Below are 72,089 nucleotides of genomic sequence, written 5' to 3'. Positions count from 1 at the left end.
TCACTTCATTTCTCTATGCCTCAGCTACCTCAGCTACAAAATTGGTCTTAGGACTGAGAGCTCAATGTGGGACAGCACTGAGTCCAAACCAATTTGCTTGTATCCCTCTCGGAGCTTAGTACACTTCGTGGCACACAGTAAATATTTATATATCAAAATTATCATTACCAGGAAACTGAGGCCCAGAGAGGTCTACCGATGTGTCCAAGGTCACACAGTGGGCCAGGGGCAGAGCTCGGATTAGAACCCAGTTCACTGATTCAAACTGAATTCCTTTATGTAGACTTCCCATATCACCTAGGTTTGCTGGTACAATCTCATTGCTGTAGACTGTCTTGGGCCATTTCAGCAAAAAAGAAAAAGAAAATATACAAATGCTCTGGATTGGGGGCTGTTCTGCTACAGTTAATCAATCAATGATATTTACTGAGCACTTAGTACAGTGCTCTGCACACAGTAAGTGGTTAGGAGAGTACAGGATAATGGAGTTGATCGACATGTTCCCTGCCCACAAGGAGCTCGTAGTCTAGAGGGGAGATGGACACTAATATAAATAACACATATGCACATAAATGCTGTGGATGGGGTGAAAATAAAGGGTGAAAATCCAGGTACAAGTGTGACAGGAAGAAGTAGAAGAAATGAGGGCTTAGTCTGGGAGGAGATGCACTTTTAATAAGGCTTTGAAGGTGGGGAGAGAGATCTCTCTGTGGGCAGGAAACGTGTCTACTAGTGCTGCGGTACTGTATTCTCCGAAGCACTTGGTATAATGTTTTGCACACAGTAAGCTCTCAATAAATACCACTGATTGATCATTTGATCGATGAAGGGGGAGGGATTTCTAGGCCTGAGGTAGCACATGGGTGAGTGCTTGGTATAGTGCTAAGCGCTTAGTACAGTGCTCTGCACACAGTAAGCGCTCAATAAATATGATTGAATTGAATGAATGGTTGGAGACAAGATAGACAAAATTGAGGTACAATGTGTTGGTTAGCATTAGAGGAATAAAGTCAACCTACTCATCTGCTGGAAGCAGCAATGACCTAATGGAAAGAGCCCGGGTCTGGGAGTAGAAGGACCTGAATTCTAATTCCAACTCCGCCATTTGACTGCTGTGACCTTGGGCAAGTCACTTCACTCTTCTGAGCCTCAGGATTTTGAGATTCTTGGAGCCTATTGTATGCAGAACCTAGGAGAATGCAATGAAAGTAAGAGGTATAGTCTTGAGTGTCATATTACTTTGTTTTCTCCTTTTATTCTTCTGGTCTCCTTATTGCTAGACTTTATTCTTATATGACTCCATGTTAATAGCCCCATCGCTATTTTAATATAACAAAAAAAACACCATAAAAAAAGTCAGGCAATCATATGAGTAAACCCGATATAATTCTTCCTCATTAAAGATACTCATTATGCTTGTGTCTGATGAGTCTACAATACCTGGGGAGTGTGAAAGTTTTCTTTGAAGAAACAGCCTCAAATCTTCCATTATTATCAAACATTCAATCAGAAGTTTTTATTGAGCTCCAGCTGTGTGCAAAGCCCTGAAAGAAGCACTTGGGAGAGTACAATTGAGTTAGTAGACATGATCCCTGCCCTCAAAGGAGTTCTGAAACTTGTGGGGGAGACAGACACTAAAATCAGTTCCAGACATGAAGAAGAGGAGAATAGAAAGATGGGTATTTCAATGAGTAATAGCCTTCTGTGTAAAATACTTTAGAAAGTATACTTTCATGTCTTAATTTAAAAGTATTCAGGGTTTCCACTTGTGCATTTTGATTGCAGCTCTAGACCTGATCCACATCTATGTGAGCCCACTGTTGGGTAGGGACTGTCTCTATATGTTGCCAACTTGTACTTCCCAAGCGCTTAGTACAGTGCTCTGCACACAGTAAGCGCTCAATAAATACGATTGATGATGATGAGCAGAGCAATCTTTCCTTGAAAGTCTAATTTTGGTCCCTTTTCTAAGAGGAGTAAGCCTATCCTCTCCTACCCCTTCCCATAATCAGAAGATGCGTAATCATTCCCATGTCTGAAACACCACCCTGGAAGTCAGAGGTCCTGGATTCTAAGCCCTGCTCCATCACGTGCCTGCTGTGTGAGCTTGGGCAAGACATGCCATTCCTCTGGGCCTCAGTTTCCCCAGCTGTAATATGGGGAGAAAGTCCCTGGTGTTCCGCCTCCCCCACAGATGGTGAGCCCCTTGTGGGATAGGGACTGTGTCCGATCCGATCACCTTGCATCTACCCCGGCCCTCAATACCTTGCTTGGCACATAGTAAATGCTCAACGAATACCAAAATTATAATCATTACCTCATCCCATTCTCCTCCCTGCCCTTTCCCCGTGGAAATCTGACTTCAAAAACTATATCTAATTAGCATCTCCTTCTCCCTAAACCCATCCCCTCACAAAAACCCCAAGTATCCTAATGGAGACCCCAAGTGGCAGTTAGCTTGGGCAGTTGATTCCAAGCCAAGGAGGGATCACGTAAGAGGCACATGGCACTGCCCAGACCCACCACATCAATCTGCAACCAAATACCCACTTATTCAACTTCCTGTCAAGGCCTTGGAAAGGAGGATATTGACATCGATGCTTTTGGCCCCTTTTGACTGGCAGCTACTTGGGGGCAGGGAACGTTTCTTTCAGCTCTGCCCTAGTGTAGTCTCTCAAGCACTCTGCACATGGCAAGCACTCAATAAATACCATTGATTGATTGATTTTGGCACGATTTCCAATCCCATTTTTGAATATTTCCAGCAAACTTTCCTTCACAGAAACCTGGAATTGGTCTTCCCACATGTGGGTGATTCCTGCTGGGTCTGTCCACCTCAAAGAACACCTTAGATGGTTCTTTGGTCAGAAACAGCATGACCTAGTGGAAAGAGTACGGGCCTGGATTCTAATCCCAGCTCTGTCACTTGTCTGGTGTGTGACTGTGGGCAAGTCGCCCTACTTCTCTGGGCCTTGGTTTCTTCATCTGTAAAATGAGTCTTCGATGCCTATTCTCCCTCCTACTTAGACTGAGAGCCCCATGTGGGACAGGGATTGTATCCAACCTCATTAGCTTGTAACTACCCCAGCCTTTAAACTGATGCATGGCACATAGTAAGCCCCACAGTACTTATGGCCATATCTGTAATTTATTTAGGGTAACATCTGTCTTCCCCTCTAGACTATAAGCTCTCTGTGGCCAGGGAATTTCTGTTATAGGGATCTGTTGTCCTCTCCCAAAGCACTTGGGCAGAGCGCTGTGCACACAGTAAGCATGCTTCCCCACTCTAGACTGTGAGCTCTCTGTGGGCAGAGATTGTCTGTATTGCTGCACTGTACTTTCCCAAGCACTTAGTACAGTGCTCTGCACCCAATAAGCCCTCAAATACAGTTGTACAAATGCATGAATAAGATTGATTGCAGTGGTGGGAAGTAAATGCTTAAAAAGTACCACAAAAAAGGCTTTAATCCTAATGGCACCTCCCTACCCATTTTTGGCTGCCTCCCATTTCCCCCCGACCCACTACGAAGGGGTTTATACCCATGAGTGTAAGTGTATTTTTGTATCAGTTTGGAATCATGAAAGATTCCATCAGTGGTGGGGCAATCCAAAGCAATTACATGTTAAATTCTTAGGGTTGTTTCAAAGGGATTCTATGCTCCTAGAAATAGTGGATTCAACAGAAGGGTTCATATTTACCCTATTTTACCTAACAGTGATGAGGCTGAGATGTTACTGCTAGCATTCTAAAACCTCCCACAAGCCAGAGTCCACAAAGCAACCCTGAATTTGCATATCCATTTTGCTTGACCATGAAAAAAAAAACCCCAATAAGTGTTGCCTGCCACTGCACTTTCTAAAATAGACTGAGCAGCCCAGATCTGGGGCCAGCCAAAGTGACATTTTCAAATGAATATTGAAACATATGACCCCTGACACAGAGACTCTTAATGAGACAGATCCTTGCAGGGCCGAAACCACTTTGGCATTTGGCAAGTTGAATTAAGGGCACCTGGTGCTTTGTAGCAGGGAAATCCAATCCTCAAAGCCTCCCATTTTCTCCTCAGGCAAGACTCGCACTCCAGAAGAATGCGGCTTTCTGTGTCTTAACTTTCATTCTCTCCTCCTTTTCCTTAAATCAATTTTCTGCATTTCCCTTTTTGCGACTCCATTCCCTCTTTCACTCAAACATCTCTTGCTATTTGCTGTACCTTCTGTGGCTCTCGGCATGTAGAGCCCTGGAACAGGTGTTTGGGGAATCATTAAAAAAAAAATGTCATGGGTCTTTCCCTCCAGGAACAGACATTCTAATGGGAAAGACAGGAAACATCTTGACTTTCCCATGGCTTGACCCAGTGCATTTAATGGGGGTTGAGGGAAGGGAGATATGCCACAGCTCTTTCTTTATCCTTACATCTTGTTCCCAAAACTCAGTGGGGCAGAAGAGCTAAGGGACAAACGTAAAAACCAACCCACTCCCATAAATACCTTGTACATACCCCAGTTCTTAGCACAGTGCTTGGCCCATAGCAAGTACTTAAATACGATTATCATCATGACTCACTAGGGATTATCATCATTACTGTTATTATTGTTGTTTTTGTACGTTATGCACTAATTATGTGTCAAGCACTGAGTGCTGGGGTAGATACTGTGAGCCCCACATGGGAGAGAGATTGTGTCCAACCTGATTACCTTGTATCTATCCCAGCACTTAGAACAGTACCTGGCACATAGTAAGCACTTAAATACCATTAAAAAAGGTTGGACACAGTCCCTGTCCCAAATGGGGCTCACAGTCCAGGAGGGAGAACAGGTATTTCATCCCCATTTCACAGTCAAAGAACTGAGGCCCAGAGAAGTGAAGTGACTTGCCCGAAGTCACACAATAGACAAATGGCAGAGATGGGATTACAGCCCAAGTCCTCTGATTCCTAGGCCCACGCTCTTTCCCCTAGGCAAAGCTGCTTCTCTATGGCACATATTCTTTCAATTAATGGTATTTATTGAGTGTTCATTGTGCAGAGCCCTGTATTAAGCACTTCATTCATACAATCGTATTTATTGAGTGCTTACTGTGTGCAGAGCACTGTACTAAGTGCTTGGAAAGTACAATTCAGCAATAAAGAGAGACTATCCCTGCCCACAACGTGCTTAAAGTCTAGAAGGGGGGAGACAGACATCAAAACAAGTAAACAGGAATCAATATGAATAAATAGAATTATAGATATGTACATATCAAAACAATTAAAGCAGCATAGCTCAGTGGAAAGAGCACGGGCTTTGGAGTCAGAGGTCACGGGTTCAAATTCCAGCTCCGCCACTTGTCAGATGTGTGACTTTGGGCAAGTCATTTCACTTCTCTGTGACTCAGTTAACTCATCTGTAAAATGGGGATTAAGACTTTGAGCCTCCCGTGGGACAACCTCCCCAGCACTTAGAACAGTGCTTTGCACACAGTAAGTGCTTAATAAATGTCATTATTAGTATTAAACAGGCATTAATATAAATAAATAGAATTATAGATATGTGCTGTGGGGCGGGGAGGAAGGCTGGAGGAGTGAAGTATGCAAGCTGGGTTGCAGTAGGAGAGAGTAGGTGAGGCCTCATGGTCTCAGCCTTTGGAGAGTACAATGCAATACACTTGGGAAAGTACAATACAATAGAGTTGATAGACATGATCCCTGCCCTCAAGGAACTTGCAGACTCACTATAAAGGAACAGTAAAGTGATTGAGGTTACCAAAGTTTGTAAACTAAATCCAGGAATGCTTCATGTAAGGGGTGGGTTATTAGTTGCATTCATTCATTGAAAGCAGCGTGGCTCAGTGGGAAAGAGCCCGGGCTTTGGAGTCAGAGGTCATGGGTTCAAATCCCGGCTCCACCACTTGTCAGCTGTGTGACTTTGGGCAAGTCACTTAACTTCTCTGTGCCTCAGTTAACCTCATCTGTAAAATGGGGATTAAGACTGTGAGCCCCACGTGGGACAACCTCATCACCTTGTATCCTCCCAGCGCTTAGAACAGTGCTTTGCACATAGTAAGTGCTTAATAAATGCCATTATTATTATTATTATTATTATTCAACAGTATTTACTTGGCACGTACTGTGTGCAGAGCACTGTATTAAGTGCTTGGGAGAGTATAATACTAAACAGAAACATTCCTTGCCCACAATGAGTAAACTGTCCCTTTGGATTGTTAGCTCCTGAGTTTTGCTTCCACTCTACTTTCCCCAGCACTTAGTACAGTGCCTGGACTCTGCCAATAATTATATCATGAGCTAGGTATTAAGATCATCAGGACCCTATTGACCTCAATGAGCATCTTTAATCTGTTAGCTCCTTCCTGTAGACTGTAATAATAATAATAATGTTGGTATTTGTTTAACGCTTACTTTGTGCCAAGCATTGTTCTAAGTACTGGGGTAGATACGAGGTAATCAGGTTGTTCCACATGGGGCTCACAGTCTTCATCCCATTTTACAGATGAGGTAACTGATGCACAGAGAAGTTAAGTGACTTGCCCAAGGTCTGAAAGCTGACAAGTGGTGGAGCTGGATTAGAACCCATGACCTCTGACTCCCAAGCCTGTGCTCTTTCCATTAAACCATGCTGCTTCTCAGGATAGAAACTCCTTGTGAGCAGGGATCATGCCTACCAACTCTGTTATGGGACTTCCACAAGCGCTGAGTCCAGTGGCTCTGCACACAGTAAGTGCTCAATAAATACCACTGATTGATTTTCTAATAATAATAATAATAATAATAATGGTATTCTAGACTGTGAGCCCGTTGTTGGGTAGGGACCGTCTCTATATTTTGCCGACATACTTCCCAAGTGCTTAGTACAGTGCTCTGCTCCGCACATGGTAAGCGCTTAATAAATATGATTGAATGAATGAATGGTATTTGTTAAGCACTTACTATGTGCCAAGCACTGTTCTCCGTGCTGGCGTAGGTACAAGGTATCACATCTAAACTAAAAACCATCCTTCAATTCAACTTAGCCAACATTTAGAACGGTGCTCAATAAATGCCAGTGATTGATTGATGACTGATGCTCAAATGTCACATGATCTTTCACCACCCACAGATGCAAATATAGAGTAAAGCTGAAATAGGACAGGAAACTTCACCTTCCCTAGGAAAAATATTAAAGTTTCAACTCCATCAAAAATTTCCCATTTTAGATTGAGCCATGGAGGAATGCTCTGTGTTTGAGATTTCTTTTTGAACTGGAGATTTTCATGGAATACCTTCCCAGATCTGAAATCCCTTACCAAAGTCGACCTTTATCAGTGATAATTGATGTGATAAAATTCAAGAGTGAAATTGATGTGACTCTTGCCGTGAAACCATTCAGCGAGAGCTCGAAATGTGCCATGATTTAATTTGTGAGAGAAACATGGTTTCAAAAGTAAAGAATTACTTAGTGTCCTTCCTCTTTGTAAAAAATCCCAAAGAAATATCAATTGAACATCATGGATTTAATTCTGGGTTTATGAAAACTAAAATGTTTTGTTCTGTTTGGCAATATTATAAATATTCATAACCACATGTCTGTAATAGAAGCACCACAGCAAGTGTTTAAACCTTAAAGGAAGAAAAAAAGTCTTGAAGTGATCCTTGAGGACAACAGCTCCTCAAAACCATTCCATCATTTAAAATTTCTGACCTTCAATAAATAAATAACTTCTACCTAATGAAGAATATTCAAGGATGCATAAAAACATTCTTGAAAATGTGTTCATTTGCCTCTAAGGTAACACTTCTGACTCTTGAGTCATTTTGATCGGACTTTGGTAGGATTCAGAATTTTATTTTTAAAAGAAATTTTAAAGACAAGGTTTTTTTTCCCCCTTTGGCAATACGTAATTATAAAATTTTCCATGACCAGAAGAAAAATCTGAGAGCTTCAGAGAATTAATCCAACCTTAATCCTATTCCCTGCTCACCCACACATAGAGACCGCAAACTGGTGTGTGCGTTGAATCAAGGCCCCAGTTTGGTTCACAGGAGTAATGAAGTTCTTTGGCAGACTAGAGGTGGTCCTGGAGGGGGGACCTCAAAGTCTGGGCCCTTTCTGAAATTGGCCCAATGCTCCTCTTCCTTCTTCAAGGCCATTGCAGGGAATAGAGAGGTATGGACTTCACTGAATTCCGGTTCAAGGCAGGAGGTAAATGGGAGTTAAAGCACAGTCTCAAGACGAGACTTAGGATAGAAAAAACAGCTAGGGGAAACAGAAGAAGTGTGGCCTAGTGGAAACAGCCCGAGCCTGGGAGTTAGCAGACCTGGGTTCTAATACTACTTCTGCCGCATGCCTGCTGTGTGACCTTGGGCACATTGCGCCACTTGCCTGGGCATCAGTTTCCTCAACTGTAAAATAGGAATTAAATTCTCATCCCTCTGATTTAGGCTGTGAGCCCTATGTGGGACAGGGACTGTGTCCAACCTGATTACCTTGTATCTACCCCATTGCTTCGAGCAGTGTGTGACATATAGTCAGTCATTCAGTCAATCGTAATTATTAAGCACTTATTTGTGCAGAGCACTGTACTAAGCACTTGGGAGAGTGCAACATAACAGACACATTCCCTGCCCACAATAAGCTTAGCATTTGAATACCATTAAAAATGGCTTCCTGGAGGACATACAACTTTAGTAGTGCTTTGAAGATAGGGAGAGTAGTGGTCTTCCAGATGTGAATGGGGCTGGGGTTAGAGGAAGGAGAAAGGATGTGAGCAAGGGGTCGACAGTGAGAGAAAAATGTGAGGCACAGTAAGTAGGTTGGCATTAGAGGAGACAATCAATTGGACTGCGTTGTAGTGGGAGGGGAGAGAAGTGAAGTAGAAGGGAGAGAGCTGACAGAGTGTCTTAAAGCCAATGGTCAGGAGTTTCTGCTCGATGCGGAGATGGATGGATAACCACTGGACAAATGAGTCCAGGGGTGTAGTCAGTGCAGCTGAAGGGTGAATGGTATTTGTTAAGCATTTACTATGTGCCAGGCATTTTGCTAAGCGCTGGGGTGGATATAAGCAAATCGGGTTGAACACAGTCCCTGTCCCACATGGGGCTCACAGTCTCAACCCCCATTTTACAGATGAGGAAACTGAAGTACAGAGAAGTGAAGCAACTCGCCCAAGGCCAGATAGCAGACAAGTGGCGGAGCCGGCATTAGAACCCATGCCCTTCTGACTCACAGGCCTATGCTCTATCCGGTCTCCAGGAGTAAAATATGTCTGGAAATTAGGGTAGAAAAATATGCTAGCACTATAACCGAGGGTTTTGTTTCCTCAAGATGCCACACAACCTCAAAAGACAGGACAAGATCACCCACAAAGGCCTTGGAACATATTTGTACCTATTTGTTCAAAAGGCCTTTGTACATATTTCTCTATTTATTTAACTTACATAAATAAGATAAATAAATATTACTTGTACATATCTATTCTATTTATTTTATTTTGTCAGTATGTTTGGTTTTGTTCTCTGTCTCCCCCTTCTAGACCGTGAGCCCGCTGTTGGGTAGGGACTGTCTCTATGTGTTGCCGACTTGTACTTCCCAAGCGCTTAGTACAGTGCTCTGCACACAGTAAGCACTCAATAAATACGATTGATTGATTGGAACACTGACAGCCCGTTCCACTGGGCAGGACCAGGGAGGAGTACTGAAGGCAGCAAAACACCAGTGAAGCTCCAGAACAGTAATTTGAAAGCAGATGCCCACAAGCCCCTGGGGCAGATGAAATGATAGAAAAAACACAGGGGATGGCTGAGACAGGGTCTGCTTATCAATTAGAATTTAGACTATATCAATCACTCATTTCTTGAGCACTTACTGTGTGGAGAGCACTGTACTAAGTACTTGGGGGAGTACAATAGAACAGAGTTAGTAGACATTCTCTGCCCACAAGTAGCTTACAGTCTTGAGGGGGAGACAGACCTTCATATAACTACAGATATGTAAGTAATAATAATAATAATGGCATTTATTAAACACTTACTATGTGCAAAGCACTGTTCTAAGCTCTGGGGAGGTTACAAGGTGATCAGGTTGTCCTACGGGGGGCTCACAGTCTTAATCCCCATTTTACAAATGAGGTAAGAGGCACAGAGAAGTTAAGTGACTTGCCCAAAGTCACACAGCTAACAACTGGCAGATCTGGGATTTGAACCCATGACCTCTGATTCCAAAGCCCATGCTCTTTCCATTGAGCCACGCTGCTTCTCTAATAAGTGATGAGGGGCTGAGGGAAGCGTGAATAAAGGGTGCAAATCCAAGTGCAAGGGTGATTTAGAAAGGAATGGGAGAAGAGCAAATAAGGACTTAGTCGAGGAAGGCCTGTTGGAAGAAATTTGTGTTTAAGAATCTTTGAAACTGGGGAGGAGTGACCTCTTCTTGGATATGAAGGGGGTGGAAGTTCCAGGCCAAAGACAAGATGGGGGCAAGGGGTCAGTGGCAAGATAGATGAGATCAAGGTACATTGAGAAATTTGGCATTAGAGGAGCAAAATCTGCAGGTTGGCTTGTAGAAGGAGAGCAGTGAGGAGAGGTTGAAGGGGGCAAGGTGAGTGAGTGATTTAAAGCCGACGGTACGGAGTTTCTGTTTGATGTGGATGGGCAACCCCTGGAGGTTCTTGAGGAGTGCGGAAACAAGGACTGAACATTTTTATAGAAGAGTGATTAAGGCAAGAGAGTGATGCACAGACTGAAGTGGAGATAGGAATCAGGGAGGTCACCAAGGAAGGTTGTTGCCATAATCAAGGCAGGATAGGATAAGCACTTCAATTAACGTAGTAGCAGTTTGGATAGGGAGGAAAGGATAGATTTTAGGGATGCTGTGAAGGTGGAACTGCCAAGATTTGATTAGAGATTGAATATATGGGTTGAAAGAGAGGTGAGTTGAGAGTAATGTCATGTTTATGAGCTTGTATAAATGGAGGATGGGATGCTTTTTACATCAATGAGAAGGTCTTGGGGAGGATAGGGTTTGGGTGGGAAAATAAGGAGTTCTTTTTTGGATATATGTATATACATTTTATTACAAGCCCCCAATTCAAACCATCCAGGACCTTTCTGGACCGGGGGAGCCTCACTGACACATAGCAGAGTTCAAAACACACTTCTGATCACCAAGGCTACCGTGAAAAGTTTCTCACTTAGTTTTACCAACGTGCAAGAAAAGGATACATACATATACTCACTCACTCACTCCACCACCCAAGAATCCAATACAAGGAGCCCACTCTGCCAATGCTTCTTCTTTCTACTGTCAACACTGCTCAAATGCTTGCTAATTTCTGCATCTCAGGTGTACCCACCAAGTGCCTCAAAACAACTGCCTTTTATGTGGCTTAAGTGTGGCAGCTGTGGATTTACATGGCAGTCATTGATTAGTCCAGGTCCCTTACCCAGTAGAGCAGGGAGAGAAGGCCATGCCTCCCTCCATGCTCCACCCCCACACAGGCCTGCAATCACCTGTCTCAGATAAAGCCCATTAGTGGCTCTGCAAAATCTCTCCCTTGCTGTTGTTCATGAGAACACAGTCACTAACAAGGCAGTTTGTTGTGGGTTTACCACATATTTTATAATTTGTTTTATAAAATCATAACATTCATCATCCTGTAACTGTAGGTTCACTGATTTCCAACAGTGTTGGACATATGATAGTTCACTTTATTGATCACTGAGATTGATGATGATAAAGATCATTGATGGAGAGGATGATCATGACGATGCTATATTCTTGGTGACATTACCCCTCAAAAATGAGATTCTGGGGGTTTACTGAGTGGGGGAGGGCATTATTACATCTCCTCCCTCTATGTAAGTCCTCATGCAAGTTTAAGAAGGCTCTTTTTCTCCCCTGGAAAGAGGAAGAATCATTTCTGGTTAAGAGCTTATGATTGCAAGATCAAAAAGACTCTATTAATGCCACACATCAAGCTTGGCAATTTATACTTCTACTTCTCTCTTGTAATGTAAAAATAGTTCGACTTTGGGGTCTGACTCCTTTTTAACAAAAAGAGGCATAATTGAATTGTTCTGTTTTCTTCAATAAAGATTTATGAGATTAGTGACAAATAATACGCTGCTAAAGTTAAAATGGGTCAGGCGTAGTAAAAGAAAAACATGCCCTTTGGGGACTAGGGGTGGATAATGGGAGAATATCAACCCACACCCCAAAATAATAGTGTGGTGCTGTCCTGTGCTTTGAAAATGATGTGCCTGATGGTTAGACTGTTGCCTAGAGAGACTCTCTTGCCCACTTGCACAACTGTATTTAATAGGCACTGTGGGCACCTTTTTTAGCTATTTGCCATTCAGGGGAGCACTGTTCAGACAGCAGTGGTGCAAGGGAAAGGTGTGTCCTACCATTAGCAGATCATGCACTTGAGTTTCTTTTGCAGTAGGGGTGAGGGTCTGCAATCAATCAATTAATCAATCAATTGTATTCATTGAGCGCTTACTGTGCGCAGGGCACTGTACTAAGCACCTGGGAGGGTTCAGTCTAACAGAGTGTGTAGGCACGTTCCCCGCCCACAACAAACTTACGGTCTAGAGGGTAGACTGAGCCACCGTGACAATCGCCCAGTCTCTCTGTGACCAGCACCCATAGAAAGCAAATGTAAGCCGTATCATTTCTAAAGGTTTAAAGCAATCTAGTTCTATTTTCTCTTCTTCGGGTTGGAGCCCCTCGGTGCTCCTGGGGAAACTGGAAACTCACATGAAGTGTTACTCTGGCCATAGGCACCGTTTGTAAAACTTTTACAATGCCAGGAGTTACTTATAATGGAGTCCTTGAGGGAAATAGCCCAATTTCTAAAGCACTTTAAGGTCAACAGTTGCATGCGCCATGCTTTACCGTCTGTATTTTCCAGAAAAGCATTACCTTGAGACTTTCATTAGGAAGCCTTCCAAACCTGCAACTTCCAGCAATGGAAAACCATCATTCCTATTATCCTCAGTAAAAAAAGAAAAAATAAACTAAAAAACTTCCCCATCCCCTGAACCACCTTGTCCTTCTACTTTAGTGCAATTTGCAGAGTATGAAACCCAAAACCTTTTGGGCAGCTTCTTTATGAATGACAAGTTCTTACTCATTCCTTCCTTCCCACCGCAATCCCATCCCCATTTCCCCCCCCGCCCCAGGCACCAGGAGAAATGTGAAGTCATTCTTCACAATGACATTTAATGACCGCTTGATGGCTCTAAATAACAAAGCCATATCAATATGTTCCAAGGCCTTAATATATGTCAGGGAATATTATTTAACGGAATGAGCTGTGCTCTCATTATTTTTATCGAGAGAATCATACATCAAGATTGCTGTGCTTTCTAACATCAGCAAAATGCAACCCAACAATATGACTCGATCCATTCTACCTATAAGGTATTTCCACTGGACCAATTTCTCATAACTCTCTGCTCCTCTTTATTGAACCAGGGTAAAGTTTTTGTGCCTGAAAGATTGAATAGTTACAGATGGCCTATTATGTTGCAAACTATCCGAGAGTTCAAGGTAACAGAAGTATGGCTATAACGAATAAATGAAAACATATATACAATACATGGTACATCAAATACTAAAGATACATTAATTCTCGTTAATGTATCTTTGGTATTTGATGAAGCGTGCACTGTATATATTCAAACATCTTCTTGGAAGCTCCCACAGGGATCTTACCTCTTTATCATCATTCATTTTAGCCTCTAGATAATGATAATCCATCAAATTGAAAGCATAGATCTAAAAAGGCTCCTAAATGGATGCTGGCTGAGGTTTTTTTGGGTTTTTTTCAGATACTGAAGTGGCTTGGAGCTTAGTCTCATAGTCTATAGTAGTCAGAGAAAATTCCTGACTGAAGAAAATAAATCTATTGTCAGGACAATGCATGTGCTGGATAACCACAACCACAACTCCACACAGTTCGATAGAGAGTTTCCATTGTATCCTGGGAGGTTTGCCCGCAAAATGTGTGCAGTAGCGGTGGGGGAGGGAGGAGGACACTTCCTGGAACTACTATCTACATCAGTCATATGGCTTCCCTGTATTTTTCTATTTTGATCCTATTTTCAGCAATGAACACAATGAAGAGGATCCTTCACAAGCCTGCTGTGGCAGGCACTGACTGCCTGGCCAAACTGATTGTAGAAATTCAGCTATTTATTAATTATTGATGGGGTTTAGGAAGTGTGGGCTACGTGCCAAAACTGGTGCTAAGCACTGGGTGATACAAGAGAATTAGGACACAGTCCCTAACAATAATAATAATGATAGCAACTGTGGTACTTGTTAACCACTTACTACATGCCAGGCACCGTTCTAAGCGCTGGGGTGGATACAGGCGAATCGTGTTGGACACATTTCCTGTCCCACAATCTTGATCCCCATTTTACAGATGAGGTAGCTGCAGAACAGAGAAGTGAATTGACTTGCCAAAGGTCAAATAGCAGACAAGTGGCAGAGCCGGAATTAGAATCTAGGTCCTTCTGAGTTCCAGGCCCATTTTCTATCGCTAGTCCATGTTCCATACAAGGCTGCTAGTCTAAGAGAGAGAAAGAGTGGGTCTTTCATCCCCATTTCACATGAGGGAATCAAAGGCACAGAAGGATTAATTTGCTTAATAATAATAATAATGGCATTTATTAAGTGCTCACTATGTGCAAAGCACTGTTCCAAGCGCTGGGGAGGATACAAGGTGATCAGGTTGTCCCACGCGGGGTTCACAATCTCAATCCCCATTTTACAGATGAGGCAACTGAGGCACAGAAAAGAGAAGTGACTTGCCCAACGTCACCCAGCCGACAAGTGGCAGAGCAGGGATTTGAACCCATGACCTCTGACTCCCAAGCCCGTGTTCTTTCCACAGAGCCATGCTGCTTCTCGTGGGGTGGGTCCCTCCCGGGCCCGGAGGATAAACAAAGCCCTGGCGCTTCCATCCTCTGCCTGCCGGGATCCTGTAAGGATCAATCAATCAATCAATCAATCAATCATATTTATTGAGCGCTTACTGTGTGCAGAGCACTGTACTATGAGCTTGGGAAGTACAAGTTGGCAACATATAGAGATGGTCCCTACCCAACAGTGGGCTCACAGTCTAGAAGATGGGAGAGGGTGGGAGAGGGCAGCAGGGGAGGGAGGTAGCGTCCTCCTGCCCTCTCCTGTCGTGAGCTCAAGTGGGAGGGGAGAGGGAGGGACATTCCTGCACTTGGCAGTGAGCCAAGGTCCAGCCATGACAGTATGGGCAGAGAAAAGTTCATTTTACCTGCTCCCCTGTCCCCTCACAGGTTCCCTGTCTTGGACCAATCAATCAATCAATCAATCGTAATTATTGAGCGCTTACTGTGTGCAGAGCACTGTCCTAAACGCTTGGGAAGTACAAGTTGGCAACACATAGAGACAATCCCTACCCAACAGCGGGCTCACAGTCTAGAAGGGGGAGACAGAGAACAAAACCAAACATACTAACAAAATAAAATAAATAGGATAGATATGGACAAGTAAGATAAATAAATAAATAGAGTAATAAATATGTACAAACATATATACATATATACAGGTGCTGTGGGGAAGGGAAGGAGGTAAGGTGAGGGGGATGGAGAGGAGGACGAGGGGGAGAGGAAGGAAGGGGCTCAGTCTGGGAAGGCCTCCTGGAGGGGGTGAGCTCTCAGTAGGGCCTTGAAGGGAGGAAGAGAGCTAGCTTGGCAGATGGGCAGAGGGAGGGCATTCCAGGCCCGGGGGATGACGTGGGCCGGGGATCGATGGCGGGACAGGGGAGAACGAGGCACGGTGAGGAGATTAGTGGCAGAGAAGCGGAGGGTGCGGGGTGGGCTGTAGAAGGAGAGAAGGGAGGTGAGGTAGGAGGGAGCGAGGTGATGGACAGCCTTGAAGCCGAGGGTGAGGAGTTTCTGCCTGATGCACAGATTGATTGGTCACCACTGGAGATTTTTGAGAAGGGGAGTAACATGCCCAAAGCGTTTCTGGACAAAGACAACCCGGGCAGCAGCATGAAGTATGGATTGAAGTGGGGAGAGACACGAGGATGGGAGATCAGAGAGAAGGCTGATGCAGTAGTCCAGCCGGGATAGGATGAGAGCTTGAACGAGCAGGGTAGCAGTTTGGATGGAGAGGAAAGGGCGGATCTTAGCAATGTTGTGGAGCTGAGACCGGCAGGTTTTGGTGACGGCTTGGATGTGAGGGGTGAATGAGAGAGCGGAGTCGAGGATGACACCAAGTTTGCGGGCTTGTGAGACGGGAAGGATGGTAGTGCCAGCAACAGAGATGGGAAAGTCAGGGAGAGCCTTCCGTGGGCGAGGAGGGCTCCGCGCCAGCAGGAAACCCAAGATGCTGGGCAGAGGGCAGAGGGTTGGCTGAAGCTTTGTTTCGGGGAGTAGGGTCATCAGGCTGCACGGGGTGGGGAGACTGAGGCCCAGCTTGGGAGGTGGCCCGGAAAGAGTCCGAGGTGGCAGGCAGCCCAGCAGCGAGCCCCCAGCCCTCCCGGCAGAGCCGGTGCAGGGGCGTTCAAATTTGGCAAATCTCCGGCTTGGCCGAAATGGAATCCAGGTGCCGCTGGGGAACCCGTGAGCCCACCCCCTTCCCCCACGCCCCCGGCTTCAGTGAAATGCATGAATGGTTATTGGTGGACACAGATTGCTGCAGAGATATTGCTGCACAAGCAGGTGAATGCGGGCCCTCCGCGCCTGGCCAGGGTTTATGTGAAACTTGCATTTTTCTTTTCCTTGTCCTTCTTGGTGAGTGGGGCCCCGGCCTGCTGGCCCTGGGACTGGAGGAGCTGAGCTGCCGCTTTCTTCTTCTGAAAGCTGTTCACCTCATCCTCTAGCTCCTTCTTCTTGTCCTCCACTTTCCGCTTCTCCACCTGATGGGTCCGCTTCAGCAGGTCAAACTTTTCGTGCAGGTCTTTTTCAGCCTCCTTCAGCTCAGCCTCTTTCTCCTTCACCACCCTCCTTTACCCTAAGGTCACACAGGGACAGTGTTGGGGTTAGAATCAATCAATCAATTATGTTTATTAGTGCTTACTGTGTGCAGAGCACTGTACAAAGCGCTTGAGGGACTTTTCATTCAGTCGTATTTATTGAGCGCTTACTGTGTGCAGAGTACTATATTAAACACTAGGGAGGGTACAATATAACAATAAACAGACACATTCCCTGCTCACAATGAGCTTACAGTCTTGAGGGGGAGAATGACAATAATATAAATAAATACATTAGAGTGGGTAAACACAATCCCTGGCCACAACAAGCTCACAGTTGAGCGGAAGCTTACAGTGTAGAGGGATCCTTGTGGTCTGGAGGAGACAACAATACTCTCCCCTTTTAACCCTGCCTACCTACGTTTTCCCTCTAGGCCACACTGCCTTCCCATCAAGAAGGTTATACTTGGGTCAAGTGAAAGTGGTTTACAGTGGACTTTTTATTACAATTATCAGAGTTTCACAGCTTGCTCCGCTTGTTGGCCTTCACTACAAGGTTAGTGAATTTCCCGAATTACCTGATCAATCAATCATATTTACTGAGCCCTTACTGTGTGCAGAGAACTGTACTGCTTGGGAGAGTGTGATACAACAGTATAATAGTTACATTCCCTGCCCAAAACATATTTACAGTCTAGAGGGATCCCTATCAATGATCCATTCTAAAACTTATCATTCTTTGTTTGTTCTTTGTTCTCCTCGGGGGCTTTACAGAAAGTTCTTTAAAGCAGGGGAAAGGGAAAGAAGATTTCTTCATGTGACCTTTATTTCCATTAGCACAGTGGGAGAATTTGACCATGTGAGATCCTGGGCAGGCCCCATGCCTTAGTTGATCAATCAATGACATTTATTACTAATTGTAATAATTGTGGTATTTGTTTTTTTTTTGTTTTTTTTTTAATGGCATTTATTAAGCGCTTACCATGTGCAAAGCACTGTTCTAAGCGCTGGGGAAGTTACAAGGCGATCAGGTTGTCCCTCAGGGGGCTCACAGTCTTAATCCCCATTTTACAGATGAGGTAATTGAGGCCCAGAGAAGTTAGGTGACTTGCCCAAAGTCACACAGCTGACAATTGGCAGAGCCGGGATTTGAACCCATGACCTCTGACTCCAAAGCCCGGGCTCTTTCCACTGAGCCACGCTGCTTCTCTAAGTTTGTTAAGTGCTTACTATGTGTCAAACAGTATTCTAAATGCTGGGGTAGATACAAGCTAATCGGGTTGGACAAAGTCCATGTCCCATATGGGGCTCAAAGTCTTAATCCCCATTTTACAGATGAGGGAACTGAGGCACAGAGAAGTGAAGTGACTTGCCCGAAGTAACACAGCAGACATGTGGCGGAGCTGGAATTAGAGCCCACATCCTCTGACTCCTAGGCCGGTGCTCTTAGCACTTTGGGCAGAGCACTGTACTGAGTGCTTGGGGGAGTACAACAAAGTTAGTATACATGTTACCTCCCCACAAGGAGTGTACAGTCTAGAGGATGTTAATGTTTCAATCATTTCAGCTGATAGGAAACTCCCATTGACAGCATTTTTGAGACTGGAATGTTTTCTGTGTGTTGCTTCACACACATAATATCATTTTATTATTATTATTATTATTATTATTATGGCTATTATGTCTTCTGCACCTTTAGAATGTAAGCTGCTTGAAGGCAGGGAGTTTTGCCAATTCATTTTTACTGTTTTTTCCTCCAGCACCAAGGCTGATTTCCTAAATCATTGGAGAGGTGATGTCAATGAATGTAATGAAGATGACAATGATTCTAAGTTCCCTTGTGGACAGGGATCATGTCTTCTTCTAGCATATTTCCCTTAGCACTCAGTACAGTGCTCGGTATATAATAAGCAGCAAAGCAGCATGGCATAATGAATGGAGCATGGGCTTGGGAGTCAGAAAGTCATGGGTTCTAATCCACTTGTCTGCTGTGTGACCTTGGGCAAGTCACTTTGCTTCTCTGTGCTTGTTATCTCATCTGTAAAATGGGGATTGAGACTGTGGGCCCCACGTGGGACAGAGACTGTGTCCAATTCGATTTCCTTGTATCCAGCCTAGTGCTTAGTACAGTGCCTGGCACACAGTAAGCGCATAAAAAATAGTAATAAACCCTCAATACATACTACTGATGGATTGATTGGTTGATTGATTTGACGATGGTCATTCTCAGTGCTGTGGTAACATTCAAATATAATTGTTTTCTCTTCCCTTCCTTCCAGTTTAGTCCTTAATGGATTATTTAATATCTTCCCCCAATTGAGAAAGGTAGGAAGGAAGCACATGTTTTCTGTTTCTCCAAAAGAAATCATTAGATTTCACTCAAAACACTCTTTATGCTACTTCCTATTTTGAGTAAGACTGACACTCCATTCTTTTCAGGCAATCAAACTGAATTTTCCAAAGCTTTATTTCAGCCTTATCACAGCAAATGGGCAAAGGCAGCATTCACTGCCTAATTGTTTTCCTAGGTACTCACTCTTTCCTGGTAGACTGGGACTGTACTTCTGGAACTAGCTAGTCAAATTTGTCTTACATCCATTCTTTACCCTTGTCCTGTTGTTAGAAAAAAAAAGTTTGATCAAGAGAGAGAGCATTCCCTAGTGGAAGGGGAAGAGCACTTAGGAGTCAGGAATCCAGGGTTTCTAATGCCAGCTCGGTCAGTGACCTGCTCTGTGACCTAGAGCAGGTCACTTGGAATCACTCTGGGCCTCGGTTTCCTCCTCTTTTGATTGGTGATAGGTTACCTAATCTCTCTCCATCTTAGACTGTGAGTCCTGTGTAGGGCAGGGATTTTACTCTAATTATCATCTATCGACCCCAGAGCTTATCAAAGTGCCCAGAGTAAGCCCTTAATGAACACCATAACTAATTCATGCCAGCTACTCTATTTTTTCACTTTGGGTACTAATTCTCCTGTTCTCTGATAATAGGGCCTTTCCTTCCTAATGAAGACAAGCACTTCAGAGATATTCTCCAGCTAAACTCAACAGGCCCCCAAATTTCCCTGACTGCACAGTTGGGTAAATTCCTAAGGCATTTGGTAAAATTCAGTTCCATTCATGAAATGGTAACTTTTATACCTTTCAATGAGCCAATGAAGTGCATAGAATCAGGTCGACATTTACCCAAGTTCTTTTTTCTGACAAACAAATCAGCATTCCTGAGACTTGAAGTGGTTTATCTTTCATAAAATGCATCTATTCCGGAGAGACAGTTTTCACTCAGGTGGGACTGGAATGCAGGTGTGCCCGGAAATCTATGGGACCATTGAGCCAAACAAGAAGGGGTGTTAGGGAATGGGCCTTGTTCTGGGTCTCCCTCGCCATCTCCCCCTTCTCACACCATCCCTCCTGCCTGAAATTCCCTCTTCCTTCATATCTGGTAGACGTCCATTCTCCCCATCTTCAATCAGTCAATCCATCAAGAGTATTTATTGAGTGCTTGCTCTATGTCGAGCACTGCACTGCTTAGGAGAGTAATAATAATAATAATAATAACAACATTTGTCAAGCACTTACTATGTGCCAGGCACTGTACTAAGCGCTGGAGTGGACACAAGCAAATCTGGTTGGATATGTCCCACGTGGGTTCACAGTCTTAATCCCCATTTTACAGATGAGGCAACTGAAGCACAGAGAAGTTAAGAGCATGGGTCTGGGAAATCAAAGAACCTGGGTTCTATTCCCTGCCCTGCTGATTGCTGGCTGTGTGACCATAGACAAGTCACTTAACTCCTCTGGGCCTCAATTTTCTCATCTGGGGATTAAATGCCTGCTCTCCCTCTTAGACTATGAGCCTCAAGTGGGATAGGGACTATGTCCAACTTGACAAACTTGTATCTAACCCAGCACTTAGAACAGTGCTTGACACAGAGTAAGTGCTTAACAAATACCATAGTTTTATTACTAAAATCACAGAAGAAGCAGCATGGCTCAGTGGAAAGAGCACAGGCTTTGGAGTCAGAGGTCATGGGTTCAAATCCTGACTCCAACACTTGTCAGCTGTGTGACTTTGGGCATGTCACTTAACTTCTCTGTGCCTCAGTGACCTCATCTGTAAATTGGGGATTAAGACTGTGAGCCCCCCGTGGGACAACCTGATCACCTTGAAACCTCCCCAGCACTTAGAACAGAGCTTGGAACATAGTAAGTGCTTAATAAATGTCATTATTATTACTATTATTATTATTATTATCTCCTTCAGGAAGCCTTCCCTGACTGATCTCATCTCCCCCATCCTTCTCTCTCTCCTTTCCGATTCACCTATGTAGTTGAGTTCTCATCCTCAAGCACTTTGAAACTCACCCCACTCCCACCCCTACACCACTTATGTTCATATCCTCAGACTCAGTTGCTTCCCTTACCCATAATTCAGTTCACTGTCTATCTCTCTCTGCTGGACTGTAAGCTCCTTGAGGGTAGGGATCATGTCTACTGATTCTATTTTACTCTCAAGCACTTAGTACAGTGTTCTGCATATAGAGTAAGTGGTCAGTAAACGTTGTTGATGGATTGACTGGAGGAAGTAGCGAGGAAACCGGTGGCAGAATAAAATTCCGTTCCTTTGGGAATCTCTTTCAACACACCTGTCACTCTCTCAGGCATCCCAGTAGGCTGAAGATTGTGTTTGGGCAGCACACATGCAGAAGACATGCACAGGTCATGAACTGCTTCTCAGCACCTCTGATTTCCTCTCCTGAAGATACAGGGTTTTTCATGGGCTTCAGTGTGAAGAATTCACTTTGATTAACTTGTATCTACCTCAGGACTTATAACAGTGGCCTATTGGAAAGAACACGACCCTGGGAGTCAGAGGACATGGTTCTAATTCTGGCTATACCACATCAGCTGTGTGACCCTGGTCAAGTCACTTGGTTTCTCTGTGCCTCCGTTACCTCATTTGTAAAGCAGGGATTCAGTCTGTGGGACAGGAACCGTCTCCAACCTGATTACCTTGTATTTACCCCAGAGCTTAGAACAGTGCTTGGCACATAGGAAGTGCTTAACAAATACCACAATTATTATTATTGTTATTATTATTATTATTATTATTATTATTATTATTATTATTATTATTATTATTATTATTATCAACAGTGCTTGGCTCATAGTAAGCACTAAACAAGTACCATAATGATTTGGTCCCTGTTCAAAAGGGCCACTCCAGCAACTCAGTAAATTTAGACAACACTTTGAAATTCCAACACCGGTCAGGATCCAAAACCAGAGACGAGACCTCTCCCAGATTTTTCTCAGTCCTTCCTTCATCTGCTCCCTAAAAGATAGGAGAATTAGCCCGATTTATTTCCCGCGCAGGTCTGACAACTACCTCTCCCCTCTGAAGGGTCCAAACTCTACAATGAACTTGAAAATAAAAAATAATGCTGAGATAGTGTGAAAAATAGCAGAGATTTCATGCATGAAGACATTTTCTCACTAGTCCATGGGAGAGAGCGATAAAAATTAATTCACATTCAAGACAAGCTCAGAGACTGAATAGTTAGAAATCACAGGATAGATGAAAGAAACAAATGGATTTGGCTTATTTATTTTTAGCATTAAAAATATGATGAAAAGCAGATAGGGTGACCAGTCAGAAGAACAATTGTGCAGTCTCTTGGCTTTCCTCACTATCCATCTTGTTGTCTTGTCTTATGCTGTTGAATCATCTCCGACCCATAGCAACACCATCGACACATCTATTCCAGAATGCTCCACCTCCACCTGCAATTTGTTCTGGTAGTGTATCCAGAGTTTTCTTGGTAAAAATTCAGAAGTGGTTTACCACTTCCTCCTTCCTCTCAGTAAAGATGAGTCTCCACCCTTGAATCTCTCCCATGCTGCTGCTGCTCAGCACAGGTGAGTTCTGACTTGTAGCAGATTGCCTTCCACTCGCTAGCCACTGCCCAAGCTGGAATGGGAATGGGTAGGCCTCTGCTCGACTCTCCCTCCCAAAGTCAAGACTGAGTACTGGAAATTCTCCAGGTGTGACCCTGAGATGGGGCACTATCAATATGGGGCGATAAAGTAAAAGTGGAAAACACAAAGGAAAAGTGGAAGGTAGCTGAAGAGTTCACATTTCATCTCAAGTCAAAGGGGAAGCCAAAGTTTGAAAGGATTTGTTACATCATCATCATCATCATCCTTTCTGCATTTAATGAGAGTCTGCTGTGCACAGAGCACTGTACTAACTACTTGGGAACATGAGATATAAATAAAAGACATGGTCCCTACCCTCAAAGATCTTACAGTCTAATGAAGGCAGCAGGGAGACATAAAAGGCTTCAAACTCATCTGTGTTTGAGTGAGAAAGTAGAAAGAAAGAAGCAAAATACAAGTAAGGAAATGAACCAATATTAGATATATAAATAGACACCCTAACAGGGAAGCACCATGGCCTAGTGTAAAGAGCATAAGCCTGTGAGTCAGAAGACCTTGGTTCTACTCCTAGCTCCACCATTCCCCTACTGTGAGACCTTGGGCAAGTCACTTCACTTTTCTGTGCCTCAGTTTCCCCAACAGTAAAATACGAATTCAAAAGCTGTTCTCCTTCCCACTTATAATAATAATATTATTATTAATAATAATAATAATGATATTTGTTAAGCACTTACTATGTGTCAAGCACTGTTCTAAGCACTTGGCTAGATACAAGGTAATCAGTTTGTCCCACGTGGGGCTCACAGTCATAGTCCCCATTTTACAGATGAGGTAACTGAGGCACAGAGAAGTTAAGTGACTTGCCCAAAGTCTCACAGCTAATAAGTGGCAGAGCTGGGATTAGAACCCTCGACCTCTGATTGCAAGCCCAGGCTCTTTCCACTAAGCCACGCTGCTTCTCATATGGGACGGAGACTGTATCCAACCTAACTTGCATCTACCCCATCACTTTCATTCATTCATTTGTATTTATTGAGCACTTATTGTGTGTCAAGCACTGTACTAAGTGCTTGGGAAGTACAAATCGGCAACAAATAGAGACAGTCCCTACCCAACAACGGGCTCAGAACAGTACATGACACATAATAAGCACTTAACAAATATCATAAAAAAACACATTCACATGGGCCTCTGAGAATACCAGGGGATCCCTAGTGTCCTGGCTGACACCTTGAGAGTGAAGCCCTATACCAAATCAACCAATTATTGTACAAGGCAGTTGTGAGAACATAACAGAAAATTGGGAAATATGATTCCTGCCCTCAAGGTGCTAACAATCTTCTGTGAGCAGGACACTGTACTAAGTGCTAGGGAGAGTACGATGAATCCATGCCATCGAGGAGTTTAGAATCTACTGGGTTAGACTAGATAGAAAAAGAAATTACAGATAGAGAATAAAGATATGGGCATGAATGTCTTGGGTTTGTGAGTAGTTAAGATCTTAGGAAGTTCAGAAGTGCTGAAATGGGACTTGGGGGTGTAAGGTGAGGAGATAAGAAATCCATCAGGGAAGGCCTCCTGAAGATGATAATAATAATAATAATAATAATAATAATAATAATAATAATAATAATAATAATAACCTTGGTACTTGCTAAGAGCTTACTACGTGCCAGGCACTGTACTGAGCACTGAGGCAGATACAAAATAATCAGGTTGGACACAGTGCCTGTTCCACATAGGTTCCACTCTTGATCCCATTTTACAAATGAGGTAACCGAGGCACAGAGAAGTTAAGTGACTTGCCCAAGGTCACAGAGCAGATAAGTGATGGAGCCGGAACTAGAACCCAGGACCTTCTGACTCCCAGGCCCATGCTCTATCTACTAGCACTTAACCAAAATGATTTTAAAAAAAAAATCAATCATTGATAATTATAGAGTACTTACTGTGTGCAGAGCACTGTGCTAAGCATGGGAGAATACAGTACAACCGAGTTCTCCCTCCTACTTAGACTCTGAGCCCTATGTGGGAAACGGATTGTGTCCAATCAGATTAATTTGTATCTCCTGCAGCATTTACAACAGTGCTTAACATATAGTAAGCACTTAACCAATAGCATTAAAAAAAAACAGAGTTAGTAGACACTTTCCCTGCTGACAAGGAGCTCATGGTTAAGTGGTTCCTATGTGCCAGGGACTGTACTGAGTGCTGAGGTAGATACAAGATAGGTTGGAGACGGTCCATTTCCCATTTTCGGCTCCCAATCTTAATCCTAATTTGACAGTTGAGGTAACTGAGGTACAAAAAAGTGAAGTGACTTGCCCATGGTCACACTGTAGACTGGTGGTAGAGCCACGATTAGAACCCAGGTCTTTAACTCCCAGGCCTGTGTTATTTCCACTAGGCGATGCCATTTCTCACTTTCTATTCTTCAAGACAGCCTCCTTTCCTAATTGTGCAGCTGGTTTGTCTGAGGCCAGTGATGACCAGTCTTAGGTGTGATGCAGGCTGAAAACAATTTATCTGCCCTCCATCATTTTGGTTTCCCAATATCAGCTCACTGTACACTACTGTAGGGGTCTACTACTGTCATACATGGTCCTCAGATTTTTGTAGCTGTGTTGAGTAGAGCATCATTTGAATGTGAGGAATGTGATTTTCTTGTTTGCGATCCTATCCTGCTATTTGACAATTCCTAGCAGTGATTTAAAGGAAATACTTGAAAAAGTTCAAGGTTTCTGATGTGGAACTGCACAGATCTGATTATATCAAAATTGTTGGGAGCCTTTCCTGTTACTGTAACAATCTTGGGGGATCATTTTTAGAGTGTCATCATTTTAGAACAGTGCATCCAACACCATTTTCACACACTCTGTCATTGTACGTGGCAGAATATTTCATTCCAAAAGGCTTTAGGAGAGAAAGATGCATAAAGCAATTTCGCAGAGTGATAAATCTGAACCAAATTCGGTAGACTATCTTCTATAGCCCTCAAGACTGTAAGCTCACTATGGACAGTCAACATGTCTACAACTCAGTTGTATTGAACTCTCCCAAGTGCTTCTTACAGTGCTTTGCACACAATAAGCGCTCAATAAGTACTATGTTCTCTCTCCCACTTAGACGGTGAGTCCCATCTGGGACAGAGACTGTGTCCAACCTGATGTTCTTGTGTCTACCCCAGGGCTTAGTACAGTACTTGGCACAGAGTATGCACTTGATGAATACTAAAATTATTATTATTCGAGACACTTATCTTGGGTTGGTTGCTGGATGTGTCATCTGCAGTGTGGGGGCAAACCTTACCACTGCCCAGGGAGAGGTGGGAGATGGAGTTACTATTTTGCCAACTGGCTGTTTAGGACCCCCTCCTAAGATGAGCCAGGGGAAGGCAAAGGGGGTAAGGAGAAGAGGTGAGATGAACCAACTAAAATCCTCCCTTTCCTCTCCATACAAATTACTACCACGTTAATCCTGTCCCACCTTGATTACCGCATCAGCCTCCTAGATGACCTCCTTGCCTCCTGTCTGTCCCCAATCCAGTCCATACCTCTCTCTGCTGCCCAGATCAATTTTCTACAAAATCATTCAGTCCACGTTTCCCCACTCCTCAAGAACCTCCAGTGGTTGAACATCCACCTCTGCATCAAATAGAAACTCCTTACCATAGGCTTTTAAGCATTCAATCGCCCTGTCCTCTCCTATCTTACCTCGCTGCTTTCCTACTACAGCCCAACCCATACACTTTGCTCCTCTAGTGCCAGCCTGTTCACTGGGCCTTGATCTCATCTATCTCATCGCTGACCTCTCGCCCACTTCCTACCTCTGGCCTGGAATACCCTCCCTCTTCATATCCAACAGATGATCACTCTCCCTACCTTCAAAGCCTTACCGAAAGCATATCTCCCCCAGTGGCCTTTCCTAAGCCCTCATTTCTTCTTCTCCCACTCTCTTCTATGTAACCTTTGCACTTGGATTGGTTCCCTTTATTCACCCCTCCCTCAACCCCACAGCACTTATGTACATATTCATAATTTCTTCATAGTAATGTCCGTCTCCCCCTCTAGACCCTAAACTCATTGTGGGTAGGGAACATTTCTACTACCTCTATTGTGTTTTACTCTCCAAATGACTTAGTATAGTGCTCTTTTTTAATGGTATTTTTAAGCACTTATTATGTCCCATTCATTCATTCATTCAATCGTATGTATTGAGTGCTTACTATGCGCAGAGCACTGGACTAAGTGCTTGGCACTGTAATAAGCACTGGGGTGGATGCAAGCTAATTAGTTAAGACCAAGGCCTGTCACCATCCTATTGTCTGTAACTCCTGAGCAGGTTGGGAGCCCATTACAGCCCTGGAAGAGGTCAAGATGGTCTCTTTCACCTAGGGAGAAGGGAACCAGGCCTGTGCTTCCATAATTGAGGAAGCAATCCCCTTCTAGACTGTGAGCCCATTGTTGGGTAGGGACCCTCTCTATATGTTGCCAATTTGTACTTCCTAAGCACTTAGTACAGTGCTCTGCACACAGTAGATGCTCAATAAATACGATTGAAGGAATGAATGAATGAATGAATAAATTGAGGTAGATACAATGCTGAACTGCCATTATGGGGGTGCGAGTCGATGAAAAGGCATTTCAGTTTGATGAGGAGGGAAGCGGCATGGCCTACTGGAAGGAACACAGCTCTGGGAGTCAGGGGACTTGGGTTATAATCCCAGCCCTGCCACTTGTCTGCGATGTGACCTAGAGCAAGTCACTTCACTTCTCTGTGACTCAGTTTCACCATTTGTAAAATGATGATGATAATGGTGGTATTTGTTAAGCACTTACTCTGTGCCAAGAACTGCTCTAAGCGCTGGGGTAGATACAAGGTGAGCAGGTTGTCCCATGTGGGGTTCACAGTCTTCATCTCCATTTTACAGAGGAGGGAACTGAGGCACAGAGAAGTGAAGCGACTTGCCCAAAGTCACACAGCTGACAGTTCTCCCTCTTAGACTGTGACTCAAGGCAGCAAAACCTTGAACAATGTAGCAGAGCAGGGGACAGCTGGGAGACAATGGCAGAATGCAGATCAACTGCCCTACAGCAGTCAGGAAATGGGTAACGTTTTTCAAGACTTTGAGAAGCCCATGACAAAAGGAGGGAGAAAGACTTGGTCTACTGGAAAGGGAATGAACCTGCTCTGTGATACTGGGCAAATCACTCAACTTCTCTGGGCCTCAGTTTCCTCATCTGAAAAATGGGTGTTCAATACCCGTTCTCCTTCCCCCTTTGACTGTGAGACCTGTGTGGGGCGGGGACCGTGTCTGATCTGATTATCCCATATCTACCCCAGGGCTTAGTACAATGTTGGCATGTAGTAAGTGCTTATAAACAGTAAGTGCTCAATAAATACCAATGGCTGATAAACAAATACCACTATTACTATTGTTATTATTATTATTATTATTATTATTATTATTGTTATTATTATTATTATTATTATTACCACCAGGCATTGTAATCAGTGCAACAATGGATCATGAGACAATTGTTACACATACACTCACAGATCTTATCAGTTACTCCTGCTCCTGCTGAAAAAAATCTCACCCTGGGTTTGTGCCATCTTTGACTGTGAAGGCCACCCCTTAGAGAAGCAGCGTGGCTCAGTGGAAAGAGCCCGGGCTTTGGAGTCAGAGGTCACGGGTTCCAATCCTGGCTCCGCCAATTGTCAGCTGTGTGACTTTGGGCAAGTCACTTAACTTCTCTGGGGCTCAGTTACCTCATCTGCAAAATGGGGATGAAGACTGTGGGCCCCCTGTGGGGCAACCTGATTGCCTTGTAACCTCCCCAGTGCTTAGAACAGTGCTTTGCACATAGTAAGCACTTAATAAATGTCATCATCATTATTTTGTCTCTCTCCATCACTGTCTTTCTGTCTTCTTCTCTCTCTCTCTGCCTCTCGACAAACCCCACTACCCTTCTCTGGTATGCATTTGATCTCAATATTGTGTTTTCCCTAGGTGTGTTTCAACATGAATCACCTTAGAGTTCAGGCCCATTTTAGCTTAAGAAGTTATATCCTTACAGACATTACTGCTGGGAGAAAGCATTTCTCTTTTCAAGCAGCCCACATCATTGGAAATGAACCGTGTGATTCACACTTCCATTAATCCCTATGTCGTTGTTGTTTTTGCCAGGAGAATGAAAGTGTGTGAGACAAAGAGGCTATTTTCATAATGATTATTGTTTTTATAATTCTGTTCTTATAATGTTAAAACCAAATGAAAGACCTGAAAAGCCAAACTCCCTAAACAACAGACTAAATGACTTTTATTCTCCATCAAGCTACAGATGTGACAGGTATGTCCAATAATTTACAAATCAAAGAAGTCTTCAAGGACTACCCATGTGCTATCTTGGATTACATTATTTGAAGCATCTTCTGGTACTCTGACAGGAACTAGGTTTTTCAAACTGGATTTTGGGGACCTCTGATGTGAGTCCATGTTGTTTGGGGGTCCCCGAAATCTCGTGTAGCTTCTGGCAGCGGTTGCAGCGTGGCTCAGTGGAAAGAGCGCGGGCTTTGGAGTCAGAGGTCATGGGTTCAAATCTCGGCTCTGCCATTTGTCAGCTGTGTGACTTTGGGCAAGTCACTTAACTTCTCTGTGCTTCAGTTCCCTCATCTGTAAAATGGGGATAAAAACAGTGAGCCCCCCGTGGGACAACCTGATCACCTTGTAACCTCCCCAGCACTTAGAACAGTGCTTTGCACATAGTAAGCACTTAATAAATGCCATCCAAAAAAACTCCTTCCCTCCATTCATTCATTCAATTCATGCAATGCTATCTATTGAACACTTGCTCTATATAGAACACTGTAAATAGTGCACTGTTAAATGCTAGTGAGAGAACAGCAAAAGTAGAAAACATGATCCCCGTCCAAAAGGAGTTTATAAAGGGGAGTCAGAGGACCTAGGTTTTAATCCAGGTTTTACCAGTTTTTTGCTGTGTGAACTTGGGAAAATAACTTAATTTCTCTGTGCCTCAGTTATTTTATTTGTAAAATGGGGATTAAATCCTCCTCCCCCCAACTTAGATCGTGAGCCCCTTGTGGGACAGGGACTGTGTCTAACACGATAAACTTGTATCTACTCCAGCACTTAGAAAAGTGTTTGACACATAGTAAGTGCTTAATCGATACCATTAAAATAAAAACCAAAAACAACAGAAACAGTAGAAATAACAGTATCTTGTTCCCATTTTAAAGATGAGGAAAATGAGTCCCTGAGAAGTTAAGAAATTTACCAAAGATTAAATAGCAGGCCCATGGCAGAAATGGGATTAGAAGCCTGGTAACAATAATAATAATAATAATATTAATAATAATAACGGCATATGTTAAGTGCATACTACGTGCCAGGCATTGCTTTAAGGCACTGGGGTAGACACAGGATAATGTTGGACATAGTTCCTGTCCCACATAAAGCTCAAAGTTTTAATCCCTATTTTACAGATGGAGAAACTGTGGCACAGAGAAGTTAAATGACTTGCCCAAGGTCACAAAGCAGACAAGTGATGGAGCCAAGATTAGAACCCAGGTCCTTCTGACTCCCAGGCCTATTTCTATTCACTAGGTTTCTGACTCTTACTCTCATGCTTTCTTCATGTGGGGCTCACAGTCTTAATCCCCATTTACAGATGAGGGAATTTAGGAACAGAGAAGTTAAGTGGTTTGCCCAAGGTCACACAGCAGACAAGTGGTGGAGTCGGGATTAGAACCCACGTTCTCTGACTCTCAAGCCCGTGCTCTTTCTACTAAGCCATGCTGCTGTTGGTAACAGCAAGAGTATGGAAATATGAAAAAAATATGAAAAAAAGAATGCATCAATACAATACTTGATACATAAATGCTAAGGGTGGCTTCGGGATGAGCCAACTGGGGTGGTAGAAATAAATCAGGAAAGTCTCCTGGATAGGATTTTAGGAAGGCACTGAAGGTGGGGAGAGCTGTGGTCTGTTGGATTTGAAGGGGGAGGAAATTCCTGGCAAGGAGGAAAGGTCAGTAAAGAGTGGGTGATGGGCTTGTCTGAGGGGCAGAAGGTTGTCTTGGTAACAGGTGAAGAAAAGAGATATGTGAAATGGGGAGAGATTGGGAACCAGTGTCCAGAAACTTCTGCTTGATGTGCAGGGATAATAATAGTTTAATAATAATTTTGGTATTTGTTAAGCGCTTACTATGTGCAAGGCACTGTTCTAAGCACTGGGGAGGATACAAGGTGATCAGGTTGTCCCATGTGAGGCTCACAATCTTAATCCCCATTTTACAGATGAAGTACCTGAGGCACAGAGAAGTTAAGTGACTTACCCAAAGTCACACAGCTGACAAGCGGCGGAGCCAGAATTTGAACCCATGACCTCTGACTCCCAAGCCCGGGCTCTTTCCACTGAGCCACACTGCTTCTCAATCACGTCTACCAACTCTGTTGTAATGTACCAAAGCAAATGCTGGCCACCCACTTTGAGCACTTGATGAATACCATTGATTGATTGATCGATGGATTAGCTGTTTGCACCTTCTCCCAAGCTTCCTTCTTCCCTATTATTATTCCATCTCTTTTGAGGGCCCCTAGGCCCTGGACAGAGCAAGAGAAAAAAACTTGAGGCAGACCTGCTGTGTGAAATTGTTCGAGTCACAGTCTCTCTGGGCCTCCATTTTCTCATCTGTAAAATGGGGACTAGGTACCTGCTGTCCTGCCCTCTTTGCTTGTGGGACAGGGTGTTGATCCAAATCAATAAACTTGTACCTACGCCACTGCTTAATGATTAGCACATGGTATGCACATTCCTGTTTTTAATAGTAGCTGCCTTTTGTGTGGACCTGCTCTTCTCCCAGGCATATTTCCCTCATCTTCACCTTCTTTATTCAGTCCATGTCCCAGTTTTATTTCTAATAACTGGCAAAAGGTCTTTTGCCTTTGCTCCTGCTATTGGAAATATTTTCTTGGCTGCATCTGCCTTATCCAAGCAAGCTCCATCAATTTTCAAATGAAAACATATTTGGATTCCCTTGCCAGTACTTCTCAATTTCTCCCTCCTCAGTTCTTTATTGCTGCCGTTTTTATTATCTGACACCACAGAACATTTTGAATTATAATGCTTTGAACATCATACAAAACAAATCTCCTCTATTATACCCCATCATGCAATCACACTTATGTCATGTCTAAGAGTACGTTGACGATTCTATGAGATAGTAAAGAAACCCAGGACGCTAACCAGGGGCTAGAAAATGAACCTCATTTCTAAGGAACATAGCCTTTTTTATGGTACTTTTTAAGTGCTTAATTATGTGCCAGGCACTGTCCTAGGCGCTGGGGTGGATACGAGCAGATCAGGTTGGACGCAGTCCCTGTCCCACGTGGGGCTCACAGTCCCAATCCCCATTTTACAGATGAGGTAACTGAGGCCCAGAGAAGTGAAGTGACTTGCCCAAGATCACACACCAGACAAGTGGCAAAGCCAGGATTAGAATCCATGACCTTCTTTCTGATTCCAAGGCCTCTGCTCTATCCACTATGCCATGCTGCTTCTCATTGAAATCCACTGACTCCACTTGAAACTGAGATTTCTAGAAGGGCCATAGAGAGGGGGAGAATGTGGTGGGGGAGAAATGATGGAGTTGAATGTATTAATCACTGTGTCTACCTACTTGATTTTGCTCTCCCAAGTGCTTAGGACAGTGTTCTGCATCAGCCAAGTGCTCAATAAAGCCAATTGATTGACTCAACTATTTTGACTGGGCGCCATTCCCCATGGGACACTTTTATTAACACATTTAGGAGTTTTCCTCTCTGAGCTCATACTATACACAAAAGAATAGGCGACTCATTCCCTTCAGCCTTGGAACAGCACTTCAAGGTGGGGGCTGTGATTTGCATAAGAGGCGTCTGTTTGGTTTTGACTGTGTTTGGGTGTCCTAACAAACCTACCAATCGTTAGTAGAAAGGTATGAAAAATGAATTGCCTCCACCTGATGGCAATACTTCTCCATCCTTATTGTCTCCCAAACCCATTGTCTAACCCAGCTGTTTCAGACATTTAACTCCCTCCTCGGCCCCTCAGCCCACCCCCCACCCCATCTCTATCCCCTACCCCATCTCTATCCCCTAATTACCTGGACACCTACTTTGTTGAGAACATTAGAGAAGCAGCATAGCCTAGTGGAAAGGCCACAGGCCTGGAAATCAAAGGACCTGGGATCTAATCCCAGCTCTGCCACTTGTCAATCCATCACCAAAACCTACGGGTCTCACCTTCACAACATCGACAAGACCCACACTTTCCTCTCCATACAAAACACTACCTTGTTGGTACAATCTCTCATCCTATCCCGCCTGGATTACTGCATCAGCCTCCTTTCTGATCTCCCATCCTCCTGTCTCTCCCCGCTTCAGTCTATACTTCACTCTGTTGCCCTGATTATCTTTGTGCAGAAACGGTCTGGGCATGTCACCCCCCTTCTCAAAATTCTCCAGTGGTTGCCTATAAACCTTCGCATGAAGCAAAAACTCCTCACTATTGGCTTAAAAGCTCTCTTCCTCCTCCCCCTCCCACTTCTCCTCCTCTTTCTTCTCCTCTTAATACAGCACATTCCTCTGCTGCTAACCTCCTCACTGTTGCCTCATTCTCATCTGTCCTGCCGTCGACCCCTGGCCTATGTCCTACCTCTGTCTACTATTATTAAGTATAATTATTATACTATATTATACTATAATAATTATTATACTATGAATTAAGAGAGCGAGTCAGGGTGACTCAGAAGGGAGAGGGAGAAGAAAGGAGGGCACTTACTATGTGCAGAGCATTCATTCATTCATTCTATCGTATTTATTGAGTGCTTCTGTGTGCTTCTTCTTCTCCCTCTCCCTTCTGAGTAACCCTGACTCGCTCTCTTAATTCATCCCCCCTGAGCCCCCAGCACTTATGTATATATCTGTAATTTATTTATTTATATTAATGTGTGTCTCACCCTCCAGATTGTAAGCCCATTGAGGGCAGGGGATGTGTCTGTTATATTTTCCTCTCCCAAGCGCTTAGTACAGTGCTGTGCACAAAGTAAGCACTCTACATATGATTGACTGACTGAATAAATACCCTGGATTGATTGATTGATAGATACACCCCACTATGCTGGGTGCTTAAGACATATACTCGTATCTGATTATTGACTTGCTATTCATTAACTGCATACTTCCATTGCATACTTTTGATTTGGTTAATAACATCTATGTTCTTTCTCTTTTACCTAGTGCATATTTGCAGTGTATGTCCTCCGGCCTCCCCATTAGTAGAACGCTCTTCAAAGCAGGGAACACGTCATTGTACTTTGCAAGTGCTTAGTACAGTGCTTTGCACACAGTAAGCACTCAATATATACGATCGAATGAATGAACGAAATTTACTTCTATAGTGAAATCCTAGCAGTCTTGCAGTTGATCTGGTAGAAAGAGCACTGCTCTTGGAATCAGGCAACCAGGATTCTGGTCTCAGTTTTGCCTGAGGTGAAGGTTTCTGAACAAAGAGCCTTGTGAGGTGTCACAGCAGGTGAACCATCCCAGTCTACAGGTGCGGGGGGCGAGTGGGAAGACAGATATTTCATCCCTATTTTATAGATGAGGAGATAGAGAAGTAAAATGACTTGCCCAAGGTCAAACAGCAGGTAAGTGTTGGAGAAGAAGCGTGGCTTAGTGGAAAGAGCCCGGGCTTTGGAGTCAGAGGTCATGGGTTCAAATCCCGGCTCTGCCAATTGTGAGCTGTGTGACTATGGGCAAGTCACTTAACTTCTCTGTGCCTCAGTTACCTCATCTGTAAAATGGGGATTAAGACTGTGAGCCCCCCGTGGGACAACCTGATCACCTTGTAACCTCCCCAGCACTTAGAACAGTGCTTTGCACATGGTAAGTGCTTAATAAATGCCATTATTATTATTATTACATTATGTTGTACTCATTTCAGCTGTAACTGGATCCTATATGGCAAAACCCTTCCCAGAGTAGCTGACTTCATTCAGAGGCTCCAGAGAGGTGGTCATCTTTGAGAAAGGCCATGGCTTTGAGAGGAGCTGCAAGTCTTGCCTTGCTTACTGGATGAAACCAGTCATCTTTCTTCTCTCTGTTTTTGAATCTTGGAGATTTTTCGAGAAGCAGCGTGGTCTAGTGGATAGAGCACGGGCCTCAGAGTCAGGCAACCTACTTTCTCATCCCCACTTCGCCATTTATCTGCCGGGTGAACTTTGGCACGTCACTTCACTGTTCAGTTTCCTCTTCTAAAAAGTGGATATGAAATATGTGTTCTCCCTTCCCCTTAGGCTGTGAACCCGGTGTAGGACAGGCACTATATCCAATTTGATTATCTTGCATTTGCCCAGAACTTAATACAATGCTTGGCACAGAGTAAGTACTTAACCAAATAACACACTACTTATTATTACTAGGAAACCTTTATATAGCCATCTCTCCTGGATGGTTTCATTTTTCACTAATGAGCACACACTGTACTACGTGCATGGGAGAGTACATTACAACAGAGTTCGTAGAATCTACAACACTAGGCCACACTGCTTCTAACAAATGTTAGATTTGTTTTCCCGTTTTTCCCCCTCAAATTCCAAATACGGCCTGTGGGAAACATAACTTTCTTTCATAATCTTCCGAACATTTAGAGATGGCCTCTTGGATAGGTAGGAGAAAAATAAGTTTCATTGTAAAAATAGACTGAGTAGATAGCAAAACTTGTTTTTGTGCAAGCAGCTGATAGCAGAATTTGATTTAAGATTAATATTGAATCTTATCTTGATAGAAAGCAGTTTTCCTGTCTTTCAAATGTTCCTTTTATCAATGCCCACCAATTGGTTGGATAATCCATCAAAAGCTGTTTCAAACACGGAATCCCTGATGGTTGTAGTTGATGCCGGAAGTTCAGAAGGGAAAGGTAACTGTCTGCCACGTGCAGAAACTCTAGATACTAGAAAGGTGGGAATGAATTTATGCCCCAACTCAGATTTTCCAAAACTTTCTCCTCACAGCTTAAGCCAAGTGATTCTCCTTCATAGCCTGGTACATTTCACTAGGCCCTGATGAGGGTTCAGGGAAGAGAGCCCAGATCTGGGAATCAGGAGACCTGGGTTGTAATTCCGGCTCTGTTTGCTGGGTCCATGGAGAAGGTTTCTACCGCAGAACCGTCCATGAGGTGGACGGGCCCAGCATGATCCTGAAAAATGGCTGGTAAATTGGTTGGAGCAGGATAGGGTGGCGAAGACCAAACTGGGTTGTTTTTTTATGGTATTTGTTAAGAGCTTACTATATGCCAGGCACTGTACTGAAGCCTGTCACGTATGCAGTGTTATCAGATTGGACACAGAGCATGTTCCACATGGAGCTAACAGTCTTAATGCCTATTTTACAGATGAGGGAACTGAGGCACAGAGGAGTGAAGTGACTTGCCCAAGATCACACGGCAGACAAGTGGCAGAACAGGGATTAGAACCCAGACCCTTCTGACTCTCAGGCACATGATCTATCCACTAGGCCATGCTGCTTTTTTTTTTTGGTATTTGTTAAGCGCTTACTACGTGCAAAGCACTGTTCTAAGCACTCACCCCTTCCTTCCAGCTCATGGCACTCAGGCAAAGCAGCAGCCCCGTGTTGGAGTCACTTTGGTCAAAAAACATTCCTGCGCATCGCATCAACCCTTCACTGGGAAGAAGACATGAGGTTAGGATGGAAGACAACAAACATTTAACAGACACAATGAAGCAGAACCTCGGTTGCTGTGGCACAGCAGGGGGCAAGTGGAAGGTAGCAGCAACAGCAAAGACAAATCAGCCTGGTGGTGCAGCAACCAGAAATAGTGGCTGTCTTCGAGCAGAGGGTTTTCGAAGATTCCCGACATCCAGATGGAAATATAAAAAGTGGCACCAGGTCTTATGTAACAGTAACAGGGAATGATATCTTGAAAGAAAGGATTACCAGTTCCATAGCAGACTTTTTATCCACAGCTGATAAAAATCTCATTGGTGGTAGTATCAACTCCAACCCAAAAGATCTCTCTCTCTCTCTCTGCTCTTTCCCTCTTCAAGTCTTTTGGGTTTTAAGATAAGATCTTAGTTTTGAACAGTGCTATTATTTTCCAAACACTCTCACACTAACTTATCTCACTTTTGACCTCACAACAACTCTGGGCAGTATGTAAAAAGGCAAGTATTATTATCCCCTTTTTGCAGATGAGGAAACGGAGGTGCCAAGAGGTAAAGTGACTTGCCCACAATCCCATAGCAAGATGGTGGCAGAACTTGAACACAAACTCAAACACAGGTCCTCCAATTTCCAGACGAGCATGCTTACGCTCCACCATGCTGCTTCCTGTAAATACTAAGAGAGAGACAGAGACACAGAGAGAGATAACTAGATGGGTGGGTGGATGGATAGATGGATAGATAGACAGACAGTCAGATGAAAGTTGGATCAATACTTCGGTCCAATCTCCTGCCACATTCAGTTAAATACTGGCACATTAAGCCAACAATGTTTCAAAGAGTTGGTGGAAAGTATTCAGCTTAAATGTAGACATCTCTGTTACCCTAGTCTCTTTGTCTTGATCTCTAATCTTTCTGCTACAATTACAGGCTTAAATGTTAAAAGTCACTGGACAAAAAGTCAAGCACGTGAAGTTGTTTCCAAGAATGACTAATGTTTTGATTCTCTAATCCCCAACCCTAAACTCTTTCAGAATGCTACCTTTTGAGCATAATGCTTCCAATCATAATGCATAGAAATTAAATTCTGATTCCGTTATTAGTAATTTACGGTATTCAGAAGTTACAAAGAGCAGTAATTGCCATATTTGTCTTGACTCTTATTATCACCTCCCCAGATCCTCCCCCCTGTCGATGGATTTCCTGACTCATGCAGAATTGAATTATAAATTTTAATTTATTTTCAAAACTGTAACCAAGATGTGGCCAAATAAACCTCGTCAAAATAAGGCCCAAACACCATTACAAATAATGAGGAATAAGTGGTGACTTACACCTTCAAATTAAAGCGATAAAAGAGATCTTGGTGTGGCTCCCAACACTTTTCCTGTACCTTTTGTGCTCTGCCAAGATTCGGTAGGATGCCACATTCTGATTCAGGTAGCGCACGGTTGGCTATGTTCTTCTGTAGCCGGATTCAGATAATATCCTGGCTAGTATTATGCCTGCAATGAAAATTGAGGTGTGATGATGATGATGATGGTGGTGGTGGTGATGGTAATGATGATACTGTTACTCAATCAATGGCATTTAATGAGTGCTTTCTATGCGTAGAGCACTCTATTAAGTGTCTGGTAGTATCAACACCAAACCAAAAGATCTCTCTCTCTCTCTCCTCTTTCTCTCTTCAAGTCTTTTGGGTTTTAAGATAAGATCTTAGTTTTGAACAGTGCTATTATTTTCCAAACACTCTCACACGAACTTATCTCACTTCTGACCTCACAACAACTCTGGGCAGAAGGTAAAAAGGCAAGTACTATTATCCTCTTTTTGTAGATTGTCCCCCTTCTAGACTGTGAGCCCGTTGTTGGGTAGAGACCGTCTCTATATGCTGTCGACTTGTACTTCCCAAGCTCTTAGTACAGTGCTCTGCACACAGTAAGTGCTCAAAAAATATGATTGAATGAATGAATGAATGGGAAGGCACAATATAATAGAGTTGGTAGATGTGATCTCTGGCTCACAAGGAGATTTCAATCTACAGGGAGAGACAGAGCACTTCACTTTTTCAAAGCCTTTCACATTTTTTATTTCATCTTATCCTGACAACACCCCTGGGAGACAGAAAAAAGTACATATTATTTTCCCTATTTGGGGGCCTTGAGGCCCAGAGAGGTAGAGTGAATTGCCTGAGGTAACACAGCAGGCCAGTGGTAGAGCTGGGATGAAACCCCACGTCACCTTAGTCTCGGATCCATGCTCTTCTCACTAGGCTCATTGTTCATTCATTCATGCAATTGTATTTATTGAGCGCTTACTGTGTGCAGAGCACTGTACTAAGTGCTTGGAAAGTATAATTCAGCAATAAAGAGAGACAATCCCTGCCCACACTGGGTTTACAATCTAGAAGCGGGGAGACAGATAGCGAAACAAGTAAATAGGCATCAATATAAGTAAATAGAATTATAGATATATACACATCGAAACAAGTAAAAAGGCATGAATATGAATGAATAGAATCACAGATATATACATATATACATAAGTGCTGTGGGGTGGGGGAGAGCAAAGGGAGCAAGTTGAGGTGACGTGGAAGAGAGGGGGAGCTGAGAAAAAGGGGGGCTTAGTCTGGGAAGGCCTCTTGGAGGAGGTGAGCTTTCAGTAGGGCTTTGAAAGGGGGAAAAGAGTGATTGTTTGGCAGTTTTGAGAGGGCATTCCAGACCAGTGGTAGGACGTGGGCCAGGGATTGATGGTGGGACAGGCGAGATCGAGGCACAGTGAGAAGGTTAGCATTGGAGGAGTGGAGTGGATGGGATGGGATGTAGAAGGAGAGAAAGGATGTGAGGTAAGAAGGAGCAAGGGGATGGAGAGCTTTGAAGCTAACAGTGAGGAGTTTTTGTTTGTTATCAAGGTCGATAGGCAACCACTGGAGATTTCTGAGGAGGGGGGTGACATGCCCCGAATGTTACTGTAAAAAAATAATCTGGGCAGCAGAGTTAAGTATAGACTGAAGTGTGGAGAGACAGGAGGTTGGGAGGCAGGGAACATGTCTTAAGAACTCTGTTGTATCATACTCATATCTGAGAAGCAGTGTGGCTCACTGGAAGAGCATGAGCTTTGGAGTCAGAGGTCACAGGTTCAAATTCCAGCTCCACCAACTGTCAGCTGTGTGACTTTGGGCAAGTCACTTAACTTCTCTGTGCCTCAGTTCCCTCATCTGTAAAATGGGGATGAAGACTCTGAGCCCCCCGTGGGACAACCTGATCACCTTGTAACCTCCCCAGCGCTTAGAACAGTGCTTTGCACATAGTAAGCGCTTAACAAATACCATCATTATCATTATTATTATTATACTCTCCCAAGCGCTTAGCACAGTGCCCTGCACACAGAACTTGCATAATAAATACAACTGATTGACAGGAAACATCTTGATAGTTTTCAGAGTCGGCTTTCTCCAATGTTTTCTTCAAGATGACGACTCTGGTGGCGTCTACAAATTCCTCAGAGTTCCAGATGTGGAGGAAGAACTCGTGTACTGGTCGACAGACATGCTGTCGAGAGAGCTGGAACCATGCCGATTCCATGGTTCCATATATGATTCCATATATGTTGCCAATTTGTACTTCCCAAGCGCTTAGTACAGTGCTCTGCACATAGTAAGCGCTCAATAAATACGATTGATGATGATGATGATGATGATGCCGAGATGTCCGGTCCATAGCTGGCCAGTTCTCATTGTTCTTCTTTGTGAGCAATGACCATTCCCACCATCACCCAGCATTTTGATGTTCCATGGAGTGGGTTCTAATCCCCGCTCTGCCACTTGTCAGCTGTTTGACCTTGGGCAAGTCACTTCACTTCTCTGTGCCTCTGTTACCTCATCTGGAAAATGGGGATGAAGACTCTGAGCCCCAAGTGAGACAACCTGATTACCTTGTATCTACCTCAGTGTTTAGAACAGTGCTTGGCACACAGTAAACACTTAACACCAACATCATTATTATTATTATTATTATTAGGTTCCTAAGGGTACCATGGAGGAATGGTGCCACAGCGACCCCCTAAGAGTGAGCTTTGAGCCCAAACTGTGCCCCTCTCCACACCCCTCCCCATCCCGTGCCCCTCTCTACATTTCCTGCCTGGACAGTTGGATGGCACAGTGTTTATTATGCGCAATTTAAAACAAAAACCTGACCTTCTTTTCTTCAGAGATTCTAGGCCATTTTTCATGATGAAACATGAAATTCCCTCTCAGCATAGGCCACCTCTGTGGCCATTTTCTTCCCCCCAATCAGATCCACTGCAGGCAAACTGACAGAAAATAATAATAATAATAATAATGGTATTTGTTAAGTGCTTACTATGTGCAAAGCACTGTTCTAAGCGCTGGGGAGGTTACAAGGTGATTGGGTTGTCCCACAGGGGGCTCACAGTTTTAATCCCCATTTTACAGATGAGGTAACTGAGGCCCAGAGAAGTGAAGTGACTTGCCCAAAGTCACAGCTGACAACTGGCGGAGCCGGGATTTGAACCCATGACCTATGACTCCAAAGCCCGGGCTCCTTCCACTGAGCCATGCTGCGAGTTCAGAAGGGCAAAGCCGGTTCCAACGAATACTAAAAAGGGACACCCACCGACCCCCATGGCGGGTCAGTTCAGGAAGACTGAACACCCACCGACCCCCACAGCGGGTCGGCTCAGAAAGATTGGGCCCAGGAGAATGGATCTGTCCACCGGTAAAATCCTGTCTGGGAGAAACCAATCCAAGGAAGTTGAATTTTTAAAGGAGCTAACTCCTCAGCTGTTAGCCTCCTCACATTAAAGCTATTAGTAATCAATCAATCAATCATATTTACTGAACACTTACTGTGTGCAAACACTATACCGAGCTCTTGGGAAAGTACAGTATGACAGAGTAATTCAATACAGTTCCACTGGATAGTACATTTAAGGAGGATGATAGCAGTAAGAACCGAAATAAGGAGATCTGAAATTGGAAAACCCAAAGTAAGGAGGTCAGAGGGAATGTTTTGAGGCAGTGTGTCCTAGGGAGGAGGAAGAAAGTGAGGGATGGAGTCCCGAAACCCAGACTGATGATGGAGACCATTAATGGGTTCTAGTTCCAGATTTGCCACAGCTGATCTGCTGTGTGATCTCTTTAGACCTCTAGGCCTCAGCCTCCTCACCTGTAAAATAAGGCTACGATACCTGCTCTCAGGTCCTGTGTCTGACCTTATTATCTTGTATCTACTCCAGGGTTAGAGCAGCTAGTAAGCCCTAGATGAATATCATCATCATTATTATACAGAAAAGCAAATCGTTGGAAAATGAAGCATCTCGGTTAACAACAGACAGAGCAAGGAAGTATCCCGGAACCAAGAAAGGAGAAGCTCTTTATACGTGAAACAGAAAAAGGGGGGATAAGGATGCAATATTCTCCCAGGCATGGTAGGCTGCCTGAAATTCTCCGGCAATTCAGGATGATATTGCAAACAGGTCATGTCACTGACTCAGACTCTGTTTCCCACGTAAAGCAGATTGCCCTTGAGGCCAAGCTGATATAACTCTCATCAGTCTGATGGAAGTATGTCTTCTGAACAGTGTCATTTACAACGCTCATTCACATTTAGTTGCCTTCAGATTTCACTCAATTCATTTTGTTTTCCAAAATGATGGAGAGAAAATGTAGAAGAGTGTGGAGTTGTTACGACATGACATTAGAGATGATAAAATGGACTTGTCTAGCCTCCACAAATAAATGACCAGGCCTTAGAAATGACAACAGGATTGCATTACTGCATCCATAGCAATAGAATTCCAAAATGCAGTCTTCATGTTTGCTGAATAGAACATGGTGGAAGAATAGGGAAACACAGTTACCACAATGCAGCTGTATCTCCTTGGGCAAGTCAAGTAACTTCTCAGGGCCTCAGTTTTCTTATCTTTAAAATGCCTATATAATACCTACTGTCGCTACTCTTCCCTGTGGTGGGCAGGGACCGTATCTGATCTACAATCCTTAGTAGATAGTAAGCACTTAATAAATAGTAGTAGTGGCAGCAGCAGCAGTAGAAGTGGTAGCCTGCTGTCCCTCCTACTAGGATTGTGAGTCCCATGTGGGACAGAGACTGTGTCCAATCTAATTAACTTGTATCTTCCCCAGTGGTTAGAATGGGGTAAGTACTTATCACATACTGTTATAATAATAATCATAATCATACTAGTAATAATAATGATGATGATGGTATTTGTTAAGTGCTTCCTATGTGTCAAGCACTGTTCTAAGCACTGGGATAGGTACACGATACTTGGGTTGTACACAGTCCCTGTCCCACATAGGGCTTATAGTCTTACTCCCCATTTTACAGATGAGGTAACAAGCACAGAGAAGTAAGACGACTTGCCCGAGGTCACACCGCAGACAAATGGCAGAGCTGGGATCGGAACTCAGGTCCTTCTGACTCCAGGTCCGTGCTCTATCCACTAGGCCATGCTGCTTCCCAATAGTAGCAGCAAGTAGTAGTAGTAGCAGAAGCAGCGTGGCTTAGTGGAAAGAGCAAAGGCTTGGTAGTCAGATTCATGGGTTCTAATCCCGTTTCTGCCACTTGACAGCTATGCGACTTTGGGCAAGTCACTTAACTTCTGCATTCAGTTACCTCATTTGTAACATGGGGACTAAGACTGTGAGCCCAAGGTGGGACAACCTGATAACCTTGCAATTACACCAGCGCTTAGAAAAGTGCTTGGCACATAGTAAGTGCTTAACAAATACCATCATTATTATGGAGCAGCATGGCTTAGTGGAAAGAGCTTGGGCTTGGGAGTCAGAGGTTGTGGGTTCTAATCCTGACTCCGCCACTTGTCAGCTGTGTGACTTTGGGCAAGTCACTTAACTTCTCTTTGCCTGTTACCTCATCTGTAAAATGGGGATTAAGACTGTGAGCCCCACGTGGGACAATCTGATAACCTTGTATCTCCCCTAGCACTTAGAACAGTGCTTGACACATAGTAAGCACTTAACAAATACCATTATTATTATTATTAATGATATTAGTAGTAGTAGTAGTAGTAATAGCATTTACTGAGCACCCACTGAGTGCAATGCACTTTCTTAAGCACTTGGGAAGTACAAAACAAAGATGGGATACATTCCCTGTCCTCAAGGAGCCTGCACACTACTGAGGTAGACATACAAATATTCACACATGGAGTAAACAGAATAAATCGTTGAATGTCCAATAGAAAAGCCACATTACCCATAACTGCTCCAGGTGGGTAAATAAGAGACAGAGATGGACAATGGCTATATTTGTTTCAGAGTGTGGGGAACAATTAGGGGAATTCCTTGTAAATTGGCTATAATAAACTTGAAACTTAATAAACTTGAAACAAACATGACACCAGATTTATAAGGCATTTTCATCTTCCACAATTTTTTTTCCAATTTCATTCAGTATGACAGCAGGTCAATCAATCAGTCAATCAAAAAATGCTATTTATTGAGTGCTTGCTGTGTGCAGAGCACTATAAAGAAGCTCTTAAGAGAGTACCATAAAACAGAGTTGGTCGATATGTTTCCTGACCACAAAGAGCTGTGATTCTAGAGGATGCTTTTATGATTTCAGTTGTTTCAATCCTGTATATTATTTCAATTCTTTTCAGACCATCATCCCATTAGTCCTTCACATCCCATTGAAACAACGGTGGGAAAAGTACAATTTTAAGATAACATGGGGATGTGCAGGGATACAACATCCATGTAGGAGGAGGACTGCCTGAATTTTTGCTGTGAGAATTATCAAGAGGGGATGGAATGAATTGAACCACCAGGAAAACAGCATAGTTTTACCCCTTGATCTGTTCACCAGCTTCACAAGAGCATGACTCAAGTGTTCATGAGACTGTGGCATAACAATTGTGATCAGAAGCCAACTCATCTCCAGCCACGGTAGCCCACACCTCCAGGGTACGTTGTTGATGATGATGGAGTCTTCGGGGTGACAGATGAGCCTCGGTTTTGAGACATCAGGCCTGAGACCTGAAGCCTGGAATGCCAAGAACAGTCTTGTCTTATGCCGTCGAGTCGTTTCTGACCCATAGTGACACCACGGATACATCTCTCCACCTGCAATCATTCTGGTAGTGTAACCAGAGAGTTTTCTTGGTAAAAATACAGAAGCAGTTTACCATTGCTTCCTTCCTCTCAGTAAACCCGAGTCTCCTCCCTCGACTCTCTCCCGTGCCACTGCTACCCAGCACGGGTGAGTTTTGACTTGTAGCAGATTGCCTTCCACTCACTAGCCACTGCCCAAGCTAGGAACGGAATGGGTAGGCCTCTGCTTGACTCTCAATTTTAATTGATTGATTGACTGCTGTCATACTGAATGAAATTGGGAAAAAATGGTGGAAGATGAAAATGCAGTCATACATGTCAAAAATGCCACATCCTGTCAATCAAATATAGCTAACACTTCATGCATTACACGTGAAAATGTAACTGTAGCCCGTTGTTGGGTAGGGACCGTCTCCATATGTTGCCAACTTGTATTTCCCAAGTGCTTAGTACAGTGCTCTGCACACAGTAAGCGCTCAATTAATATGTTTGAATGAATGAATGAATGAATGAATGAACGAATGAGCGATAATACGCTCCTCCTCAAACACGAGTTCTAGGATACAGTTTTTAGCAGATGACATCAGAAAAAAGAACAGTCGATTTACTCCTACTCTAAGCCAATTGTGTTAACGGAAGAGCATTTTGGAATTAGTGTCAAAGAGAAAAGAAATTCATCTTGAGAAAATAATCGTACCATATTCACATCTCTTCCACTTTATTTCCATTAATTTCAAGATGAGGACAATAAAATGTGTAAAAAAATGTTACCTCTGGTTGATCTCAATTATGGAAATTAATAACTCCAAAAATGACTAAAGAGGTAACAGTTGAAAGATGTTTTAAAACTTAGTGATAATTAATGATGGAGACAGAAGACTTAATTTGATGTGTTTTTCCTTCAGCATCTGAGCCATCTGATTACCTTTTCAAATTTCTTTATTTTATGTTAATTTAGCATCGTTGTGCAAATTCAGATGTTCTCCTTGAAAACAAGAATGACACTTCTCATAATCTCATGAGCAAGGCTTTAGGTCTTAATGGGGTTTTGGCAGGGAGAGCTGGGAGAGCCAGAGGATATTTCTGAGCACATCCCACTTGGTAGTTGGATACAAAATCTGCAAAATCCATATCCCATATTTGGTTCATTATGCAGCAAAAATTAAAGGGGAAGGGTAAGATAGGAAGCTAAGGGTAGGGGTTATGCTGGACCTTTCCGAATGATGTTGAACCCTAGGGATTGAACTGATTTTCTGTAAATCTCACCACCGACAGCAACTTTTCCAAGCCAAAGGACAGTTTTCAAAAATTTAGAAGCAGCGTGGCCAAGAGGATAGAGCATGGGACTGGGAGTCAGAAGGACCTGGATTCTAATTCTGGCTCCTCCACTTATCTGCTGTGTGACCTTGGCCAAGAGACTTAACTTCTCTGTGCCTCAGTTACCTCATCTGTAAAATAGGATTGAGACTGTGAATCCCATCTGGGACATGGAGTTTGTATCTACCCCAGTGCTTAGTACAGTTCCTGGCATCTACTAAGCGCTTAACAAATACTGCAATTAAAATATCACATTAAGAAAAGAAAAGAATCTGAAAGAAAGAATGGTGCCATGAAATCTCAGGAACTCGCAAGTGGCACAAAGCCCGTCCGGATGGTGAAATGCCATGTAGATGGGGATAAACAACAGGGATCATCCATGGAACTGGATGGAAGCTGTCAGAAGGAATGAATATAAACAAACACTCCAAAGGGAAGCAATGCGGCACAGGCATGGGAGTCAGAGGACCTGGGTTTCAATCCCAGCTCCGCTGCTGGTCTGCTATGTGACATTGGGTCATTTCACTTCTCTGGGCCTCAGTTACCTCATCTGGAAAATGGGGATTGAATTATCCTCCCTCCTACTCAGACTGCGAGTCCCATGTGGCACAAATATTCTCTTGCATCTACCCCAGTAGTTAGTGCAGTGCTTGGCACATAGTAAGTGCTTAATGAGTACTGTTAAAAAAAATAGGCCGGGGAGTGGGAGAGAATCATTCAATACAGTACTACTATTACTAACAATAATGATGGCATTTATTAAGCACTTACTATGGGCAAAGCACTGCTCTAAGCACTGGGGAGGTTACAAGGTGATCAGGTTGTCCCCGGGGGGGCTCACAGTATTCATCCCCATTTTACAGATGAGGGAACTGAGGCACAGAGAAGTTAAGTGACTTGCCCAAAGTCACACAGCTGACAAATGGCGGAGCCAGGATTAGACCCCATCAATCAATCAATCAATCAATCGTATTTATTGAGCACTTACTGTGTGCAGAGCACTGTACTAAGCGCTTGGGAAGTACAAGTTGGCAACATATAGAGACGGTCCCTACCCAACAGTGGGCTCACAGTCTAGAAGGGGGGGGACAGAGAACAAAACCAAACATATTAACAAAATAAAATAAATAGAATAGATATGTACAAGTAAAATAGAGTAATAAATATGTACAAACATATATACATATATACAGGTGCTGTGGGGAAGGGAAGGAGGTAAGGCGGGGGGGGATGGAGAGGGGGGAGGGAGGGGGGAGAGGAAGGAGGGGGCTCAGTCTGGGAAGGCCTCCTGGAGGAGGTGAGCTCTCAGTAGGGCCTTGAAGGGAGGAAGAGAGCTAGCTTGGCGGATGAGGGGAGGGAGGGCATTCCAGGACAGGGGGATGACGTGGGCCGGGGGTCGACGGCAGGACAGGCACGAATGAGGCATGGTGAGGAGATGAGCAGCAGAGGAGCGGAGGGTGTGGGCTGGGCTGTAGAAGGAGAGAAGGGAGGTGAGGTAGGAGGGGGCGAGGTGATGAACAGCCTTGAAGCCCAGGGTGAGAAGTTTCTGCCTGATGCATAGGTTGATTGGTAGCCACTGGAGATTTTTGAGGAGGGGAGTAACATGCCCAGAGCATTTCTGGACAAAGACGATCCGGGCAGCAGCGTGAAGTATGGATTGAAGTGGGGAGAGACAAGAGGATGGGAGATCAGAGAGAAGGCTGATACAGTAGTCCAGACGGGATAGGATGAGAGCTTGAACGAGCAGGGTAGCGGTTTGGATGGAGAGGAAAGGGAGGATCTTGGCAATGTTGCGGAGCTGAGACCGGCAGGATTTGGTGACGGCTTGGGTGTGAGGGGTGAAGGAGACAGCGGAGTCGAGGATGACACCAAGGTTGCGGGCTTGTGAGACGGGAAGGATGGTAGTGCCGTCAACAGAGATGAGAAAGTCAGGGAAAGGGCAGGGTTTGGGAGGGAAGACAAGGAGTTCAGTCTTGGACATGTTGAGTTTTAGGTGGCGGGCAGACATCCAGATGGAGATGTCCTGAAGGCAGGAGGAGATGCGAGCCTGGAGGGAGGAGGAGAGAGCAAGGGCAGAGATGTAGATTTGGGTGTCATCAGCGTAGAGATGATAGTTGAAGCTGTGGGAGCGAATGAGGTCACCAAGGGAGTGAGTGTAGAAAGTGAGTGTAGACCCCATGACCTCTGACTCCAAAGCCCGGGCTCTTTCCACTGAGCCATGCTGCTTCTACTATTCATTCATTTATTCAATTGTATTTATTGAGTGCTTACTGCTATTGAGAAGCAGCATGGCTCAGTGGAAAGAGCAGGGGCTTTGGAGTCAGAGGTCATGGGTTCAAATCCCAGCTCCACCAAATGTCAGCTGTGTGACTTTGGGCAAGTCACTTAACTTCTCTGGGCCTCAGTTCCTTCATCTGTAAAATGGGGATTAAGACTGTGAGCCCCCGCCGTGGGACAACCTGATCAGCTTGTAACCTCCCCAGCACTTAGAACAGTGCTTTGCACATAGTAAGTGCTTAACAAATGCCATCATTCATTTATTTTATTTATTTTTTCACTGTGTGCAGAGCACTGTACTAAGCACTTGGGAAGTACAAGTTAACAACATATAGAGACGGTCCCTACCCAACAGCGGGCTCACAGTCTAGAAGGCAGAGACAGACAACAAAACAAAACATATTAACAAAATAAAATAAATAGAATCAAAATGTTCAAGTAAAATAAATAAGTAAATAGAGTAAAAAATATGTACAACCATATATACATATATACAGGTGCTGTGAGGAGGGGAAGGAGGTAAGGCGGGGGATGGGAAGGGGGAGGAGGGGAAGAGGAAGGTGGGGGCTCAGTCTGGGAAGGCCTCCTGGAGGACGTGAGCTCTCAGTAGGGCTACTACCTACCCCAGGATTATGATCCTACTTGGATCAAAGCTAACATTCCCAACTTGGGAAAGAGATCTTAGAGTCATTACATACCAGCACTTTCCTTGTTGGCCTCCTTCTACCCCCCAATGGACACATTCTACTCCTCTAACAACAACCTGTACCTCAGCGTACTCACTGTACTCACTGTAACTCGATCTCATCTATCTCACCGTCCACCCTTTGCCAGAGTCCTCCCTCTGACCTGGCACTCTCCCTCTCCCCCTCTACCTGACACACCCACCTCTCTCCCCCCCTTCGAAGTTCCACTAAAATCTAATTTCCTCCAAGAGGTCTTCCCTGACTAGGCCCTCATTTTTCCTATTTGCCCTCCTTTCTCTGCACTTGGATCTTTACACCTTAGGCAACTGTTATTCACCCCACCCCAGACCTACAGCGGTTGTTTACATATCCCTATACTCTGCCCTTCCTATATCAGTGATTTATTTTGATGTCTGTCTCCCCCTCTACACTGTAAACTCCTTGGTGGCAGGTAATATGTCTATCAACTCTACTGTATTGTACTCTCCCAAGTGCCTAGAAGTGGTCTCTGCACACAGTCAGTGCTCAATAAATACTATTGATTGATTGATCGTCGAGGGCAGGGAATGATGATCAATCAATAAATAGTATTTATTAATCACTGACTGTGTGCAGAGACCTCTTCTAGGCACTTGGGAGAGTACATTATTTTATTGTTATAGTGTACTCTCCCAAGAGCTTAGTACAGTGCTCTACACACAGTAAGTGCTCAGTAAATACAATTGATTGATTGATGAGAGGATCATAATGGGTTGCTAGAGGGAATATTAGAGATTTGCAGGGGAAAAGTTAGGGAAAGTATGAGGGAACATCCTCAAGCATTCTTGTCTTATGCTGTCACGTCGTCTCCGACCCATAGCGACTCCATGGACACATCTCTTCCAGAAAGTCCCACCTCCATCTGCAATTGTTCTGGTAGTGGATTCAGAGAGTTTTCTTGGTAAAAGTGCAAAAGTGGTTTACCATTGCCTTCTTCTGCCCAGTAAATACAAGACTCCACTCTCGACTCTCTTCCAGGCCACTGCTGCCCAGCACAGGTGAGTTTTGATTTGTAGCAGATTGCCTTCCATTCATTCAATCATATTTATTGAACACTTACTGTGTGCAGAGTACTGTACTAAGCGCTTGGGAAGTACAAGTCGGCAACATATAGAGACGGTCCCTACCCAACAACGGGCTCACATTCTAGAAGGGGGAGACAGACAACAAAACAAAACATGTAGACAGGTGTTAAAATCGTCAGAACAAATAGAATTATAGCAATATGCACATCATTAACAAAATAAATAGAATAGTAAATATGTACAAGTAAAATTAATAGAGTAATAAATCAGTACAAATATAAACAAGTGCTGTGTGGAGGGGAAGGAGGTAGGGTGGGGGGGGTGGGGAGGAGGAGAGGAAAAAGGGGGCTCAGTCTAGGAAGGCCTCCTGCAGGAGGTGAGCTCTCAGTAGGGCTTTGAAGGGAGGAAGAGAGCTAGCTTGGCGGATGTGTGGAGGGAGGGCATTCCAGGCCAGGGGAAGGATGTGGGCTGGGGGTCGATGGCGGGACAGGCGAGAACGAGGGCTACTGGCTAGCCACTGCCCCAAGCTAGGAATGGAATGTGTATGTCTCTGCTTGACTCTCCCCTCCTGTAGTTGAGACTGGTAGAGTAATGGAAACTCTCCAGGTGCGATCCTGAGAGGGGCCTCAAGCATTAGGATGGAAGCAACTATGTCACAGTCTGTCCAGGGATGGTCTCGACATCGTTGGAGACAGAATATCAATGTCTGTTTTCCCCTCTAGACTGTACACTTGTTGTGGGCAGAGAATGTGTCTGTTTATTGTTATTTTGCATGCTGCCAAGTGCTTAGTACAGCACTCTGCATACAGTAAGCACTCAATAAATACTGATTCACCCCAGGAACGGCATCACTTCTGTCCTCATCGATGAAGTAGTGTTTTTTTTTCTCCTCTGGCCTTGCGTTATCCACATCTCCTATATGTTTCCAACTTGTACTTCCCAAGCGCTTAGTACAGTGCTCTGCACACAGTAAGTGCTCAATAAGTACGATTGATTGATTGATTGATCTCCTGCATGAATTAGGGATTCACATCATTCAATCATATTTATTGAGCACTTAGTGGGAGCAGAACAGGGTACTAAATGCTTGGGAAAGTAGAATAGAGTTAGTAGACAAGTTCCCTGCCTTCAAGGAGCTTACAGCGGTGCAAGGGGAGACGGATGTGAAAATAAATTACAAGAAAGGGAAAGCAATAGAGTATAAAGATATGTACATTAGTGCTCCTGCGGGGGGCTGGGGAGCCCTGAGCAGGAAGGATTTAGGTGACAGGGAAGTGCTGAAGTGGCAGGAGGGGTTGAAATTGTCAATCCACATGATTGACAGCTGCTGCCCAGAGGCCCTGGCTTTGTGCTGTTCTGTCACTCTGCCATCCATCTGCTTATAATCTGGGTACTAACTTTAGGCCATCCAGACTGCTGGAACAGGATTAAGTGGGTAAATAACCTGCCAATTGAGCAGACATGCTGACGTCCATTTTTCTTGAATGGGTTCAGAATCAGGATTAGTAACCTACAGAATTGATTAAGCACTCACTATGAGTCAAGCACTGGGGTAAAACCAGGATAATCAGACCAGAAACAGTACCTGCCTCACAGGGCACTCGCAGTCTAAGATGTAGGGAGGCCAGAGATTTTTATACCCATTTTACAGATGAGGAAACTGAAGCCCAGATTAAGTGACTTGCATGAAGTCATGCAGAAGGCTGGGGAAGGAGCCAGGATTAGATCCTGGGCCTCCTGCCCAACAGTTCCGTGAGCTGGATTTTGTCAAGATTCTGAAACCAAATGTGCTCGTTGTGTTCAGTTTCCACTGAGCACATAGGAGGAAAACATGGAATTATGCCCCGCAAAATTTCCTTCTCCCACAGAGACAGGTATTGCCAGTTAGTCCAATGTGCAACCCTCCCATAGAATTTGGTGGAAGCCAAGCCGACCAAGGGGGGACACTCTCTTCAGCAAACTCTCCTTGCTTGGGTTAATTTCTCACTAGATATAAACCAAACACTTTAAAAGGTGTGTTTCCTCTTTTAGCCTACCTGGCACCACATGGAAAATGACAGCTTAAGTGTACCAAATGGCACTTCAATTTCCTCAAGCTAATGCAGGCCAGGGACTGAATTATTTGGGGGATCGGATTCAGAACACATATGGGAGATGCTATAAAGGGGACCCTGATGGAAAGACGGCATTCAAATATAAAATCATAATATAAATCTAGCCCTGTCATCTGATCAGTTATGCTCAAGCTTAAAGACACACGAGGCATGCAGAGAAGCTCTTAGTTGGTGGCCTTAGGAGCCAACACCAGAATTTTAAGGCTCAGAGCCAGCAGGATTTTCTCAGCCAAATCTAAACACGGTAAGTTTGGTTCAATGAAAACAACTCAGAGACTAAAAAACTTGCAGAAGCAAACAAGACGCCACCCACAACTTGAAACACCTCAGGAGCACAGCAGAAAGGAGACAGGGATTGTGGGAATGGTGTCTACCAACCCGATCGGACTCTCGCATGTGCTTACTTCATCGGACCGCACACAAAACACAGTAAATATCACTGATTGACTGATGGAAATCCACAGACACCTCCATGCGGGAGACACCCTACTTTCCTTTCAACCTTGATTTTGCCCCTCAACTCTACCAGGGAGGGAAGGGGGAGTGTATGGAGGTGAGGAGGGGACACAACCATCAGCACTGGAGGAGAGCAGGTCTGAGGACAAAGCCCAGTGTATTGTTAAATCCAATTCTGTTCCTTTGACAACACAATTTATAGAGCTGAGAGCATCCTCCAAAGCTACTGAATCACTCAAACAGGGATTCCTATGTGCTGATGACTGTCCTCTGAAAGCCCACATTAGATAAGCCAGGCTGATGATTTGCGGCTACTTCTAGAAGCAGTGTGTCCTAGCAGAAAGATCACGGACCTGGATTCAGCTGTCCTGGGTTCTAATATACACCACCACTTGGTATTTGTTAAGTGCTTACTATGTGCCAGGCACTATACTAAGCGCTGGGGTAGGTACGAGTTAATCGTGTTGGACACAATCCACGATCCACATTAGGCTGACAGACCTCATCCCCATTCTACAGATGAGGTGACTGAGGCACAGAGAAGTGAAGTGACTTGCCCAAGGCCACACAGCAGACAAGTGGGAGAGAAGGGGTTAAAGCCCCCATCCTTTTCCCTCCCTCTTTAATTGTGATTTAACTGCGATCCCTCTTGAATGTCAAAAAATTATGTTACTCTGATAAGACCCTTATTTTCACTAGAGTTGCTGCTACCCACTTCTATTAGACGAGTGAAAAGTCTGTGATCACCATTATAAAATTCCGTTCCAGGTCATTATTCACTTAATTATTCCTTTCACTTCATTACGTCGAAAAAACAAGAAGAAAGAGAATTAGAATGCTGGCCTCAGTATGTCAGGGCTATTAATAATAGGAGCGAAAAAGGTCATTAAACATAGAGAGTCTCCCCACTGAAGGGTTTTAGGGAGTATCACCTCATATCATCTGCTCCACCCGATTTAATATGTCTGCTGCTGATGCATGACAGATTATTCAGAAGCCTTTGTCACTACTGCAGTGAACTAATTGAATTCAGTGTTATCTAGGTAAAAACACATGTATCAATAGAAAAGGTGCATTATTAATCAGTATTAAGTGCCTGCATTATTACACGGTACAGACTATCTCCAATAGTCTGCAATCTTGATGCTAATGAAGCAAGCCGGACAAATCATCATTATCCTCTTCATCACCACCACCGTTGCCTTCGAACTGTTCCTCCGCTGGTGACACACCACTGGTTTCGCTTCTACGAATTCAACTGGACGACCAAGATGACAAATTTCTGTTTGATGGGGAGAGATGAAAAAGAAGCATCTCACCGGGGTGAGTACTGTGGGACAATGCAATGGTCTTTATCGTAATGACCATTCACATAATGAGCAGAGGGGTATGGACCGACGGAATCGAGAGATCGTTGTAGTGGTCCGTGGGCAGGTAGTGTGTCTGTTTATTGTTATATTGTACTCTCCCAAGCACTTAGTACAGTGCTCTTCACACAGTAAGTGCTCGATAAATACGATTGAATGAATGCTAGTATTTATTGCAGGCTTACTGAGTGCCGAGCATTGTTCATGAGAAGCAGCATGGCTTAGTGGAAAGAGCACGGGCTTCGGAGTCAGAGGTCGTGGGTTCTAATATTGCCTCCGCCACTTGTCAGCTGTGTGACTTTGGGCAAGTCACTTCACTTCTCTGGGCCTCAGTTCCCTCATCTGTAAAATGGGGATTAGGACTGTGAGCCCCATGTGGGACAACCTGATCTTGTATCTACCCCGGCGCTTAGAACAGTGCTTGGCATATAGTAAGCGCTTAACAAATACCATTATTATTATTATTGTAGTTCTAAGCTCTAGCAGAGAATGCACAGTTGAGAATTCCTCCCCCTCTAGAGGGTAAGCTCATCGTGAGCAGGGAACATGTCTATCACCTCTTAAATTGGTATAGCGTACTCTCCCAAGCCCCTCTCAGGGCCGCACCCAGGGAGTTTCCAGTACTCTGCCAGTCTTGCCTACAGAAGGGAGACTCAAGAAGAGGCCTATCCATTCCACTCTTAGCTAGGGCAATAGCTAGAGAGGAGAAGGCAATCTGCTACAACTCAGAAGTCACCTGTGCTGGGCAGCAGCAGCATGGGAGAGAGTCAAGAGTGGAGACTCAGGTTTACTGCGGGGAAGGAGGCAACAGTAAACCACTTCTGGATTTTTACCAAGAAAACTCTACTGATCCACTACCAGAACAATTGCAGATGGAGGTAGGGCGTTCTGGAAGAGATGTGTCCATGGTGTCACTATGGGTAGGCTACAACTGGACAGCATAATAATAATAATAATAACGATGGCATTTGTTAAGCGCTTACTCCGTGCAAAGCACTGTTCTATGCGCTGGGGAGATACAAGGTGATCAGGTTGTCCCACACGGGGCTCACAGTCTTAATCCCCATTTTACAGATGAGGTAACTGAGGCTCAGAGAAGCTAAGTGACTTGCCCAAGGTCACACAGCAGACATGTGGTGGAGCCAGAATTAGAACCCATGACCTCTGACTCCCAAGCCCGTGCTCTTTCCATTGAGCAACACTGCTTCGACATAAGACAAGACTCTCCCAAGCACTTAGTACAGTGTTTGGCACACACTAAGCACTCAGTAAGTATGACTGATCGATTGGCTGATTGATTGAATTAGATCCTTCCCCTTCAGACTTGGGATGCTGATTTATTGTGACCGAAGACTATTTCTTAGCTATTTCCCTTTCTCTCTGGGGACCAGCAGGGGCCATGTTGGCCATATGTTTCTCCAGCTGTCATTGATTCCCAGGGGGATTATCCATATTTACTTTTCATTTCTCCTCCACCTCTAAGTAGCTGTGTTTTAGCCATCACACAGTGAGCGGGGGCAGCGTGAGCAAGGGCTGCACACAGCAGGTACCCAGTACTGTGCTCTGCCCACAGAAGGCACCCAATACAGTCTTCTCTACAGAGCAAGCGCTTAGTACAGTGCTTTGCACACAGTAAATGCTCAATAAATATGACTGAATGAACGAATAATAATAATAACAATTATGGTATCTGTTAAGCACTTACTGTGCACCAGGCACTGTACTAAGCGCTGAGGTAGATACAAGCAAATCGGGTTGGACACAGTCCCTGCCCCACGTGGGGCGCACAGTCTCAAACCCCATTTTACAGATGAGGTAACTGAAGCACAGAGGAGTGAAGAAACTAGGCCAAAGTCACACAGCAGACGAGTGGTGGAGCCGACATTAGAACCCACGTCCTGATTCTCAGGCCCATGCTATATCCACTACATAACACAGTACAGTGCTCTCTAATAATAACAATAATAATTATGTTGTTTGTTAGGTGCTTACTATGTGCCAGGCACTATTCTAAGCGCTGGGGTAGATACAAGATAATCAGGTTTGCCAGAGTCCCTGACCCACATAGGGTTCACAGTCTTAATCCCCATTTTACAGATGAGGGAACTGAGGCCCAGAGAAGTTAAGCGACTTGCCCAAGGTCACCCAGCAGACAAGGGGCAGAGGCAGGATTAGAACCCATGACCTTCTGACTCCCAGGCCCACGGTCTATCCACTATGCAAAGCTGCTTCTCTGACAATAGGTGCCCAGTAAAGTGTTCTCTAGAAGGTAGGTTTCCCAGCACCCTGCTGTCTAGACAATAAGCATCGGGTATAATACTCTCTACATAGTAGACACTCTATGAATGCTACTATTGAATGAATCATGGGGAAAATGGCAAATGGCTATGTGGGAAAGAGCCCATACCGTAAGCTCCCTCTAAAATGTAATCTTGTTGCAGGCAGGGAATATGTCTGTTATACCGTACTCTCCCAAACGCTTAGTACTGTGCCCTCCACACATAGTAAGCCCTCGATGAATACAAGTGGTTGACTGATTGAGTTTGAAATGAACGGTTAGATGGCATGATTGTTACCGAAATACAAATACAGCATGGAGGCAGTGTTGACTTATAGAAAGACCACAGACCCGGAATTCAAAGAACCTGGGTCCCAACCTTGTATCAGCCTGCTGGATCACCTTGGGAAAGAGCCCGGGCTTTGGAGTCAGAGGTCGTGGGTTCAAATTCCGGCTCCGCCAATTGTCAGCTGTGTGACTTTGGGCAAGTCACTTCACTTCTCTGGGCCTCAGTTCCCTCATCTGTAAAATGGGGATTAAGACTGTGAGCCCCTCGTGGGACAACCTGATCACCTTGTAACCTCTCCAGAGCTTAGAACAGTGCTTTGCACATAGTAAGCTCTTAATAAATGCCATCATTATTATTATTATTATTATTAAAACCACTTAACTTCTCTATGCCTTAATTTCAACTGCAAAATGGGGATTCAATAGCTGTTCTTCCTCCTGTTTAGACTGTGATCTTCATGTGGGACAGGGACTGCGTCCAACCTTTCAGACTGTGAGCCCACTATTGGGTAGGGACTGTCTCTATATGTTGCCAACTTGTACTTCCCAAGCGCTTAGTACAGTGCTCTGCACACAGTAAGTGCTCAATAAATACGATTGATGATGACTGATGATTAAAAAATCCCAGCATTGGAACAGTGCTTGACCCTTATTGAGTGCTGAACACTCAAACAAACACTCAAACGCCTTCAAAAAATGAAAGGAAGGCTTGGAAATTGCCAGTTGCTTCCAAAACTTTGTGTGTAAAGCAGTAGCAGCATGGCCTAGTGGTTAGAGCCTGGGCCTGAGAGTCGGAGGACTTGGGTTCTAATCCCAGCTCTGCCACTTGCTTGCTGGGTGACTGTGGGCAAGTGACTTGACCCTCACCGCATTTCAGTTTCTTCATCTGCCAATGGGGATTCAGTTCCTGTTCTCCCTCCCCTTTAATCAATTAATTGATCAATCAATCATATTTATTGAACTCTTACTGTGTACAGAGCACTGTACTAAGTACTTGGGAGAGTACAAAGTTGCAAGATATGATCCCTGCCCACAAGGAGCAGCGTGAAGGAGAAGCAGCGTGGCTCAGTGGAAAGAGCATGGGCCTGGGAGTCACAAGTCATGGGTTCTAATCCTAGCTCTGCCACTTCTAAGTTGTGTGACTTTGGGCAAGTCACTTAATTTCTCTGTGCCTCAGTTACCTCCTCCGGAAAATGGGGATTAAGACTGTGAGCCCCATGTGGGACAACCTGATTACCTTGTATCTACCCCAGCACTTAGAACAGTGCATGGCATGTAGTAAGCGCTTAACAAATACCAAAATTATTATTATTATTAAGGAGCTTACAGTCTAGAGGAGGAGACAGGCGTAAATATAAATGAATGAATTACAGATATATACATAAGTATTGTGGTGTTGAGGATGGAATGAATTAAGGGGTACAAATCCAAGTGCAAGTGTGACATAGAAGAGAGTGGGAGAAGAGGAAATGAGTGCTTAGTTGGGTGAGATGTGCTTTTAATAAGACTTTGACAAAGGGGAGAGTTATCATCTATAGGATTATGAAGGGGAAGGGAGTTCCAAGCCAGAGGCAGGACATGGATAAGGAGTTGGGGGTGAGATAAAGGAGATCGAGGTAAAGAGAGTAGTTTGGAATTAGAGGAGGAAAGTGTGTGGGCTGGGTTGTAGTAGCAAATCAGACAGGTAAAGTGGGAGGGGGCAAGATGATTGAGTGCTTTAAAGCCAGTGATAAGGGTTTCTGTTTGATGCATAGTTGGATGGACAAGCACTGGCAGTCCTTGATGAGTGGGAAAGCATGGACTGAACATTTTTTTAGAAAAATGATTCAGGCAGCAGAGTATGGACTACAGAGGTGAGAGACAGGAGGCAGGGAGGTCTGCAAGGAGGCTGATGCAGTAATCAAGATAGGATAGGATATGTGTCGGATTAACATGGGAGCATTTTGATACAAAGAAAAGGGTGGATTTTAGTGATGTTGTGAAGAGAGAATTGACAGGAATAAGTGTGAGATTGAACATGTGGGTTGAATGAGAGAGATGAGTTGAGGACAGCACCAAATTTATGGGCTTCTGAGACAAGGAGGAAGGTGGTACTCTCTACAGAGATGGGAAAGTCAGAGGGACGGGGTTTTGGTGGGGAGATGAGGAGTTCAATTTTGGATGTGTTAAATTTGAGGTGTGGGCAGGATATACAAGTAGAGATGTCCTCTAGGCAAGAGGAGAGATGAGACTGCAGAGCCCCACATGGGTCAAAGACTGTGTCAAATATGATGAGCTTCTACCTACCTAGGAGCTTAGTGCTTAAGAGAAGCAGCGTGGCTCAGTGAAAAGAGCATGGGGCTTTGGAGTCAGAGGTCATGGGTTCAAATCCCGCTCCACCAATTGCCAGCTGTGTGACTTTGGGCAAGTCACTTCACTTCTCTTGTGCCTCGGTTACCTCATCTGTAAAATGGGGGTGAAGACTGTGAGCCCCCCGGGGGACAACCTGATCACCTTGTAACCTCCCCAGTGCTTAGAACAGTGCTTTGCACATACTAAGCGCTTAATAAATGCTATCATTATTATTATCATTATAGTGCAGCTCTTAGCATACAGTATGCATCTGACTGAGACCCCCATATGTTCAGCTGAGAGTGTTATTGATGTTGAGTCTACCTGATGACACAGAACAGAAAGGCTACATTGTGTTGGCAGTGGTATAGGATGTACTCTAGGGTACATAAGGGGGAAAAATCAGCATGGCCTAGTGGATAGAGCATGGGCCAGGAAGTTAAAAGGATCTGGGTTCTAATCCTGCCTCTGCCACTTGTCTGCTGAGTGACCTTGGGCAAGTCATTTCATTTCTCTGTGCCTCGGTTACCTCCTCTGTAAAATAGGGATTAAGCCTGTGAGCCCCGTGTGAGGTATGGGCCTTGTCCTACCTGATTAGCTTGTAATAATAATAATAATAATAATAATAATGGTATTTGTTAAGCACTTACTATGTGCCAGGCACCGTACTTAATGCTGGGGTAGATACAAGCAAATTGAGTTGGACGCAGTCCCTGTCCCACGTGGGGCTCACAGTTTCAATCCCCATTTTACAGATGAGATAACTGAGGCCCAGAGAATTAAAGTGAGTTGCCCAAGGTCACACAGCAGACAAGTGGCGGAGCTGGGTTTAGAACCCATGACCTTCTGTCGCCCAGGTCCATGCTCTATCCACTACTCCAAGCTGCTTCTGTACCCCAGCGCTTAGTACAGTGGCTGGCACAAAGTAAGCACTTAAAAAATACCATTAAAAAGAAAAAAGAGAAGAGGAAGTTTCTTTTTGAAGGTTGGACTGAAAATAACTCTTCACGTGAGTCGCGAGCTCTGCATTTTCAGTGAGGCCTCACTGCAATTCACATCCGTAATCTCCATTGAAAACCTACTCGGAAGGGCTAGTAGATGTAAATAAATGGACTAGGGTTATTTATTCATCTTCTGCCTTCTGGGTCGCCTCATGCTGTCCCACAAGAAAATAAATACTCTTTCAGAGCCAAATCTTCCTTATTGCTTCAAAGTCAGGATCCTGCGGCTGAAAAGACCGTGGTCAGGAACATCTGTTGGCTTTGGAGATGTTGGAAAGACACAAGATTAGTTTTCTTAATTTCTGCAGAACTTTCTTTATCAGTTCTGGAACAAAATACCCAGAATAGCAATTGGAAATGAAAAATGTTCTCTCAGAGAATTTCAGTTGCCAGTAAGATCAAATTGAATGGAGCACATGATTACAGCCATAGATTGAAGCATTATTTCTTACATATTCCTATGTGTAAAGCTGTGATGTATTGTATTGATGAAGAATATGCATGATGTGGGTGTTATAAAAACAACAAATCTAGGGATTTATTCTCTGAATAACCATTTCACCAGAAACAGAATAATTCCTTCTGAATGTAAATGACAAACCAAAAGTATTAGGGATAATATATTTAAACAGAAATGTGTTACCTTCAACCAGGATTCCTTCCGAATGGCGATATAAAATTATATGAAGGGAATAAAAATGACAGTACCCAGATTATATTCATCATATTAAATTACTACCCAACACCAGATTTTGCTGGTTCCAAATATATATTTTCTTCAATTCATCCCTCCGAACACTGCTTTTGGCTTCGGGACTGTGACAGAATGCGAGTCGCTTCACGTACTTTGACATCGGGATTTACTGCGAGGAACTTAAAAGGTTTTAAAAAGAGAAACTAGTGATACTTTAGATAAGTATGCCACCCATAAAGCTCTCAGACATCTTTGGAAATAGTGCTTTGGCAACCAGCAGTTTCTGCTGGAAGGGTTATAAAAATAAAGATTTCCTTTCTGCTATCGCTATTGTAAGGGGTGGAGGAATGGAGCGACCCGCTTCAGAGGAGTCTCCCATCTGAGGCTTCGGGATAGAGAGCCTGCGTGGGGGAATGGGTGTCGGTGATCTGCCCATTCCTGTCCGCTCCAGCTAGGGCCCGGGATGCAGACAGCGGGCAGGGAGGAGGACACGGCAAAGTTCGGCTAAGGGGGAAGCACGTCATGAAGGCCTACAAAGGTTGCCAATCGATCTATCTGTGGTATTTATTGAGCACCTCCTATGTGCTGAGCACTGTACCAAGCACTTGGGAGAGTTTGACAGTGTCAGTGGTCATGATCCCAGACTAAGCCCCCATTTTCCTCTGCTCCTCCTCCCCTCCCCATCGCTCCACTGCCACACTTGGCAGCAGCTGTGGAGGGAAGGGAGGGAGGGGGAAGGGTGCGGGGAGAGTGGGAAGAGGGGTGGCGATGGGAAAGGAGAACTGGGATGAGGTGGGGGCGGGGAGGAGGGGAGGAGGGGAGGAAGGGGGCTGGGAGGGAGGGATCCTGGTTACGGGGTGAGGGGGAACAGTGGTTGGGGGGTAAAGGGAGGGAAAAAGCTGGGTGGGAGAGGGGAAGGGGAAGGTGAGGAATGGGAATGGCAGTTGGGAGCAAGGGAATTGATAGTTCATGGTGAGGTCAGCAGGGTAAATGACAGCACAGCGGGAGGTAAACAATTGAAATGCAGAAGCAATAACACAGTAGCAATGATATAAGTATGCAATGGCATCACAGAGGGTAGTTAACAATTAACATGCTATGGCAATAATAAAATAGGCAGATGATATCACAGAGAGCAGATAACAACTACTATGGGATTGCAAAAAATAAGCAGATGATGACATCGCAGACAGTGGTTAACAATTAACATATGATGGCAGTAAAAATAAGCAGGTGATGACGTCATCGAGAGATGTTAGCAATTAACATTCGATGGGAATAATAAAATAAGCAGACGGTGACATCGCAGAGAGCAGTTAACAATTACCTTGTAGAAGCGACCATGAATTGTCCATAGGTCAGTCAAATCAGGTCAAAGAGGTTAATGGCAAGCAGAATCCCAGGGCTCTTGGCAAACGTGTCTCGGAGGTGGAGGAGGATGGGGTCCTATGGATGGCAGGTCTGGAGTAGGATGGAACTTTTAAGGGGGGTCAGGGAGCTGAATTGTACTTTCCAAGCTCTTAGTACAGCACTCTGCACACGGTAAGCACTCAATAAATATGAATGAAGGATCTCGTCCACAAGATAGCTTACGGTCTAGTCATAGAGACCTATGTGAAGCACACTGTGGATAGGTTAATGGACTTTATAAGATATGGACTTAAGTCCTTCGGGGCCTAAGAGACGTAAGTGCTTAGGTGAAATGAAAGTGCTGACAAGGGAGTTGGGGGATATAAAGCAAGCCGATCAAAAGTTAAATCGGGGAGGGTTCTTTGAGGAGATAGGATTTCAGAAGGGCAACTGGAGATGGGGAAAACGGTCTCGTGTTAGATATGGTGGCCGCCAACTGTCTACTGTGTGACCTTGGGCAAGTCGGTTCACTTCTCTGTGCCTCAGTTACCTCATCTGGAAAATGGGGATGGGGACTGTGTCCAACCCAATTTGCTTGTATTTCCCTCTAGTGCCCAGTACAGTGCCTGGCACATAGTAGGCGCTTAACAAATACCACAATTATTATTCATTCATTCAATTGTATTTATTGAGCACTTACTGTGTGCAGAGCACTGTACTAAGCGCTTGGGAAGTACAAGTTGGCAACATATAGAGACGGTCCCTACCCAACAACGGTCTCACAGTCTAGAAGGGGGAGACAGATAACAAAACAAAACATGTAAACAGGTGTAAAAATTGTCAGAACAAATAGAATTAAAGCCATATGCACATCATTAACAAAATAAATAAAATAGTACATATGTACAATTAAAATTAATAGAGCAATAAATCTGTACAAACATATATACAGGTGCTGTGGGGAGGGGAAGGAGGTAGGGCAGGGGGGATGGGGAGGAAGAGAGGGAAATGGGGGCTCAGTCTGGGAAGGTCTCTTGGAGGAGGTGAGCTCTCAGTAGGGCTTTGAAGGGATAAATACAATTATTAGATATGAAGGGGGAGGGAGTTTCATTCAGGAGAAAGAGTGTGAGCAAGGGGTCAGCAATGGGAGAGACAAGAATGAGGCACAGCGAATAGGTTAGCTTGAAAGGAATGAAGAATGTCTGCGGTGGATGGAGTGAGAGAAGAGAGCCTGGGAATCAGAGGGCCTAGGTGCTAATTCCGGCTATGCCAAGTGCTTGCTGTGTGACCTCAGACAACTCACTTAATGTCTCTCTTCCTATGTTCCCTCAACTGTAAAATGGGAATTAATTACCGTTCTCCCTCCTACTTAGACTGTGAGCCCCATGTGAGACAGAGACTCTGTGCGACCTAATTAACTTGTACCTACCCCAGTACTTAGAACAGCGCTTGACACATAGTAAGCACTGAATACCCTAAAAGGGCTCTAGATCTGATTGAGTGCTTTAAAGCTAATGGTCAAGAGTTTCTGCTGGATGTGGAGAGGTCCAGGGTGCCACTGGAGGTTCTTGAGCAGTGGGGAGATCAGTCCAGTAGAAAGAGCATAGGTCTCAAAGTCAGGAGACCTGGGTTATAATCCTGGCTCTGCCACTTGTCTGTTGTGTGACCTTGGACAAGTCCCTTAATTGCTCTGTGCCTTAGTCTCCTCTTCTGAAAAATGCAACTGATTGATAAAAAGGGGGATGAAATACAATTCTCCCTCCCCGCAGACTGCTTTCACCGTATGCGACAGGGATTCTGCCTGATCTGATTGCAGCGCAGCCACCTCGGTGTTTAGCAAAGTGCTTGGCACACAGTATTTGCTAAACCAATAATCCAATTATCATTACTAGGGAACGCTGATGCAGCAGTCAAGCCGGGGTAAGGCAAGTGCCTGGACCTACGTGGAGGCTAGTTGGATGGAGAGGATGGGGCAGATGTTAGTGATGTTGTGAAAGTAGAACTGACAGACTGAAAGAGGGAGGTGAAAGAGAGGGAGGAGTTACAAGCTTGAGAGACAGTGAAAATGGTTGGTTCATTGAGCATGATGGAAATTTTAGGCAGAGGAGAGGATTTCGGTGGGAAGATGAGGACTTTTGTACGTGCTGGGTACATTCACAGCTGAAGAGACCACAACATAGTGTCAATACTGTGCCAACGCATTATAGATCAGCAAGCAGTTGCCTGAATTGCCATACTAGCCAGCTATTTTTCAGGATTCTGGCTGGGCATGTGGAATGTCATAAGGGGTTCTTCAATCCGAAATCTTCCCTGCTGATGGCACAATCCTACCCAGCAGAGCAGGGAATAGAACCCAGGTCACTCAATTCCCAGAGCCAGGCTGTCTCCCCTGGCCCAGGAATCCTAATCTTACCCCTGTAACTCCTGATTCAATGGGAATTTATGAGGTAGGGAGTAATTTCTTTAAACATGTATGGTATTTGTTAAGCACTTACTATGTGGCAGGCCCTGTATTAAGCCCTGGGGTAGATATAAACTAATCCGCTTGGACACTGTCCATGTTCTACGTGGGACGCAAAGTCTTAATCCCCATTTTACAGATGATAAAACTAAGGTTCAGAGAAGTGAAATGACTTGCCCAAGGTAACACAGAAAATAAGTTGAAGCAGCATGGCTTAGTGGAAAAGCCTGGGCTTGGGAGGCAGAGGTTGTGGGTTCGAATCCCAGCTCCGCCACTTGTCAGCTGTGCGACTTTGGGGAAGTCACTTAACTTCTCTGTGCCTCAGTGACCGCAGCTGTAAAATGGGGATTAGGACCGTAAACCCCACGTGGGACAACCTGATTACCTTGTATCTACCCCTTAGAACAGTACTTGGCACATAATAAGCACTTAAGAAATACCATAATTATTATTATTAATTATTATTATTATAAGTGGCAGAGCCAAGATTAGAACTCAGGCCCTTCTGACTCACAGGGCCGTGCTCTATCCGCTAGGCCAAGCTGCTTCCCTGATTGTTGTTCCCTACACTGATATGTCTTTTCCTGTTGTCATCCAAGTACCAACAACTGTGTTACATCATCTAAAGCTTCATTTCATTGTGTCTTTACAAATTTTCCTTCTGTCTTACCCGCTGACTTTTCTCCATTCTGGCTCTCTACAGGGCTGTCGACCGCTCTCCTTCCCAGTCCTTCCTAGTGCAGCTGCGTGGATAGAGCACAAACTCAGGAGTCAGAAGGACCCGGGTCTGTCACTTGTCTGCTGTGTGACCTTGTGCATGTCACTTAACTTCTCTGTGTCTCAATTACCTCATCTGTAAAATGGGGATTAAGATTCTGAGCCCCATGTGACAGGGACTGTGTCCGACCTGATTAACGTGTATCTACCCCAGTGCTCAGACCAGTGCTTGACACATAGTAAGCGCTTAACAAATACCATCACGTCACTACACTCCAAGACCACATTGTTAGTGAGTATAACATTGAATGGATTTCCAGGCCCAGCTCTGCCCCGGTCTTGCCACATGACCTTAGGCAATTTGCTTAACCTCTCTATGCTCAGTCTCATCTATAAAATGCCTATTCCTCCCACACAGGGATAAAACAAGGATAGAATGTGACAATTGATATGAAAGCCCTTTGGAAAATAAAAGTACTCTCTGCATTCAAGGTACTGTTATTGCTATTGCTATCGGCCTAAGATAGGTTTCTCCAAAGCATCAGAACATATAGATATGTGCATGAATCAGTCTAGATCTTTAAAAGATAATAGTTGGCTAGGCAGTTGTGACTATCCACATAGCTGGGATATTTAACCGCTATGATGAATTTCTTTCTCTTTCAGCATATCTCTGCTATTTCTCATTGCATTCCTCACGGGCCTTGAGAAAAAATATCATCAGTTCCCTGTTGATCTCCAGCATATGATTTTCTCAATTTGCTATCCCAGCTTCTCCCCAGATACTTTAGTCTTCAACAAAGCACACTAATTTGCCATAAAACGCTTTGGAATAAAAATTCAATATCTTGCCAAGTGGAATGCAAAGACCCAAAGAGAAAAGAAACGAAAAAAAACCAAACACCAAACAAACCTGAAAGTTCCTTTACAGAAGAGGATTGCTTACCTCCATCTGGGGAACACTTTGTGCTATGTGAATGCGAGTAACTGCGTATGGTGCAAGATGGGGAAAGCAACCAAACAGACTTCCCTCCTGGAACAGAGGCTTGCCACCCAATCAACCGATCAATTGGTGACATCAATGAAATGTCCACGGTGTGTGGCACATGTTTATTGACCCTTCAAACTCTCCTGTGATTCCCCATCTCCCTCAGCATCAAGCAGAAACTCCAAACATAGACTTCAAGCTCTCCCTCTCGTACAGATCTGCTCTCTTCACCCTCTTCTCCCCAGCTCACCCTCTTTATTGCAGCCAAATGAGGGAGAAAAATCCCACAACACCGTTCCCGGTTTTCAGCATTTCTATCAGCCTGGACTTCTTGAAACTAATATTGCAGCAATTACGGTCAAGACTGAACATCTCCTGATTACTGGGCACTGAATTATGCCCTTTGGAGGGTAAAAGAGCAGCAAGAAACATGTTTCCTTCCTTCAAGGAGGTCACAATCCAATATGGAGAGAAAGAAAAAAATACAGTATAAATCATATATAAAATCATTGTTTAAATGAATAATAATAATAATGATTGTGGCATTTGTTAAGCACTCACTGCCAAGTACTGTACTAAGTGCTGGGGTAGATTCTAGATTATTAGGTTGAACAGTCTCTGTCCCACAGGGGACTCACAGTCTAAGTAATGATAATAATAATAATAATAATGGCAAGTATTAAGCACTTACTACGTGCAAAGCACTGTTCTAAGCACTGGGGAGGTTACAAGGTGATCAGGTTGTCCCTCGGGGGGCTCACAGTCTTAATCCCCATTTTACAGATGAGGACACTGAGGGACAGAGAAGTTAAGTGACTTGACCAAAGTCACACAGCTGACAATTGGCAGAGTCGGGGTTTGAACCCATCACCTCTGACTCCAAAGCCCGGGCTCTTTCCACTGAGCCATGCTGCTTCTCTCAAGTAGGAGGGAGGCCAGGTCTTGAAACCCCATCTTACAGATGAGGAAACTGAGGCACAGGGAAGTTAAGTGAGTTGGCCAAGGTCAGACAACAGGCAAGTGGCAGAGCCGGGATGAGAGCCCAGGTCCTCTAACTCCCAGTCCTTTGCTCTTTCCAGTATATTTTCTATCTGAATGTAGTTGTGTGTGTGTGTGCGTGTGTGTGTGCATGTGTATGCCATTATATATATATAATGAGGGATATATAATGGATATATATATATATATATATATATAGTTGTGTGTGTTTGTGTGTGTGTATGTAAGTGTTGAGTAGCTATTCAATTTAGAAGCAGCTTGGCCTAGTGGCTAGAGCCTGGGCCTAGGGTTCAGAAGGTCATGGGTTCTAAGCTTGGGTCCTCCACTTGTCTGCTGTATGACTTTGGGCAAGTCAATTCACTTCTTCTGTGCCTCAGTTACCTCATCTCTAAAATGGGAATCGAGACTGTGAGCCCCATGGGACAGAGACTGTGCCTAACCCAATTTGCTTGTAACCGTCCCAGCATTTAATACAGTATCTGGCACACAGTAAGCACTTAACAAATATCACAGTGATGATGATGATGATGATTAATCACTAAGGGTTTCCAAAATATCCATATGTCCTGAACACGAGTGTAAATTCATAATTTCTCAAGATAGTTGTTCAGTTGCTGTAGCTTGAGCCAATGAGGATTAATCAGGGAAGGCTTCCTGGAGGTGATGGGCGTTCAAAAGATCCTTGAAGAACCAGAGAGCCTCATTCCTGAATATTTAGTAGCTTCAGCATCTTAAACGACTCTTGGGTTAGAAATAGGACCTCCAGTTTGGACAAAAGTCAAATCCACATCGTCTTTCGGCAAAGCACCACGAGGGAACAAAAAAGCATGCTGCAAAAATCTAATCCTCCACTTGAGTTTTTTAGGGCATACAACTCAAAATTAATTTTTGTTATACGTCTCTGCCCGAAGGAATTATCTACTTTAACTGGGAAGGATGAATGGCAGAAATGCTTGCTGTGCGTACAAGTTGGCTGTTGCCTCCAGATCAATTCTCCTCAAATTAATTTGGGTCCTTTGGCACATTTTTACTAAACAACTCATTATTAAAAATGCAAAATATGCCAAGCCAGCCATTTAGGGGGAAGTACTTCAATATCAGCTGCACTTAAGTGGGTATTGGTGCATAATTATGAAATGAACTTGAAATAAAATATTAAAACCTAAACACACTCATGGCATAAAAAATAGAAAGCAGGGAAGAATGGCGCTTAAACAAGTTGGGAGTCGCCTTATAATTATGATCAGTAGAGTAATATGAAATCAAGAATAATGAAAGAGCTTTAAAAAAGACTGAAAAACATATATCATAGCCATTCCTTTCCTCCAGAAACTTTTTAGGTTGTGAACCTCCCAAGAGACAGGGGTTGTATCTAATTCCCACTTGTGTATTCTCTTCCAGCGCTTAGTAAAGTGCCTAGCACAGAGTAAGAACTTCATGATTAATCAATGGTATTTATTGCACTCTTACTCTATGCAGAGCACTGTACTAAGCACTTGGAGAAATACATGGCAATAGAGTGGGTAGACTCTATCAACAATCTGGAGGGGAGATAAGATGAGGAAATTGGCAGAGGTTGAGGATATGGATGTATTTTAAGGGTACAGATCTGAATGCATAGGTGATGCAGGAAGGAGGGCATGTAGGGGAAAAGAAGGCTAAATTAGGGAAGGCGTCTTGGAGGAGAAAGGGAGGGCTTTGAAGATGGGGAGAGCTGGGGTCTGAGGGATATGAATGAGGAGGGATTTCTAGGCCAGAATGGTCAGCAACAAGACAGACGAGATCACGGTACATTGAGGACTAGGTGTTATGGGAGCAAAGTGTGCAGGCTGGAGAGATCTGATTAAGGGTCTTAAAACTGATGGTTAGGAGTTTCTGTTACATGCAGAAATGGGTGGTCAACTATTGGGGATTTTGGAAGTTTTAAGGAGTGAGGAGACATGGATTGAGTTTTTTTAAAAGATCTGGGCAGCAGAGTGACGTAAGGGCTGGAATGGGAAGAGACAGGAGGGAGGGAAGTCAGACAGGAGGCAATATCAAGGGTGGACAAAATGAGTGCTTGGATCAATAATTATAATAATAATCATCAATCGTATTTATTGAGCGCTTACTATGTGCAGAGCACCATAATAATGATAATTATGGCATTTGTTAAGCGCTTACTATGCGCCAATCGCTGTTCTAAGCACTGGGCTAGATACGAGGTAATCAGGTTGTCCCACGTGGGGCTCACAGTCTTAATCCCCATTTTACAGATGAGGGAACTGAGGCACAGAGAAGTTAAGTGGCTTGTCAGAGGTCACACAGCAGACAAATGGAGGAACCGGGATTAGAACCCACATCCTCTGACTCCCAAGCCCGTGCCATTTCCACTAAGTCACACTGCTTCTCATGGCTGCTTCAGTGTGGTAGCAGTTTGGATGGAGAGGAAAGGGCAGATTTAGTGATGTTGTGAAGGTTGAACCAACAGGGTTTTGTGCCTTTCTAGAGGAGGTCGCTGGTGTTGTCTCCACAGAGTGAAGGGGCCAGAAGCCCCATTGCAAGGGGTCAAAGAGAGGGTTAGATGAGAGGAAGTGGAAGCAGCTGTGGATGTAGACAACTCACTCAAGACGTTTGGAGAGGAATGGTGGGGAAACAGTAATAGTAGTAGAACTGTTCATATTTGGCAGAGGAAGCACTGAAACATATTTCATTAATACCCTGTATTTGCACAGATGTTTGTTTTTTCAATTTTCCCAACTCCTTTTACGGTCCTTATCTTGGTTTTGTCCTCCCCAACATCTGAGTTAGGAGAGGCAGGTAATCTTATCCTTATTTTACAGATGAGGAAATCAAGGCCCACAGAGTTAAATAGCTTGCTCACCTGGGTTCTACCACCAGCTCAGCCACATGGCCACTGTGTGAAAAGTCACCTAACTCTCCTAGGCCTGTTTCCTCATCTGTGAAATGGGGGTTAAATACCTGTTCTCCTGCCCCCTAAAACTTCTTAATCTGTGAACCAGCTCCATATAGTTCAGGGACTGTGGGCAATCTGATTACCTTAGATCTACCCCAGTACTTAGCACATAGTAAGTGCTTTCTCCTAATGTCGACTGCAAGTTCCTTTTGGGCAGGGATCGTGTCTATCAACTCTGTTGAATTGTACTTTCCCAAGCACTTAGTACAGTGCTCTGCATACAGTAAGCACTCAATAAATATCATTGATCTGATTGCTTGACTGATTTATAAATGGCATTTTTAGCATCATTTTCATTATGCAGCAGGAGAGCAGCAAATATGGGACTAGAACTCAAGTCCCTCAGCCCCATGCTCTTTCCACTGACCCACTTAAATAACACGCTTCTTCATCATTATCGCATTTATTGAGCACTTACTGAGGACAGATCACTGTACCTAGTACTTGGGGGGAGTTCAACCGAGGTAGTAGACGCATTCCCTGCCCACAATGAGCTTACACTCTAGAGGCTACCTATTAAGACCCATTCTAAGTAGAGATTTTAAGGAATTTGGCTATAGGAGAGATTGCCTACCTGATTGTCTACTAGATAGTGCAGGGTTTTGACTCAGTAGGTACTCAATGATTCACTGATTGATCAAAGAGTGACAACTCTCCGAGGCCTCAGTTTCCTCATCTGTGAAATGGGAGTTAAATACCTGTTCTCCCTAAAACTCCTTAAACTGGGAGCCAGCTCCATATAGTTCAGGGACTGTGTCCAATCTGATTATCCTAGATCTACCCCAGCACTTAGCAAATAGTAAGTGCTTTCTCCCCCTGTAGACTGCAAATTCCTTTTGGGCAAGGATCGTGCCTATCAACTCTGTTGAATTGTGCTTTCCCAAGCATTTAGTTCAGTGCCCTGCATACAGTAAGCACTCAATAAATTCCACTCATTGATTCATTGATTGATTAATAAATGGCATTTTTACCATCATTTTTATTACATTATACAGCTGGCTGGCAACAAATATGGGACTAGAACCCAGAGCTCTCGGCTCCATGCTCTTTCCACTGACCCACTTGAAGAGCACGCTCCTTCATCATCATCATCATCATGACCTAGTGGATAAATCCAGCTGCTTTTCAGGATTCCTTTGACCACTGAAGACACAGCCCCAGCAGATATTGCTTTTCTTCAGACTCTCTCATCCCCAGTGCTTAGAGATGCAGCATGGCATAGAGGATAGAGCACAGGCCTGGGAGTCAAAATTAATTCATTCAGTCATATTTATTGAGCGCTTACTGTGTGCAGAGCACTGTACTAAGTGCTTGGAAAGTACAATTCAGCAACAAATAGAGAAAATCCCTACCCAAAAGTGGGCTCACAGTCTAGAAGTAGGGAGACAGACAACAAAACAAAATAAAACAAGTAGACAGGCATCAATAGCATAATGTCATGGGTTCTAATCCCACCTCTGCCACTTGTCCGCTGTGTGACTTTGGGCAAGTCACTTCACTTCTCTATGCCTCAGTTACCGCATCTGCAAAACGGGGATTGAGACTGTGAGCCTCATATGGGATAGGGACTGAGTCCAACTTGATTTGCTTGTGTCCACCCCAGCGTGTAGTACAGCACTTGGGACATAGTAAGTGCTTAACAAATACCGTAATTATTATTATTTACGGTACCTGGCACAGAGTAAGTGCTCAAAAAAATACCCTCTGGAATGTAAGCTCATTGTGGGCAGGGAATATGTCTGTTTATTTCATATAGTGCTCTACACAGAGTAAGCGCTCAACAAATGTAATTGACAGGACATGCTCAAACAATAGACCAGGAAATAGAACGTGAATCGAGCATGCTTTGGTAGAGCGTGGCAGCCATCTGGTATCAGGTTCCAGGCCAAACTGAAGGTCTGCAGAACTGTTGTGTTGTCTGACCTTCCCTACTGCCATGAGAACTGGACCTTACTCAGACGCCACTTTGATTCCTCGAGCGCTTCTGCCGGTGTCTCTTTTTTTGTTTTTT

The sequence above is a fragment of the Tachyglossus aculeatus genome, chromosome X1, assembly GCF_015852505.1.
Source record: "Tachyglossus aculeatus isolate mTacAcu1 chromosome X1, mTacAcu1.pri, whole genome shotgun sequence".
Taxonomy (NCBI): Eukaryota; Metazoa; Chordata; class Mammalia; order Monotremata; family Tachyglossidae; genus Tachyglossus; species Tachyglossus aculeatus.
The sequence above is the reverse complement of the archived record's forward strand: the minus strand, read 5'-3'. Positions refer to the sequence as shown.